Source organism: Oncorhynchus kisutch, linkage group LG23 (assembly GCF_002021735.2).
Source record: "Oncorhynchus kisutch isolate 150728-3 linkage group LG23, Okis_V2, whole genome shotgun sequence".
In the NCBI taxonomy this organism is placed as follows: domain Eukaryota; kingdom Metazoa; phylum Chordata; class Actinopteri; order Salmoniformes; family Salmonidae; genus Oncorhynchus; species Oncorhynchus kisutch.
In genome coordinates this window covers 19,751,662-19,823,750 of record NC_034196.2, presented here as the reverse complement: position 1 = coordinate 19,823,750, position 72,089 = coordinate 19,751,662, and positions in this window count along the sequence as shown.

Genomic DNA, 72,089 nt, shown 5'->3' with positions numbered 1-72,089 from the left:
CACAGTCTATGTTCTTAGACACGCTCATACACAGTCGATGTTCTGAGACACGCTCATACACAGTCGATGTTCTTAGACACGCTCATACACAGTCGATGTTCTGAGACACGCTCATACACAGTCGATGTTCTTAGACACGCTCATACACAGTCGATGTTCTTAGACACGCTCATACATGTTCTTAGACACGCTCATACACAGTCAATGTTCTGAGACACGCTCATACACAGTCGATGTTCTGAGACACGCTCATACACAGTCGATGTTCTGAGACACGCTCATACACAGTCGATGTTCTGAGACACGCTCATACACAGTCGATGTTCTGAGACACGCTCATACACAGTCGATGTTCTGAGACACGCTCATACACAGTCGATGTTCTGAGACACGCTCATACATGTTCTTAGACACGCTCATACACAGTCAATGTTCTTAGACACGCTCATACACAGTCGATGTTCTGAGACACGCTCATACACAGTCGATGTTCTGAGACACGCTCATACACAGTCGATGTTCTGAGACATGCTCATACACAGTCGATGTTATTAGACACGCTCATACACAGTCGATGTTCTGAGACACGCTCATACACAGTTGGTGTTCTGAGACACGCTCATACACAGTCAATGTTATTAGACATGAATAATACACAGTCGATGTTCTGAGACACGCTCATACACAGTCGATGTTCTGAGACACGCTCATACACAGTCGATGTTCTGAGACACGCTCATACACAGTCGATGTTATTAGACACGCTCATACACAGTCGATGTTCTGAGACACGCTCATACACAGTCGATGTTATTAGACACGCTCATACACAGTCGATGTTCTTAGACACGCTCATACACAGTCGATGTTATTAGACACGCTCATACACAGTCGATGTTCTGAGACACGCTCATACACAGTCGATGTTCTTAGACACGCTCATACACAGTCGATGTTCTTAGACACGCTCATACATGTTCTTAGACACGCTCATACACAGTCAATGTTCTTAGACACGCTCATACACAGTCGATGTTCTGAGACACGCTCATACACAGTCGATGTTCTGAGACACGCTCATACACAGTCGATGTTCTGAGACACGCTCATACACAGTCGATGTTCTGAGACACGCTCATACACAGTCGATGTTATTAGACACGCTCATACATGTTCTTAGACACGCTCATACACAGTCGATGTTCTGAGACACGCTCATACACAGTCGATGTTCTGAGACACGCTCATACACAGTCGATGTTCTGAGACACGCTCATACACAGTCGATGTTCTGAGACACGCTCATACACAGTCGATGTTCTTAGATACGCTCATCCACAGTCGATGTTCTGAGACACGCTCATACACAGTCGATGTTCTGAGACACGCTCATACACAGTCGATGTTCTGAGACACGCTCATACACAGTTGGTGTTCTGAGACACGCTCATACACAGTCAATGTTATTAGACACGAATAATACACAGTCGATGTTCTGAGACACGCTCATACACAGTCGATGTTCTGAGACACGCTCATACACAGTCGATGTTCTGAGACACGCTCATACACAGTCGATGTTCTGAGACACGCTCATACACAGTCGATGTTCTGAGACACGCTCATACACAGTCAATGTTATTAGACACGCTCATACACAGTCGATGTTCTGAGACACGCTCATACACAGTCGATGTTATTAGACACGCTCATACACAGTCGATGTTCTGAGACACGCTCATACACAGTCGGTGTTCTGAGACACACTCATACACAGTCAATGTTATTAGACACGAATAACACACAGTCGATGTTCTGAGACACGCTCATACACAGTCGATGTTCTGAGACACGCTCATACACAGTCGATGTTCTGAGACACGCTCATACACAGTCGATGTTCTTAGACACGCTCATACACAGTCAATGTTCTGAGACACGCTCATACACAGTCGATGTTCTTAGACACGCTCATACACAGTCGATGTTCTTAGACACGCTCATACATGTTCTTAGACACGCTCATACACAGTCAATGTTCTGAGACACGCTCATACACAGTCGATGTTCTGAGACACGCTCATACACAGTCGATGTTCTGAGACACGCTCATACACAGTCGATGTTCTGAGACACGCTCATACACAGTCGATGTTCTGAGACACGCTCATACACAGTCGATGTTCTGAGACACGCTCATACATGTTCTTAGACACGCTCATACACAGTCAATGTTCTTAGACACGCTCATACACAGTCGATGTTCTGAGACACGCTCATACACAGTCGATGTTCTGAGACACACTCATACACAGTCGATGTTCTGAGACATGCTCATACACAGTCGAATTTATTAGACACGCTCATACACAGTCGATGTTCTGAGACACGCTCATACACAGTTGGTGTTCTGAGACACGCTCATACACAGTCAATGTTATTAGACATGAATAATACACAGTCGATGTTCTGAGACACGCTCATACACAGTCGATGTTCTGAGACACGCTCATACACAGTCGATGTTCTGAGACACGCTCATACACAGTCGATGTTATTAGACACGCTCATACACAGTCGATGTTCTGAGACACGCTCATACACAGTCGATGTTATTAGACACGCTCATACACAGTCGATGTTCTTAGACACGCTCATACACAGTCGATGTTATTAGACACGCTCATACACAGTCGATGTTCTGAGACACGCTCATACACAGTCGATGTTCTTAGACACGCTCATACACAGTCGATGTTCTTAGACACGCTCATACATGTTCTTAGACACGCTCATACACAGTCAATGTTCTTAGACACGCTCATACACAGTCGATGTTCTGAGACACGCTCATACACAGTCGATGTTCTGAGACACGCTCATACACAGTCGATGTTCTGAGACACGCTCATACACAGTCGATGTTCTGAGACACGCTCATACACAGTCGATGTTATTAGACACGCTCATACATGTTCTTAGACACGCTCATACACAGTCGATGTTCTGAGACACGCTCATACACAGTCGATGTTCTGAGACACGCTCATACACAGTCGATGTTCTGAGACACGCTCATACACAGTCGATGTTCTGAGACACGCTCATACACAGTCGATGTTCTTAGATACGCTCATCCACAGTCGATGTTCTGAGACACGCTCATACACAGTCGATGTTCTGAGACACGCTCATACACAGTCGATGTTCTGAGACACGCTCATACACAGTTGGTGTTCTGAGACACGCTCATACACAGTCAATGTTATTAGACACGAATAATACACAGTCGATGTTCTGAGACACGCTCATACACAGTCGATGTTCTGAGACACGCTCATACACAGTCGATGTTCTGAGACACGCTCATACACAGTCGATGTTCTGAGACACGCTCATACACAGTCGATGTTCTGAGACACGCTCATACACAGTCAATGTTATTAGACACGCTCATACACAGTCGATGTTCTGAGACACGCTCATACACAGTCGATGTTATTAGACACGCTCATACACAGTCGATGTTCTGAGACACGCTCATACACAGTCGGTGTTCTGAGACACGCTCATACACAGTCAATGTTATTAGACACGAATAACACACAGTCGATGTTCTGAGACACGCTCATACACAGTCGATGTTCTGAGACACGCTCATACACAGTCGATGTTCTGAGACACGCTCATACACAGTCGATGTTCTGAGACACGCTCATACACAGTCGATGTTATTAGACACGCTCATACACAGTCGATGTTCTTAGACACGCTCATACGTGTTCTTAGACACGCTCATACACAGTCGATGTTCTGAGACACGCTCATACACAGTCGATGTTCTGAGACACGCTCATACACAGTCGATGTTCTGAGACACGCTCATACACAGTCGATGTTCTTAGACACGCTCATACACAGTCGATGTTCTTAGATACGCTCATCCACAGTCGATGTTCTGAGACACGCTCATACACAGTCGATGTTCTGAGACACGCTCATACACAGTCGATGTTCTTAGACACGCTCATACATGTTCTTAGACACGCTCATACACAGTCAATGTTCTTAGACACGCTCATACACAGTCGATGTTCTGAGACACGCTCATACACAGTCGATGTTCTGAGACACGCTCATACACAGTCGATGTTCTGAGACACGCTCATACACAGTCGATGTTCTGAGACACGCTCATACACAGTCAATGTTATTAGACACGCTCATACACAGTCGATGTTCTTAGACACGCTCATACACAGTCGATGTTATTAGACACGCTCATACACAGTCAATATTCTGAGACACGCTCATACACAGTCGATGTTATTAGACACGCTCATACACAGTCGATGTTCTGAGACACGCTCATACACAGTTGGTGTTCTGAGACACGCTCATACACAGTCGATGTTCTGAGACACGAATAATACACAGTCGATGTTCTTAGACACGCTCATACACAGTCTGCTACTTGCTACTCATACACAGTCTGCTACCTGCTACTTTTCAGCGGCTAGTTAACATTGTGTTTGCAGATCTGCCAAATTGTACTGCTTACCTTGACGATGTGGTGATTCATTCGTCTATTTGGTCTGATCATCTCTCCACTTTGAAAAGTGTGTTTCAGCGGTTGGAGAAGGCTTCTTTAACCCTCAATTTGGCCAAGTGTGAGTTTGGGAAGGCTACAGTGACTTACTTAGGTAAACAAGTGGGACGAGGTCAAGTGCGCCCAGTAACTGGCAAAGTGGAAGCAATTGTTGCTTTTCCTGCTCCCACTACTCGCCACCAGTTGCGCAGATTCCTAGGGATGGTAGGGTACTATCGTACATTCTGTAAGAATTTCTCGACGGTAGTAGCTCCCCTTTCATCTCTGCTTAGTCCCAAGGTACCATTCAAGTGGTCCAAGGACTGTAACTACGCTTTTGAGTCCGCTAAAGCGCTACTTTGTAGTGCCCCAGTGCTTGCCGCCCCCAACTTTGACAAACCTTTTAAGTTGGAGGTAGATGCTAGTATAGTGGGGGTGGGTGCGGTTCTCTTACAGGAAGATGAAGACGGAGTGGATCGGCCCGTCAGTTTCTTCTCCCGTAAGTTCAACTCGTGTCAGTCAAGGTACTCCACTATTGAACAAGAGACGCTGGCTTTATTGCTTGCCTTACAGTTCTTTGAGGTTTATGTGGGCTCCAGTGCCTTGCCTGTTATGGTCTTCACAGACCATAATCCGTTGGTGTTCTTGAAACAAATGTACAACCAGAACCGTCACCTTATGCGGTGGGCTCTGATTGTGCAAAGATATAATGTACAGATAGCTTATGTGAAGGGCTCGGCGAATGTGGTTGCTGACGCTGTATCACGGGTTTACTAACTGGGGATGCGTTGGCTTTTGTTATTGCAAAACTAGGTTTGCAATTTTTGTGGTGGGCGTGTTACGTTCCCCAGTTTATGTGTTGTAGTTTGTGTATTTGCATGTGTTTCTTTCAGGAAATGGCTTCCTGAAATCCCTCAAGCAGCTGATCCAGGGCTAATTGGAGAGCTGACCCCGCCCCCTCGTCAAGACGCAGCTGTCTCCAATTACCCATTCCTTCTGAAGCTATATAAAAGCCAGTGTTCTGTTCAGGAGGGAGATCTTTTTGGAGGTAGAGATTTTGCTGGAGGTAGGGATTGCTGAGATTGATTGTGATAGAGGTTGATTTTGCGTACATTGCTGGAAAGTGGTATGTTCTGTGAGTTTGTTGCTCAGATAGAGCTTATTTGACGTCCTTTGTTTCTTAGTTTGTTTGTGAAATTGTTTAATATTCTGTTTCATTTGTTCCCAGGGGGAAAGGGGAAGGCACCTTGGGAGTGTTTAGGCTAGAGGCCCACGGGCATACATATACCCGTAGTATATTCACTGTCTAGGCACACTAGGTAAGACCTGGGCGGACCACCCCCTGTATTTTGGTTAGGGCACCAGGTGGTGCTAAATTAGGTAAGTAGTGGGTAGGCAGGTAAGATGGGAGAGGGGTGGGCTTTGAGATTTACTTTCTTTGCTTTGGTTCCGTCCAGCCCCTTTTCCCCATATTACCGTGTAAAGGAATAAAGTCCTTGTAAACGGTACCACATTCTGCCTGTTTTCATCCTTACTCGCACCTACAGTCCATACCTTTTTCGCTTCACGGAGAGTTTAGTTGTAGCAGGGTGTTGCGTTCCCTCTTCATAGAGGCGTGCGTAACACACGCTCATACACAGTCGATGTTCTGAGACACGCTCATACACAGTCGATGTTCTGAGACAGTCAATGTTTATTTGTTTGTTTGTCTTTCTTTCAGGACTGGTAGATTTCTCGGGAACCATGATGCTAAGTGTGACATTGCATGGATGTGTTTTGCACACCTGTGCGACTTGGTGTGTATTTGTATGGATGTGAATGTTGTCACCAATCCTGGTTCCAGATGGGCATGTGGCTCTGAGTGGGAAGTAGATGGAGGAGTGGGTTGGGTTATGGGGCAGCGTTGAGAGGTCTAGGGACATATAAGGCACCCCTCTGCGCAACCCTGGGACCCATTGGCTGCAGCAAGACCGGCACACTGTAAACACATCTGAATTGTTTTGATCGGGGGTCTCACACCCAGACTACTAGCGATGATGGGTTCCGTTTGGTTCCATGTGAGTGGGTCTGCTGTGATGTGCATTCAGAACATCCAGGAACACAATGGACCTCTATCTCAGAATAGCTTCTCAGGTTATGCCAGTGAGGTTTGTGGAAGGATGTCAAGAGTGTGAAAATACAGTTCCTTAGGACCACACACAGCTCTGACACACACACTTATCCCACCGGACATGCCACCAGGGGTCTTTTCATAGTCCCCAAATCCAGAACAAATTCAAGAAAACGTACGGTATTATATAGAGCCCTTATTGCATGGAACTTCCTTCCATCTCATATTTCTCAAATAGCTAATCTGTTTTCAAAAAACAGAAAGCAACACCTCACGGCACAACGCCTCTCCCCTAGATCGTTTGTGTGTATGCATTGATATGCAGGCTACTTGTGCCTTTTTAAAAATGTATGTAGTTCTGTCCTTGAGCTGTTCTTGTCTAATGATGTTCTGTATTATGTCATTCTGTATTATGTTTCATGTTTTGTGTGGACCCCAGGGAGAGTAGCTGCTGCTTTTGCATAAAATACCAAATACCACAGTATCTGCTGGCACCTTTCTATGACATTTGATTTGAACTTATCTTTGTCTCAACACCTGACTACCAAGTTACGGATCAGTTGCATTTCAAAATAATAGAAATACATAATCAGCTGATTCTACAGGACTGGAATCCACTGAAGGATAATGTCTCTCTCTCTCCTGTATAGTTTTATTTTGTTTCAGCCTTGACCACAAAGGCACAATGTGTACATAAAGAGAGAAAGGAAACCATAGAGGTAACACATCGACCACCTCTCATGTAAGATTTGAGTCAATGCACCACGTTGGATAAAACTAATATCCACCTCCTATCCAAGGTGAAGTACAAGTAAACCATGTGAACCACGGCTCCCACTGACTTGTAGGTCACAGGTTGACTGACAGACAGGCAACTGGATGGGAAACACTGCTGGGGGTCAAAGGTCAAAAGCTGTGCTGATTCCCCTGCAGCTGTGGCCAACTATCCAATTGTTTTCAATTTAACCGCTGGGACTTCATCCGTTTGTGACTGGGGTTCGGTCAACCCTAATCCGGGGGGGGGGGGGGGGGTACATGTAAGTATGGGTTAAGTTTACAGGATAAAGATCCAGGTTCAAGGCCGGCAGCTGCCCTGCCCAGCTGTGCTGAGTTCACTGCATGTCTTTTAGGATTTGAACGTGTTGCTCAAATGAATGGACCATTTTCTTTCTGTGGGGATAAGGACCAGCAAATTTAGAGACAAGTCTTATCTAGTTAATGCTGACTCAGAGGGAGAATGCATGTGGTTTAATGAGTTTCGGGAAATAGGAAATGCCTTACAGTGCCTTAATAGTCAGAATCTTATTAAAGTAAATGTTATCTCAGGGTTAAGTCAAGCTGTAGTCTTTCCCTCTGAGAGTCTAAAATAGTGTAAATGCAATAATGAATGATAATGATCACAGTAACATCACGATCAGTGCTCCGGTCTAAGTTGCAGTGAATTTCAGGCCAGGTCTCTTGCTGGAAACGTCATGGTTGATATAAAGTCATAGATCTATTCAGGCTGCCAACCTTAATTCAGCTCAGCGGACATCAACGTTTATGCTTGGCCAGTAGTCATTGTGATCACTGTCTCTTGAGAGGAAGAAAATCCAGTGTGGACATTTGTCATGGAGCATACGCCAATAAAGTTAACTTCATAAGCGTGCTGAGTGACGCTAGCGAATATCCTGTTGTTGCGTCACCAATGTTCCAGTGCCTGAAGAGGATACAAGGTTAGCGTGGGAGGCAATAAAGGAAATAAATCAGAGATGAGAGGAGGAAGAGCATGTGTTGTGTGTTTGTGTGTGGACACCGTATTTTGTGTGTTTGATGTACTTGTACTTGTATATATATATATGTGTGTGTGTGTGTGTGTGTGTGTGTGTGTGTGTGTGTGTGTGTGTGTGTGTGTGTGTGTGTGTGTGTGTGTGTGTGTGTGTGTGTGTGTGTGTTGGGGGTCAGTCCTCATGAAATCCTCTGTTGTGGTTGTGTCTGTCCATCTGTCTCTCCGGAGCTTCTATTCCTAGAGGGAGGATTGTTTACTTCCTCAAATATCATACTGTCTACAAATCAACAGATACCAGACACCCCACTATGTATTCCAATACATAACATAAAGGCACAGCGGCATCCTCTCTACATGATAACCCCTGGGCACAGCGGCATCCTCTCTACATGATAACCCCTGGGCACAGCGGCATCCTCTCTACATGATAACCCCTGGGCACAGCGGCATCCTCTCTACATGATAACCCCTGGGCACAGCGGCATCCTCTCTACATGATAACCCCTGGGCACAGCGGCATCCTCTCTACATGATAACCCCTGGGCACAGCGGCATCCTCTCTACATGATAACCCCTGGGCACAGCGGCATCCTCTCTACATGATAACCCCTGGGCACAGACTTCAGTTCAAAGTTTAGTTTTGATTTACAGTTGGTTGAGTTGTCAACGAACGTGAATTCAACGTGAAATCAACAACAAAAAATGACCATGTTATTGGATTTAGGTTAAAAGTTGGGGGGAAAATTAAGAAATTCCCTTTCGTCCTTTTTGTAAATCCAATCAGGTTTCCACCCTCATTTTGGTTGAAATGGCATGGAAACAACGTTGATTTACCCAGTTTTTGCCCAGTGGGTATGATAAAAGCTGGCATGAGTTATAATGGAAAATATACATTGAGTGTACAACACAATCGGCACACCTTCCTAACATTGAGTTGCACCCTCTTTTGCCCTCAGAACAGTACTCAATTCGTTGGGGCATGGACTACAAGGTGTCGAAAGCGTTCCACAAGGATGCTGTCCCATGTTGACTCCAATGCTTCCCAAAGTTGTGTCAAATTGGCTGGATGTCATTTGGGTGGTGGAACATACACACGGGAAACTCGTGAGCCTGGCACCTACTACCATACCCAGTTCAAAGGCACAATTTCCAGGATTTCCATTCATAAATAATTGGGTGTTTGGACACAGTAATATTTCAGTAGTGAAATTAGGTTTATTGGGTTAACAGAAAATGTGCAATGTGCATCAAAACAAAATTAGACAGGTGCATAAATTTGGGCACCCCAATAGAAAAATCACATCAATATTTAGTAGAGCCTCCTTTTGCTAAAATAACAGCATCTAGACACTTCCCATAGCCTCTAATGAGTGCCTGGATTCTGGATGAAGGTATTTTGGACCATTCCTCCTTACAAAACATCTCCAGTTCAGTTAGGTTTGATGGTTGCCGAGCATGGACAGCCCGCTTCAAATCATCCCACAGATTCTCAATGATATTCAGGTCTGGGGACTGGGATGGCCATTCCAGAACATTGTACTTGTTCCTCTGCATAAATGCCCGGGTAGATTTTGAGCAGTGTTTTGGGTCGTTGTCTTGTTGAAATATCCATATTCAACTTTGTGACTGATTCTTCAACATTATTCCCAAGAATCTGCTGATATTGAGTGGAATCCATGCGACCCTCAACTTTAACAAGATTCCCAGTACCGGCACTGGCCACACAACCCCACAGCATGATGGAACCCCCACAAAATTTTACTGTGGGTAGCAAGTATTTTTCTTGGAACGCTGTGTTCTTTTGCCGCCATGCATAACGTCCCTTGTCATGACCAAATAACTAAATCTTTGTTTAATCAGTCCACAGCACCTTATTCCAAAATGAAGCTGGCTTGTCCAAATGTGCGTTCGCATACCTCAAGCGTGTGTGCAGAAAAGGCTCCTTCCGCATCACTCTTCCATACAGCTTCTCCTTGTGCAAAGTGCGCTGAATTGTTAAACAATGCACAGTGACACCATCTGCAGCAAGATGATGTTGTAGGTCTTTGGAGGTGGTCTGTGGGCTGTTTTCGACCGTTCTCACCATCTTTCGCCTTTGCCTCTCCGATATTTTACTTGGCCTGCCACTTCTGGCCTTAACAAGAACTGTGCCTGTGGTCTTCCATTTCCCCACTATGTTCCTCACAGTGGACACTGACTGCTTAAATCTCTTCGATAGCTTTTTGTAGCCTTCCTCTAAACCATAATGTTGAACAATCTTTGTTTTCAGGTCATTTGAGAGTTGTTTTGAGGCCACTCTTCAGAGGAGAGTCAAAGAGAACAACAACTTGCAATTGGCCACCTTAAATACCTTTTCTCATGATTGGATGCACTTGTCTATGAAGTTCAAGGCTTAAAACCTGTTGGTACTAGGGGGCAGTATTTTAATTTTTGGAAAAATAACGTTCCCAAATTAAACAGGATATTTTGTCAGGACAAGATGCTAGAATATGCATATAATTGACAGCTTAGGATAGAAAACACTCTAAAGTTTGCAAAACTGTAAAAAATATTGTCTGTGAGTATAACAGAACTGATGTTACAGGCGAAAGCCTGAGAAAAATCCAATCCGGAAGTGACTTGTCTTTTGAAAGCCCTACGTTCCGATGCGTCCCTATTGAGCTGTGAATGCCCTATCAACCAGATTACGCTCTCTACATATTCCCCAAGGTGTCTACAGCATTGTGACGTAGTTCTACGCATTTATGTTGAAGAATACCCGTAGGCGGCTTCATTGCGCAAGTGGTCACCTGATGCTCCCAGAGAAATTCTCGAGTAAAATACAGAGGTAGCCATTATTCCAATCGCTTCTACTGAGAAACCAATTGTCCCGGTTGATATATTATCGAAAAGATATTTGAAAAACACCTTGAGGATTGATTATAAACAACGTTTGCCATGTTTCTGTCGATATTATGGAGCTAATTTGGAATATTTTTTGGCGTTGTCGTGACCGCAATTTCCGGTCGATTTCTCAGCCAAACGTGAAGAACAAACGGAGCTATTTCGCCTACAAAAATAATATTTTGGGAAAAAATGAACTTTGGCTATCTATCTGGTAGTCTCTTGAGTGAAAACATCTGAAGTTCATCAAAGGTAAACTATTTAATTTGATTGCTTTTCTGATTTTCGTGACAAGGTTGGCTGCTGCTAGCAAGGCATAATGCTATGCTAGGCTATCGATAAACTGACTTACGTCTAGCTTTGGCTGTAAAGCATATTTTGAAAATCTGAGACGACAGGGTGATTAACAAAAGGCTAAGCTGTGTTCCAATATATTTCACTTGTGATTTTCATGAATAGGAAGATTTTCTAGGAAGATTTATGTCCGTTGCGTTATGCTAATTAGTGTCAGATGATGACAACGGTCCCGTTCACGGGATGGGGTGTCACTAGAGGTTAATGAGCTCACCAAACCAATTGTGTGTTCCAATTAATCAGTGCTAAGTAATTACAGGTATTCAAATCAACAGAATGACAAGGGTGCCCACATTTTTGCATAGCCTATTTTTCACATCTGATTTAATTTCATACAACTTAATATTGCTACACTAAAAATCTTTGTCTGGACAATACCCCAGTACTCAGCTTTTATTAGAACATGAATGGCATGCCACTGTGATCATTTTCTGTGACGACAGTCATTTATTATGCAGCCTCAGAAGGGTGCCCAAACTTTTTCATACGACTGTAAATCTTTTGTCTTACCCATTCATCCTCTGAATGGCACACATATACAATCTGTCTCAATTGTCCCCTTCATCTACACTGATTGAGTTATATCGAAAAGGGATCGTAGCTTTCACCTGGATTCACCTGGTCAGTCTATGTCATGTAAAGAGCAGGTGTGCCTGATGTTTTGTCCACTCAGGACTTAGCTGGGTATACCAGGGCATACTGGAATCAGGCCTTCAGGCTGAGTAATCCCGAGCAATATGTGGGTAGCAACTAGGGACAATCACAAAGGGGGCTATCATCAAGACACTTTGGGTGATGATCAAATCAAATTTTAAAAAAATTGTCACGTGTGCCGAATACAACACCGTGAAATGCTTACTTACAAGCCCTTAGCCAACAATGCAGTTTTAAGAAAATAAGAGTTAAGAAAATATTTACTAAATGTCTAAAAAAGTAACACAAGGAAATAACAATTACTAGGCTACATACAAATGGGTACCAGTACCGAGTCAACGTGCAGGGTTACGGGTTAATTGAGGTCATATGTACATGTACAGTCGGTAGGGGTAAAGTGACTATACATAGATAATAAACAGCAAGTACCAGCAGTGTAAAATGCAAATAGCCCGGGTAGACATTTAATTAATTGTTCAGTGGTCTTATGGCTTGGGGGTAGAAGCTGATGAAAATTTTACCTAGCCACAGTCCACTGGCGATACAATTTAAATTCAACTACAAACCCACTGACTGGAAGAGCTTAGTGACTGGGCAATCAAATCAAATCAAATTTATTTATATAGCCCTTCTTACATCAGCTGATATCTCAAAGTGCTGGACAGAAACCCAGCCTAAAACCCCAAACAGCAAGCAATGCAGGTGTAGAAGCACGGTGGCTAGGAAAAACTCCCTAGAAAGGCCAAAACCTAGGAAGAAACGTAGAAAGGAACCAGGCTATGAGGGTTGGCCAGTCCTCTTCTGGCTGTGCCGGGTGGAGATTATAACAGAACATGGCCAAGATGTTCAAATGTTCATAAATGACCAGCATGGTCAAATAATGATAATCACAGAAGTTGTCGAGGGTGCAGCAAGTCAGCACCTCAGGAGTAAATGTCAGTTGGATTTTCATAGCCGATCATTAACTTCTTGATGCATCCCATCCCGTTACCGGGATCATTTTCGTCAACATCCGATGAATTGCAGAACGCCAAATTCTAATTAAATTACTAAAACTATTTAATTTTCATGAAATCACAAGTGCAATAAGAGCAAAACACAGCTTAGCCTGTTGTTAATCCACCTGGCGTGTCAGATTTCAAAAAAGCTTTTTGGCGAAAGCATACCAAGTGTTTATGTAAGGACATCTCTCTCAGCAGACAAAATATTACAAACAGCTAGCAGCCAAGTAGATTGGTCACGAAAGTCAGAAAAGCAATAAAATGAATCACTTACCTTTGATGATCTTCGGATGTTTGCACTCACGAGACTCCCAGTTACACAATAAATGTTCCTTTTGTTCCATAAAGATTATTTTTATATCCAATATACCTCCATTTGGTTGGCGCGTTATGTTCAGAAATCCACAGGCTCGAGCGGTCAAGACCGGGCAGAAGAAAATTCCAAATAGTATCCGCAAAGTTTGTAGACACATATCAAACGTTTTTTATAATCAAGCCTCAGGTTGTTTTTACAATATATAATCGATAATATTTAAACCGGGACTGTAGCTTCTTCAATAGGAGAGAGAGTGAAAATGTCTGCTCCAAACTTTTGCGCATGCAAAACGCTGCTGGCATGCAGCCATCCAATGACGCGATGTGATCTTTCTCGCTCATTTTTCAAAATAAAAGCCTGGAACTATGTCTAAAGACTGTTCACACCCTGGGGAAGCCATAGGAAAAGGAATCTGGTTGATATCACTTTAAATGGAGCTAAGGCAGGCAGTGGAAAAGAGAGCTTTCAGGAAAAACAGCACTTCCGGGTTGGACTCAGGTTTTCGCCTGCAATATCAATTCTGTTATACTTACAGACAATATTTTGACAGTTTGGGAAACTATAGAGTGTTTTCTATCCTAATCTATCCTTTCTATCCTAATTATATGCATATTCTAGATTCTGGGCCTGAGAAATTGGCAGTTTCATTTGGGTAAGTTTTTCATCCAAACATCAAAATACTGCCCCCTACACGCAACAGGTTAGGAGTATCTCTACCGCTCCTGCTGTGTCTAGAGAGTTGGAAACAGCAGGTCTGGGACAGGTAGCACGTCCGGTGAACAGGTCAGGGTTCCATAGCCGCAGGCAGAACAGTTGAAACTGGAGCAGCAGCACGGCCAGGTGGACTGGGGACAGCAAGGAGTCATCATGCCAGGTAGTCCTGAGGCATGGTCCTAGGGCTCAGGTCCTCCGAGAGAGAGAAAGAAAGAGAGAAAGAGAGAATTAGAGAGAGCATACCTAAATTCACACAGGACACCGGATAAGACAGGAGAAGTACTCCAGATATAACAAACTGACACTAGTCCCCCGACACAAACTACTGCAGCATAAATACTGGAGGCTGAGACAGGAGGGGTCAGGAGACACTGTGGCCCCATCCGATGATACCCCCGGACAGGGCCAAACAGGCAGGATATAACCCCACCCACTTTGCCAAAGCACAGCCCCCACACCACTATCACACCACACCACTATATCTTCAACCACCAATTTGCCATCCTGAGACAAGGCATAGTATAGCCCTCTAAGATCTCTGCCTGGCACAACCCAAGGTGCCAACCCAGACAGGAAGATCACGTCAGTGACTCAACCCACTCAAGTGATGCTCCCCTTCCAGGGACGGCATGGAAGAGCACCAGTAAGCCAGTGACTCAGCCCCTTTAAAGGGTTAGAGGCAGAGAATCCGGGTGGAGAGAGGGGAACCGGCCAGGCAGAGACAGCAAGGGCGGTTCGTTGCTCCAGGGCCTTTCCGTTCACCTTCACACTCCTGGGCCAGACTACACTCAATCATATGACCCACTGAAGAGATGAGTCTTCAGTAAAGACTTAAAGGTTGAGACCAAGTCTGCGTCTCTCACATAGGTAGGCAGACCATTCCATAAACATGTAGCTCTATAGGAGAAAGCCCTGCCTCCAGCTGTTTGCTTAGAAATTCTAGGGACAATTAGGCTGTGTATTGTGACTGTAGCGTACGTGTAGGTATGTACAGCAGGACCAAATCGGAAAGATAGGTAGGAGCAAGCCCATGTAATGCTTTGTAGGTTAGCAGTAAAACCTTGAAATCAGCCCTTGCCTTAACAGGAAGCCAGTGTAGGTAGGCTAGCACTGGAGTAATATGATCCATTTTTTGGTTCTAGTCAGGATTCTAGCAGCCGTATTTAGCACTAACTGAAGTTTATTTAGTGCTTTATCCGTGTAGCCGGAAAGTAGAGCATTACAGCAGTCTAACCTAGAAGTAACAAAAGCATGGATACATTTTTCTGCATCATTTTTGGACAGAAAGTTTCTGATTTTTGCAATGTTACGTAGATGGAAAAAAGCTGTCCTTGAAACAGTCTTGATATGTGCATCAAAAGAGAGAGCAATCTTGTCTTCACACCCATGACCACTCACTTCCCTTAAGGGCCTATACTGTGAATATTTTTAGTTTTTCATTTCCACCATTTGTCCAAGAGATCAAATAAAATAAAATGTTATTTGTCACATTCGCCAAATATAACCTTACAGTGAAATGCTTACGTACAAGCCCTTAACCAACAAAGCAGTTAAAAAATATAATAATTAAAAGTAAATAATTAAAGAGAAGCAGTAAATAACAAAAGTGGGGCTATATACAGGGGGTAGCGACACAGAGTCAATGTGTCAATGTGCGGGGGCACCGGTGTCCAAGTAGTTGAGGTAATTATGTACATGCAGGTAGGGTAATTGCAAATAGTCTGGGTAGCCATTTCATTAGCTGTTCAGGAGTCTTATGGCTTGGGGGTGGAAGCTGTTAAGAAGCCACTTGGACCTAGACTTGGCACTCCGGTACTGTTTGCCGTGCGGTAGTAGAGAGAACATTCTATGACTAGGGTGGCTGGAGTCTTTGACCATTTTTAGGGCCTTCATCTGACACTGCCTGGCCAGACAGTAAAGATCTTCAGTGGGCTCTAAGTGGCGGTCAGAGTGAGTCACCCAAACTTCCTGTTGTGGACAAACAGCTCTTCTCCTCTTTTATCCTCTCTGCACATGTTGGCTGATTCTGAAGTAGGAATTTAGACTTTTTCTATGCATGCCTTTCCTACGCCCTTCTCAGTAATTGGTATTCAGCCTTTTTCAGTCGCGTAACGTGCTCTGCAGGTGTGGCTATCTTGCATGCTCTGAATACATTTCATTCAACCACTGAACGCCCTCCCACAGACTCACTACAATAATTTGACAGAACGGGTTCAGAATATTAGGGATCAATGAAAGAAAGCCATCTAAATATATACATATTCATCTCCGTTTCAGCACGAATTGGTAGATTTAAAAATACTCTGATATTGTAGATTATTTAGGTTTAGGAAAGTATTTATGAATCATAAAAAACAGGTTTGGAGAGCATTTACGCACAAAAATAAGAAAACTGTGGTTTTATTAATTCTGAAAATTGCCACATTCAGTTCTTCAACAAGATTAGTGTACATAGAATTATAATAGGGAGAATAGTCCACAATAGTAGGCTATACCCTCATCTGTTGTTGGCCTATTGACGGCCGATACTGATAGTGGCTAATATTTAACATGATAGAAATAGGAGATAGAGAGAGTCAGAGTAACTTATAATTAAGACATTTGAGAGTGCCCATCCCCGCAAGTTAAAAATACATACAATTTCAATTCTGAATAATGGCACAGCATTTCATCATTTTTACAGTGGGAAATTTCATATGTTGATGTGCTTCAGTTTGCTGCCATATGACTGGTTTCACATTTATCTCCAGCAATTATAAGGTAAAATATATGTAAAAGAAGTGTCATTTATATTTACAAGTCCCTTATCCAAACAGATCATTAATTTACCTAGCTCTTATCAAAAGTTCTTATCAATTTGTAAATTGCAGTGCATGGAGAATGGTGTTATTTCGATCTGAAAAATAAAGTAGATGCTTTTTCCACTTGGAACCGGAAGGTTTGCTAGATCTATTTCATGGTTTCGGCGTGCATAATGGTGGTGGAATTATTTGGGAATTAAGTCAAGGTCAATACAATACAGGTATCTGTAGACACACCTCTGCCACACCTTAATTTATTCAATCTCCACCCCATCGAATTGCGGGTGAATAGCATTCTATTCTCATGCTTAAATTCAAGGTCAGAATACGCACTGAGCGGAAAGTGTATAAAAACGTATTCCATTCCATTTATGGGCACATAACTCAGGTCGGAACTGGGCTCCTATTCCTCACTCTATCTACACACGGTCTCTATCTACACATGGTCTCTATCTACATATGGCCTCTATTTACACATGACCTCTATCTACACATGGCCTCTATCTACACATATTCTCTATCTACACATGGTCTCTATCTATACATGGTCTCTATCAGCCCATGGTCTCTATCTATACACGGTCTCTATCTACACATGGTCTCTAATCGGAATATGGTCTCTAATCGGAATATGGTCTCTATCTACACACAGTCTCTATCTACACATGGCCTCTATCTACACATGGTCTCTGTCTACACATGGTCTCTATCAGCACAAGGTCTCTATCTGCACATGGCCTCTATCTACACATGGTCTATATCTACACATGGCCTCTATCTACACATGGACTCTATCTACACATGGCCTCTATCAGCAAATGGGCTCTATCTACACATGGTCTCTATCTACACATGGTCTCTATCTACACATGGACTCTATCTACACATGGCCTCTATCTACATATGGCCTCTATCTACACATGGCCTCTATCAGCACATGGTTTTTATCTACACATGGTATTTTTCTACACATGGTCTCTATCCCTCCATTCTCTCTCTTTCCAGACACAACATAATCAACACCATGTGGACACACCAGGTTCCTGTCTCTCCTTTTCTGTCCCTTAGCCTTCCCCTTCTCTAATATATCTCCCCCTCTTTCTCTCTCACTCTGCCGTCACAACTGAATGCATTTGCTGGAAGTTGTATCAAGCACAAGAGTCACTTGCGTCAGCAGTGTGGCCAAGTGAGGATGATCAAACTCAGAGGCAGGGTACATTGTATGCATTTAGTTCAATGGTGCACCAGTTGTACCTAGCTGATGCAATATGAACAGAGCTGACATAAGCCAGGACCCAACAACCCAAAAAACAGACATGCAACACGAGAGAAGCTGTTGTTGGGCATATAGTCCAAAATCTATGGTATAGTCCATATTCTATTCTATTCTAAACTTCAGTGTGCATTTGTGTGCATGTGTACATCGTGTTGCAATAAACTGGGTTTTAATGGATACAGTGAGATCTCTCTTGATTACTATCCAATGAATGAGTCATTGGTGGGAATAGAAAGCAACAAGTCCTAGAATGAATGGTACAAAACTGTACCAGTAACAATAAAAAAAAGTTGAGATAAGAGATATTGAGCAGAAAAACAGTTTGATACATTGCCTATGCATGAGCTTATCTCTGTGAAAGGATACAGCTTCCAACAGAGTTATTATTACCTCATCGCTACCGGATGTAGACTGCAAAGAACAACATGAGAACAATACACACGATTTGTTATCACCTATCTGCCCCAATATCGTTACACCACAGAGTAGCAGCCTAACATTGTGAGCAGCTTTTTTTAAATGTCAGCCGTTTAGTAATTTTCCACCATATAAGGTCCTTCCGCTGAGCCATAGCCCCTTTGCATGGACACTCATTAACTCTACTGTAAAACCATTATTCGTCCTAATTGTGAAATTAGTTGGGAGCGGAAATGAATGGGCATGAATCAGCCGTGATGTCAGAGAGTCATAACTACAATCTGATCGTTACCCAAACAGCCATTCTCACAGCGTCATTTCTAGTGTTGATTCAGGAGTTAAATGAACGATCATTGGTGTAAAATAACCATAGTGTTGGTGTTAATAACCAGAGTTAAACCAAAACCACATCCCATCATTATCATATATCCTGAGGGCACACACTTAGTGTGTTGTGAATTCTGTAATGAATGTATTGTAATGTTTTTAAAATTGTATAACTGACTTAATTTTTCCTTGGCAACAGCTAATGGGGTTTCATAATAAAACAAATACAGGACTAATACAAAATAAATGCATCAACCATGTGCTCTATTTCAAATGTATCGCTGAAGCGTTAAAGATTGTGTGATAGAAAGTTAAAGGTCATTTCAATTGAGCCGATATATGCAGCACTTACCGTGAATTTCAATCACGCTGTAACGTTGAACTCTATACAATATGGATTGTACAGAGTCCCATGTCTCTGTCACTAACAAAAACAGTCATGGGTGGTAACTCTACAATTCACTCGAAAGGCAAGGCACTTTAAGCAGTGTGTAAATTTAACACTGAAAAGTGTGGACACATACAGACACGGGAACAGTGTTAAATGTAACACTTTCAGGGAATTTTGCTGTGTAGTATCAACAAAACAGTCTGAAGAGGGGATGCAGAAGCAAGTACAACCCAGGAGCAGCCCAGAAATGGTATCGTAGCTACAGGACCAAACACCACGTAATGACGGCAGCAGGAGCCAATGCTTACTTCCACTTCAGGGAAACAAACTTTTTCTCACTCCTAATCATGTGTTTTTCTTTTGCATCGGATAGCGTACACAAACAGAAGCAAAGCATGTTGCCATATACAGTAAATAGTTTTGACTACTGGGATGCCTTGCTTATTATATTACAGTGACTTATTGGTGCTGTTTGACTGGAAATCATGTGAAACTATTCTAGTTTAAGGGCTCTGTAGGAAACAACTTAACTCAGAGTTGCATTGGTCCAAAACCAGGAACCGTATAAAAGTACTCTAATGCTCTTTCCAGATAATTTATGTTGACATGGGAAGATAATTTCCGATTAAATGCGTTGGCTTTGTAAGAAATCAGGTGGGCGTCCTTGGAGAATTTTATCTTCCTTTGAGATTTTTCTTTGGTATTAGCTACACCATCCAAACCCAAGAACTCATCATCAGTGGTGTCAGCCAAAGGGTATAAGAGAATGGGGGAAATGAAGGCACTAGTAATTGAACCCAGAACCATGGCAACTATACTCCCTTGTATAAATAGTTTGCTGGAATTGTTTTGAAGAGTGAAATTAAGGACATTGGTTGTGCCAATGGAGAGAAGGGCTGTGTATTACAATACTTTGATGTGACATGCTGATACTTCACAGATTCTTCCATGAGGTCTCTGATGTGCCTGAGTTAGTGAATGAAGCATGGGAACTGCGAGAGAGGAACGTTATGCTGTTTCAAAATAGGCAGAGGAAGAAAGAGTGACATGCTCCATCTGTCCTTCTCACTCATTGGTTCTCTGAGTTTTTTTCCCTCTCTCATTTGTTTTCCCAGGTCCTCTGTAAATCCTACCTTTGGCGCTCTGTGTGTTGTGGATTGTCACGACTTCCGCCGAAGTCGGCTCTTCTTCTTGTTCGGGCGGCGTTCGGCGGTCAACGTCACCGGCTTTCTAGCCATCGCCGCTCCATTTTTCATGTATCCACTTGTTTTGTCTTGTTACCTGCACACCTGGTTTTCATTCCCCAATCAATTCATATGTATTTATTCCTCTGTTCCCCATCATGTCTTTGTGTAGGATTGTTTGTGTTACCTGTATTTTGACATTGTGGATATTGTTACGCGCATTACTTTTTGTCTATGTTCCGTGTTTTGAGCACATTTTTTGTATTTTGTGTTGTCATTTTGACCGGAATAAAAAGTGCTCCTGTTCACTACACTCTGCTCTCCTGCACCTGACTTCGCCTCCAATACACACTCCTAACAGAATCGTACACCCAACCATGGAGTCAACAGGAGCAGGTACCCCGGTCAGAGGAGTCCAGGAACACGCGGCTATGCTACATCATCTTGGTGCCATGATGGATAGTGTTGTCCAGACCATGGACCGCTGGGAGAGACAGGAAGTCTGACCAGCTTAACCGGGGTTATCTCTTACCCGTCCCGTCCAGATCCAGCTCCAGTGGAATACGTCTCTCCCTTCCCAGGGAGTATGATGGGACGGCCGCACAGTGCCAGGGGTTCCTTTTACAACTGGACCTATACCTGGCCATTGTTCACCCAGCTCCCTTAGGGAGATAGTATCCGCCCTCATCTCATGCCTCTCAGGGAGAGCTCTGGAGTGTGCAAACTCTGTGTGGGGAGAGGAAGACGCGGCGTTGGACCACTTCGAGGAGTTTACCCGTTTCCTGGCCTTCTTTTTACCCTTTTCCGCCCGAAGGTAGAGCGGCGGGTGAACGACTCTTCCATTTGAGGCAGGGGATGAGGAGCGCACAGATTTTCGCGCTGGAGTTCCGGACCTTGGCCGGAATGGCCAGGATGGAACGACAGGGCCCTTATCGATTACTATCGGTGCAGCTTATGTGAGGACGTCCGACGGGAGTTGGCCTGCAGGGATGCCACCACCACCATTGACCAACTGGTGGATATGTCCATCCGGTTGGATAACCTGCTGGTCATCCGTGGATGTCCTGAGGGGGCTCTGTCGGTTCCATCTCCCAGCACTCCCGCTCCGGTGCCCATGGAGTTGGGAGGGGCTGCGCATAGGGAGGCTGGAAGAGGGGCCTTCACGTGCACCATCTGTGGCCGCAGACGGCACACTGCCGGTCGGTTCCGGGTTGGTCCCTCTGGGAGTCGAGGCAGCAGGCAAGGCACTCTGACGTCACCCCAGGTGAGTATGCACCACTCTCATCCAGAGTCCTCTGTTGTCCACCAACTGGTGGATATGTCCATCCGGTTGGATAACCTGCTGGTCATCCGTGGATGTCCTGAGGGGGCTCTGTCGGTTCCATCTCCCAGCACTCCCGCTCCGGTGCCCATGGAGTTGGGAGGGGCTGCACATAGGGAGGCTGGAAGAGGGGCCTTCACGTGCACCATCTGTGGCCGCAGACGGCACACTGCCGGTCGGTTCCGGGTTGGTCCCTCTGGGAGTCGAGGCAGCAGGCAAGGCACTCTGACGTCACCCCAGGTGAGTATGCACCACTCTCATCCAGAGTCCTCTGTTGTCCACCAACTGGTGGATATGTCCATCCGGTTGGATAACCTGCTGGTCATCCGTGGATGTCCTGAGGGGGCTCTGTCGGTTCCATCTCCCAGCACTCCCGCTCCGGTGCCCATGGAGTTGGGAGGGGCTGCACATAGGGAGGCTGGAAGAGGGGCCTTCACGTGCACCATCTGTGGCCGCAGACGGCACACTGCCGGTCGGTTCCGGGTTGGTCCCTCTGGGAGTCGAGGCAGCAGGCAAGGCACTCTGACATCACCCCAGGTGAGTATGCACCACTCTCATCCAGAGTCCTCTGTTGTCCACCTGTTTGTACCTGTTTCTTTCCCTGAGTTCCCCCGCATTCCCAGCATAAGGTGCTCGTCGATTTAGGAGCAGCTGGGAATTTAATTGACAGAGCGTTAGCACTTAGTTTAGGGATCCCCATTATTCCTGTGGATAGACCCTTTCTGGTTCACGCTCTAGATAGTCGACCATTAGGGTCAGGGCTAATCAGGGAGGTCACCATCTCCCTGGCCATGGAGACGCAGGGGGGTCACGATGAGAGAATCAGTCTCTGACTCTCCTGCGTTTCCCTTGGTACTAGGCCTTCCCTGGTTGGCTCATCATAACCCCACCAGAATATGCCGATTTGGCTCTCGCCTTCTGTAAGAAGAAGGCTACTCAATTACCACCCGTCACCGGGATTGTGCGATAAATTTCCTGATAGACGCTGCACTTCCCAGGAGTCACGTGTATCCCCTGTCACAAGTGGAGACGGTGTTTATGGAGACGTATGTCTCTGAATCCCTGCGTAAGGAGTACATTCAGTCCTCCACTTCACCCGCCTCCTTGAGTTTATTTTTTGTGAAGAAGAAGGATAGAGGTCTGCGCCCGTGCATTGATTATAGAGGTCACAATCAAATCACGGTGAGGTACAGTTACCCACAACCTTTTATTGCCACTGCGATTGAGTCAATGCACGGGGCGCGCTACTTCACTAAACTGGATCTCAGGAGTGCGTACAATCTGGTGCATATCCGAGAGGGAGATGAGTGGAAGACGGCGTTTAGTACCACCTCAGGGCATTATGAGTACCTCGTCATGCCGTACGAGTTGATGAATGCTCCATCAGTCTTCCAATCCTTCGTAGATGAGATATTCAGAGACCTCCACGGGCAGGGTGTAGTGGTGTATATCGATGACATTCTGATATACTACGCTACACGTGCCGAGCATATGTCCTTGGTGCGCAAGGTACTTGGACGACTGTTGGAGCATGACCTGTACATCAAGGCTGAGAAATGCCTGTTCTTTCAACAGTCCGTCTCCTTCCTAGGGTATCACACTTCCGCATCAGGGGTGGAGATGGAGAGTGACCGCATAGCAGCCGTGCGTAATTGGCTGACTCATACCACGGTTAAGGGTTTTCCAATTACTACCAGAGATTTTTCCGGGGTTGTGCCCAGGTGGCTGCTCCCATTACCTCACTGCTGAAGGGTTTCCTGTACGTCTGCAGTGGTCGGTTGAGGCGGACAGGGCTTTTGGGCAGCTGAGAGCTCTGTTTACCTCGGCTCCCGTGCTGGCCCATCCGGATCCCTCTTTGGCATTCATAGTGGAGGTGGACCCATCAGAGGCTGGGATCAGAGCCGTGCTCTCTCAGCGCTCGGGCACACCACTGAAGCTCCGAGCTGGATGGGGACATTGAGCTGGCGTTGCGTACTGAACCCGTTCCACTCCAGTGTCCCGTCGGACTTCAGTATGTTCCATCTGCTGTCCGTGAACAGTTGATCTATTGGGTCCACACATCACACATAACCCTCCTTTGGTCATGCGGGGATTGGTCGGACGGTGCGCTATCTGTCTGGGAAGTACTGGTGGCCCACCTTGGCGGGTTTTTACGTGAGGGTTTATGTTTCCTCCTGCTCAGTGTGCGCCCAGTGTAAGGCTCCTAGACACCTGCCCAGTGGTAAGCTACATTCCTTACCCGTTCCACAACGACCTTGGTCACACCTGTCGGTTGATTTTCTAACAGATCTTCCTCCCTCACAGGGGAGCAACACGATCTTGGTTGTTGTGGATCGTTTCTCTAAGTCTCCTCCCTCTGCCCGGTCTCCCTACAGTCCTACAAACTGCGGAGGCACTGTTTACACACGTCTTCCGGCACTACGGGGTGCCTGAGGATATAGTGTCTGATTGGGGTCCCCAGTTCACTTCGAGGGTCTGGAGGGCGTTCATGGAACGTTTGGGGGTCTCGATCAGCCTTACCTCGGGTTTCCATCCTGAGAGCAATGGGCAGGTGGAGAGAGTGAACCAGGATGTGGGCAGGTTTCTGCGATTCTATTGCCAGGACTGGACGGGGGAGTGGGTGGCGTTTGTGCCCTGGGCAGAGATGGCGCAGAACTCGCTCCGCCACTCCTCCACTAACCTCTCACCCTTTCAGTGTGTATTGGGGTACCAGGCTCCTGCAGTGGACAAGTGGTTCAGATGCACGGAGGAGACCTGGGAAGCCGCCCGAAGTCGTCTTCCGCCGAAGTCGTCTCCTCTCCTTGTTCAGGCGACATCCGGCGGTCGACGTCACCGGCTTTCTAGCCATCGCAGCTCCATTTTTCATGTATCCACTTGTTTTGTCTTGTTACCTGCACACCTGGTTTTCATTCCCCAATTCATATGTATTTAATCCTCTGTTCCCCATCATGTCTTTGTGTAGGATTGTTTGTGTTACCTGTATTTTGACATTGTGGATATTGTTACGCGCATTACTTTTTGTCTATGTTCCGTGTTTTGAGTACATTTTTTGTATTTTGTGTTGTCATTTTGACCGGAATAAAAAGTGCTCCTGTTCACTACACTCTGCTCTCCTGCACCTGACTTCGCCTCCAATACACACTCCTAACAGTATTTACAAACTACAGGCCACTAAGTACCCTGTTTTAAATTAAGATATGGATTTACAAACTACAGGCTGCTAAGTAACCTGGTTTAAGTGAAGATATGAACTTCTTACCTTTCCTGTAGGGTCGTGAGAGGTCCATTTACTGTCATCTTGTGAACTTTTTGCTCTATTGCCTTCAGCTATGTCTAGACTGTTGTGGTCATGTTTTCACATGTTCTAGTGAACTATAAAATAAATGGCTCTCCTATTCTTAGCACTTAGCCCAGTCATATTCAAGGTTAGAACTACCTTGCTATATGGGTCCTGATCATTCTAGCCTTGAGTTGCATTTTTGATAACATAATTTCAGTATATTCCTTTTGAATGTGTATAGTATTGCTTACTAGGTGTTGTCCAATGAATTCTGTAACCACTCCCTCTTCAAATCACGGTTGATTGGGAAAAGCTGTTTAAAAGAGGACATTGTATTATCATATCGTTGTACTCCCTGACGAAGGCCATGCAGCCGAAACAAGTCCGTTTTTAAACTTTGTTTCCATTGAACATGCCATACAAAAAAAGGCATTTGAATGTCCACTAATACACAACAAATACATTCACAGTCATGCAACCATGCACGCACAAATAACCACACACACCAGGGTTGGGCTCAATTAAATTGAAATTCAAATTGAATTGGCCCCACCCCACAGGATGTAGAATTTTTATTTAATTTTGAGTGACGGGAAGTAGAATTTAATTCAGTGCCATTCAAATAAATTCTACTCAGTAATAGAACATGAGTTTCATTGAATGTGACAGGCCTCACCAAAGAATACGTCACTTTTCTCTGGTAACAATGTCCATATACTCTTTCAACCTTGGTGCTTAGAATAGCCAAATATATTTCCACATTCCTTATGAAGGCCTCAGGGTCAACTTGAGAGTTAAACTAATGCCTTCTAGGAAATGTGGTATTTCCCCAATATTGCAGAAAATTGAAGTGATTAATTTAATATCGGCCAAAAAGTTATACTTTTGACTCATCTGTCCATAGATCATTCTTCTAAGTCTTAATGATCATCCAGGTGCTTCCAGATGCTTTTTGGCAAACTTGAGTCAACTTTTTTGCATGAGATTGGTCCCATTATGTCTGGCGAAAACCAAACACTACATTCCACAGTTAAACCTCATACCAATGGTCAAGCATGGTGGGGGTAGTTTGATGGTTTGGGAATGCTTTGCTGCCTCAAGACCACTTGTCTTAATAAAAGTAACCATGAATTCAGCTCTGTATCAGAGAATTCTACAGGAGAATGTCAGGCCATCCGTCTGTGAGCTGAAGCTGAAGAGCAGCTGGGTCACGCAGCAAGACAATGATCCAAAACACACAATGAAGTCTACATGACAATGGTTAAAAAACAACAAATTAGACATTCTGGAATGGCCTAGTCAAAGTTCAGACCTAATCCCAATTGAGATGTTGTGGCAGGACTTAAAACGAGCAGTTCATGCTTGAAAACCCACAAATGTCAATGAGTTAAAGCAGTTCTGCATGCAAGAGTGGACCACAATTCCTCCACAGCGATGTGAGAGACTGAACAACAACTGCAGGAAGCATTTGGTGCAGTCGTTGCAGCTAAAGGTGGCACAACAAGTTATTGAGTGTAAGACGGCAATTACTTTTTCACACAGGAAAATTGGGTGTTGCATGATTTTGTTAATTAAATACATCAAATGAGTATCCATTTCTTTTGTGATTTGTAAACTCAGCTTCCCTTTATCTAATATTAGATTTTGGTTGAAAATCCCAAAATAGAGAAAATCAGATAGGGGCAAATACTTTTTCATAGCAATGTATTTGTATAGAGTACACCTAATACAGAAAACAATAGGCATTTAAATTTCACCGAATTCAATTGTAAATCATTTCATTCAAATTTGAATTGCAATTCTGTATCCTGTTTACGGCTTCAATATTTTTATGGCATCATGAATTCAGCAATCACTCAGGTTAATGTCAGTAATTGCAAGAGCAATATGACACTTCACACAGTGAAAGGCCCATAACTAGCCATGACAGCCTGCTTTTCTCTCTCAACAGATGTTTCTTGCAACACATCCCAGCTGTCATGTGTTTACACACACTTCATTATGGTAATTTTGTCAGGGCACGTATAGCGTACAACACACAAAGAACACAGTTCAACAAGGGACAACTTATCTCAAATCTGAAATTGTAGTAAATGAAACATGAATTATGTCAGTGATAAACAATGGCAAAATATTCATTTGATTTAAATTAAATTAAAATACATCTCAGATCTGGTGACATGAAATTAGGAAAATTCAGATTTAACTAAGAAGAGGCATCAAGTGCAGCTAAACGCAGGAAGTCTATTTAAGGAGCAGAGTAGATTGCACAGCTGGAAGATCGAGAACTCAGGGAGAGAGGACAGACTTCATGAAGAACTACAAGCCATATACAATATATTTTTTGTACTCATCTTTTAAATCCAATTATGCCTTGCTACATTTCTCAGGGGAAGAAGCTATAGGAATACAGAACATCTCCTACTGTTTTGTGACTGGTTCACGTGATGTCGGTCCCTTGAGGCCTCGGTAATGCGGTGCAACCGTACCCCATCACACCATGTACTTCTGTATCATCTACCTGTGGGTGTGAGACAAACACGGAAACATACAGACAAAAATAGGACCTACAGAAAAAAGCCTCCATGTCCCTCTGTCTGAAGCACCTCTTGATGTATGCCCTACAACGGTGCCCTTTGATATCTACACCCAGGTAATGATTTACCTCTCATCACACACGTTTCTACTTCAGTTGTCTCACAGGTGGTGAGTCAGACATGACCAAGTGAGCTCAGTTCCACCTCCACAAATGTCAAACCTCTGCAGTCTACTTCTCTGCCCTCAGCGGGGACTTTTATTCCCGTCAGAGATAATTGTAATCTCTGTCTGTTCAAAATGGTGGCTGATAAATTTAATGTTAAATGTTATTCCTGTGTAACAATTTGGGGATGTTATTTCCTGTAGTCTGGATTAGGGTTGTGAGTCACATCATCATAAAATGGATGAAATCACTGCTGTACATAAGACAACGACCATAAATATACAGTACAGCTGTTTATGTGAATAAGGTTAAGGTCTTTAAGTGGAGGGTCTGAATGTTGCATCACTGAGGATGTGGGATAGGACAATTACATAATGTTCCGTACAGTACCTCTGCTCAGTGTATTTTCAGGCATAAATACAGAAGCTACCTCTTAGAGTTACCGTAAAAATAGATCTGGACATCCAAAACGTATTGTCTTACAAGTCCATATAATAAGTCCTTAATTGACTTTGAATGGGGAAGTACAAACCTTCACCGGCCACTAACGAGCATTTCAATGGGGCTCCTCAGCACTTCAACCCTCTCCACTGTCCCTACTCCCCTGAGCCTACATTGTATATGGGTGAATCAATTTCAACATCCATGTTCCTCCCAGTCTATTCCGGGGTTGCGTCATGCTCTTTGAAATTCAGGTTTACCAATGGAAAATAAATAAACACCTATTGCTACTATGGCCTGTCAATGTCTGGAATATACAGTTGAAGTCGGAAGTTAACATACACTTAGGATAGAGTCATTAAAACTCGATTTTCAACCACTCCACAAATTCCTTGTTAACAGACTATAGTTTTGGCAAGTCGGTTAAGACATCTACTTTGTGAATGACACAAGTCATTTTTCCAACAATTGTTTACAGACAGATTATTTAACTTATAATTCACTGTATCACAATTCCAGTGGGTTAAAAGATTACATACACTACGTTGACTGTAACTTTAAACAGTTTGGAACATCCCAGAAAATGATGTCATGGCTTTAGAAGCTTCTGATAGGCTAATTGACATCATTTGAGTCAATTGGAGGTGTACTTGTGGATGTATTTCAAGGCCTACCTTCAAACCCAGTGCCTTCTTTGCTTGACATCATGGGAAAATCAAAAGAAATCAGCCAAGACCTCAGAAAAAAAATTGCTGACCACAAGTCTGGTTCACCCTTGGGAACAATTTCCAAATGCCTGAAGACACCACGTTCATCTGTACAAACAATAGTACGCAAGTATAAACACCATGGGACCACGCAGCCATCATACCGCTCAGGAAGGAGATGTGTTCTGTCTCTCTGTCTCCTAGAGATTAACGTACTTTGGTGTGAAAAGTACAAATCAATCCCAGAGCAACAGCAAAGGACCTTGTGAAGATGCTGGAGGAAACAGGTACAAAAGTATCTATATCCACAGTAAAACGTGTCCTACATCGACAGCAAGGAAGAAGCCACTGCTCCAAACCTCCCAGTCTATTCCGGGGTTGCGTCATGCTCTTTGAAATTCAGGTTTACCAATGGAAAATAAATAAACACCTATTGCTACTAAAGCCAGACTACGGTTTTCAACTGCACATGGAGACAAAGATCGTACTTTTTGGAGAAATGTCCTCTGGTTTGATGAAACAAAAATAGAACTGCTTGGCCCTAAGGACCATCATTATGTTTGGAGGGAAAGGGGGAAGCTTGCAAGCCAAAGAACACTATCCCAACCATGAAGCACAGGGTGAGAGCATCTTGTTGTGGGGGTGCTTTGCTGCTTTAGGGACTGATGCACTTCACAAAATAGATGGCAACATGAGGCATGAAAATTATGTGGATATATTGAAGCAACGTCTCAAGACATCAGTCAGGAAGTTAAAGCTTGGTTGGAAATGTATCTTCCAAATGGACAATGACCCCAAGCACTTCCAAAGTTGTGGCAAAATGGCTTAAGGACAACATAGTCAAGGTATTGGAGTGGCCATCACAAAGCCCTGACCTCAATCCCATAGAAAATTTGTGGGCAGAACTTAAAAAGGGTGTGTGAGCAAGGAGGCCTTACAAACCTGACTCAGTTACACCAGCTCTGTCATGAGGAATGGACCAAAATTCACCCAACTTATTCTGGGAAGCTTGTGGAAGGCTACCTGAAACGTTTGACCCAGGTTAAACAATTTAAAGGCAATGCTACCAAATACGAATTGAGTGTATGTCAACTTCTGACCCACTGGGAATGTGATGAAAGAAATTAAAGCTGAAATAAATCATTCTCTCTGCTATTATTCTGACAATTCACATTCTTAAAATGAAGTGGGGATCCTAAGTGACCTAAAAACTTGGCTCATTCATCCCCCTCCTCTCCCTTGTAACTATTTCCCAGGTCGTTGCTGTAAATGAGAATATGTTCTTAGTCAACTTACCTGGTAAAATAACAGAACATTTAAAAAATATAAAAACAAAGCATGTTTACGAGGATTAAATGTCAGGAATTGTGAAAAACTGAGTTAAAATGTATTTGACTAAAGTGTATGTAAACTTCTGACTTCAACTGTAAATATATGTGTGTTCTTCTCTGTGTAGCTGGGCAGCCATGCGTCTAGTCCCCTCTCTGACCCACCAACTAGCAATCAATAGGAGTTTACTCATGGATTAGATGTACTGTACCACATCTGCAGGTGGTTATTGCAGATGAATGAACTCACTTCCCCCCACCCTACCTATCTGGGCCACTCGGTTATGTAACCAGAGAGCACTAGCCCTTCTCCATCCACTCTGTTTGTCCTCCATCTCCCCTCTCTCTTTCCCCTCTCTTTCTGATATCTTATTGAGTCAGTGTACACATCATGCATCTTTGTGCTCCCAGTACATTTTAGACGTAGAGACGGAGAGGTAACAGCATTTTGTCTGCCTTCAATATCCACTGTGTGAAGAGGATAAAGGCAAAGGAAGGCAGGCAGGTAGGCGGTGCAAACATACCAATCCAACCAGGAAGGAACATCTGAGTCAGTAATAGCAGATCATAGAGATAGAGGACTCATCTTTATATCTGTGCCATTATAGCATCTGTGCCAGCATGGACAGCGCCATTGGGGCTATTTGGTAAACGAACAGCTCAAATGACAGTCCATCATTACTTTAAGACATGAAGGTCAGTCAATCCAGACAATTTCAAGAACTTTTAAAGTTTCTTCAAGTGCAGTCGCAAAAAACATCAAGCGATATGATGAAACTTGCTCCGACCGCCGCAGGAAAGGAAGACACAGAGTTATCTCTGCTGCAAATGATAAGTTCATTAGAGTTTCCAGCCTCAGAAATTGCAGCCCAAATAAAAAACAGACACATCTCAACATCAACTGTTCAGACTAGACTGAGTGAATCAGGCCTTCATGGTCGAATTGCTGCAAAGAAACCACTACTATAGGACACCAATAATAAGAAGAGACTTGCTTTGGCCAAGAAACCCGAGCAATGGACATTAAACTGGTGGAAATCTGTCCTTTGGTCTGATGAGTCCAAATTTGAGAATTTTGTTTCCAACCGCTGTGTCTCTGTGAGAAACAGAATAGGAGACCGGATGATCTCCATATGTGTGGTTCCCACCGTGAATTATGGAGGAGGAGGTGTGATGGTGTAGGGGTTCTTTAGCGGTGAAACTGTCTGTGATTTTTTTTAAATTAAAATCAAATCAAATTTTTTTGGTCACATACACGTGTTTAGCTGACGTTCTAGCTTCCAACATGTACCCAATACACACACATCAAAGTGCAGAAATGGAATTTATAATAGAAACAAAAAAATAAACGTCAACTGTCAACTGTATTTATTTTCAGCAAACTTAACATGTGTAAATATTTGCATGAACCTAACAAGATTCAACAACTGAGACATAAACTGAACAAGGTCCAAAGACATGTGACTAACAGAAATGGAATAATGTGTCCCTGAAAAAGGGGGGGGAAATAGGGCTACTTGCAGGAAATCCCGCACAGAGAGCAGTATGACTGGTGGCATTGTCATGCTGGAGGGTCATGTCAGGATGAGCCTGTCGGAAGGGTACCACATGAGGGAGGGGGATATCTTCCCTGTAATGCACAGCGTTGAGATTGCCTGTAATGACAAGAAGCTCAGTCCGATGATGCTGTGACACACCGCCCCAGACCATGACGGACCCTCCATCTCCAAATCGATCCTGCTCCAGAGTACAGGCCTCGGTGTAACGCTCATTCCTTCAATGATAAACACTAATCCGACCATCACCCCTGGTGAGACAAAACCACGACTCGTCAGTGAAGAGCACTTTTTGCAAGTACTGTCTGATCCAGCGTCGGTGGGTTTGTACCCATAGGAGGCGTTGTTGCCGGTGATGTCTGGTGAGGACCTGCCTTACAACAGGCCTACAAGCCCTCAGTCCAGCCTCTCTCAGCTGATCAAATCAAATCAAATGTACTTATATAGCCCTTCTTACATCAGCTGATATCTCAAAGTGCTGTAAAGAAACCCAGCCTAAAACCCCAAACAGCAAGCAATGCAGGTGTAGAAGCACGGTGGCTAGGAAAAACTCCCAAGAAAGGCCAAAACCGAGGAATAAACCTAGAGAGGAACCAGGCTATGCGTGGTGGCCAGTCCACTTCTGGCTGTGCCAGGTGGACATTATAACAGAACATGGCCAAGATGTTCAAATGTTCATAAATGACCAGCGTGGCCAAATAATGATAATCACAGTAGTTGTCGAGGGTGCAGCAAGTCAGCACCTCAGGAGTAAATGTCAGTTGGCTTTTCATAGCCGATCATTAAGAGTATCTCTCCTGCTCCTGCTGTCTCTAGAGAGTTGAAAACAGCAGGTCTGGGACAGGTAGCACGTCCGGTGAACAGCAGCAGCACGGCCAGGTGGACTGGGGACAGCAAGGAGTCATCATACCAGGTAGTCCTGAGGCATGGTCCTAGGGCTCAGGTCCTCCGAGAGAGAGAAAGAAAGAGAGAAAGAGAGAACTAGAAAGAGCATACCTAAATTCACACAGGACATCAGATAAGACAGGAGAAGTACTCCAGATATAACAAACTGACACTAGTCCCCTGACACAAACTACTGCAGCATAAATACTGGAGGCTGAGACGGGAGGGGTCAGGAGACACTGTGGCCCCATCCGATGATACCCCCGGACAGGGCCAAACAGGCAGGATATAACCCCACCCACTTTGCCAAAGCACAGCCCCCACACCACTAGAGGGATATCTTCAACCACCAACATACCATCCTTTGACAAGGCAGAGTATAGCCCACTAAGATCTCCGCCATGGCACAACCCAAGGGGGGGGGGGGGGGGGGGGGGGTGATCACGTCAGTGACTCAACCCACTCAAGTGACGCACCCCTTCCAGGGACGGCATGGAAGAGCACCAGTAAGCCAGTGACTCAGCCCCTTTAAAGGGTTAGAGGCAGAGAATCCGGGTGGAGAGAGGGGAACCGGCCAGGCAGAGACAGCAAGGGCGGTTCGTTGCTCCAGGGCCTTTCCGTTCACCTTCACACTCCTGGGCCAGACTACACTCAATCATATGACCCACTGAGGAGATGAGTCTTCAGTAAAGACTTAAAGGTTGAGACCGAGTCTGCGTCTTTTACAAATGGTAGGCAGACCATTCCATAAAAATGGAGCTCTATAGGAGAAAGCCCTGCCTCCAGCTGTTTGCTTAGAAATTCTAGGGACAATTAGGAGGCCTGCGTCTTGTGACTGTAGCGTACGTGTAGGTATGTAAGGCAGGACCAAATCAGAAAAGATAGGTAGGAGCAAGCCCATGTAATGCTTTGTAGGTAAGCAGTAAAACCTTGAAATCAGCCCTTGCCTTAAGAGGAAGCCAGTGTATGGAGGCTAGCACTGGAGAAATATGATCACATTTTTTGGTTCTAGGATTGTAGCAGCCGTATTTAGCAATAACTAAAGTGTATTTAGTGCTTTATCCAGGTAGCCGTAAAGTAGAGCATTGCAGTAGTCTAACCTAGTAGTAACAAAAGCATGGAATAAAGTTTCAGATTTTTGCAATGTTATGTGGATGGAAAAAAGCTGTCCTTGAAACTGTCTTGATATGTTCGTCAAAAGAGAGATCAGGGTCCAGAGTAACGCCGAGGTCCTTCACAGTTTTATTTGAGTTGACTGTACAACCATCAAGATTAATTGTGTATGTATAGTGAAACCAATAGTGAACCTTGAGGATCACCGAAATTTCGGAGGCATTCTGCAGTGATACACCATCCCATCTTTTTATTTATTTATTTTTATTTAACCTTTATTTAACCAGGTAGGCTAGTTGAGAACAAGTTCTCATTTGCAACTGCGAGCTGGCCAAGATAAAGCATAGCAGTGTGAGCAGACAATAAAGAGTTACACATGGAGTAAACAATTAACAAGTCAATAACACAGTAGAAAACAAAGGGGGAGTCTATATACAATGTGTGCAAAAGGCATGAGGAGGTAGGCAAATAATTACAATTTTGCAGATTAACACTGGAGTGATGAATGATCAGATGGTCATGTACAGGTAGAGATATTGGTGTGCAAAAGAGCAGAAAAGTAAATAAATAAAAACAGTATGGGGATGAGGTAGGTGAAGAAGGGTGGGCTATTTACCAATAGACTATGTACAGCTGCAGCGATCGGTTAGCTGCTCAGATAGCTGATGTTTGAAGTTGGTGAGGGAGATAAAAGTCTCCAACTTCAGCGATTTTTGCAATTCGTTCCAGTCACAGGCAGCAGAGTACTGGAACAAAAGGCGGCCGAATGAGGTGTTGGCTTTAGGGATGATCAGTGAGATACACCTGCTGGAGCGCGTGCTATGGATGGGTGTTGCCATCGTGACCAGTGAGCTGAGATAAGGCGGAGCTTTACCTAGCATGGACTTGTAGATGACCTGGAGCCAGTGGGTCTGGCGACGAATATGTAGCGAGGGCCAGCCGACTAGAGCATACAAGTCGCAGTGGTGGGTGGTATAAGGTGCTTTAGTGACAAAACGGATGGCACTGTGATAAACTGCATCCAGTTTGCTGAGTAGAGTGTTGGAAGCCATTTTGTAGATGACATCGCCGAAGTCGAGGATCGGTAGGATAGTCAGTTTTACTAGGGTAAGCTTGGCGGTGTGAGTGAAGGAGGCTTTGTTGCGGAATAGAGAGCCGACTCTTGATTTGATTTTCGATTGGAGATGTTTGATATGAGTCTGGAAGGAGAGTTTGCAGTCTAGCCAGACACCTAGGTACTTATAGACGTCCACATATTCTAGGTCGGAACCATCCAGGGTGGTGATGCTAGTCGGGCATGCGGGTGCATGCGGGTGCAGGCAGCGACCGGTTGAAAAGCATGCATTTGGTTTTACTAGCGTTTAAGAGCAGTTGGAGGCCACGGAAGGAGTGTTGTATGGCATTGAAGCTTGTTTGGAGGTTAGATAGCACAGTGTCCAAAGACGGGCCGAAGGTATATAGAATGGTGTCGTCTGCGTAGAGGTGGATCAGGGAATCGCCCGCAGCAAGAGCAACATCATTGATATACACAGAGAAAAGAGTCGGCCCGAGAATTGAAGCCTGTGGCACCCCCATAGAGACTGCCAGAGGACCAGACAGCATGCCCTCCGATTTGACGCACTGAACTCTGTCTGCAAAGTAATTGGTGAACCAGGCAAGGCAGTCATCCGAAAAACCGAGGCTCCTGAGTCTGCCGATAAGAATATGGTGATTGACAGAGTCGAAAGCCTTGGCAAGGTCGATGAAGACGGCTGCACAGTACTGTCTTTTATCGATGGCGGTTATGATATCGTTGAGTACCTTGAGTGTGGCTGAGGTGCACCCATGACCGGCTTGGAAACCAGATTGCACAGCGGAGAAGGTACGGTGGGATTCGAGATGGTCAGTGACCTGTTTGTTGACTTGGCTTTCGAAGACCTTAGATAGGCAGGGCAGGATAGATATAGGTCTGAAACAGTTTGGGTCCAGGGTGTCAACCCCTTTGAAGAGGGGGATGACTGCGGCAGCTTTCCAATCCTTGGGGATCTCAGACGATATGAAAGAGAGGTTGAACAGGCTGGTAATAGGGGTTGCGACAATGGTGGCAGATAGTTTCAGAAATAGAGGGTCCAGATTGTCAAGCCCAGCTGATTTGTACGGGTCCAGGTTTTGCAGCTCTTTCAGAACATCTGCTATCTGGATTTGGTTAAAGGAGAACCTGGAGAGGCTTGGGCGAGGAGCTGCGGGGGGGGCGGAGCTGTTGGCCGAGGTTGAAGTAGCCAGGCGGAAGGCATGGCCAGCCGTTGAGAAATGCTTATTGAAGTTTTCGATAATCATGGATTTATCAGTGGTGACCGTGTTACCTAGCCTCAGTGCAGTGGGCAGCTGGGAGGAGGTGCTCTTGTTCTCCATGGACTTCACGGTGTCCCAGAACTTTTTGGAGTTGATTTGTGTGAGATCGAGGGCATCTAGCTTAGATTGTAGGACTGGCGGGGTGTTAAGCATATCCCAGTTTAGGTCACCTAACAGAATAAACTCTGAAACTAGATGGGGGGCGATCAATTCACAAATAGTGTCCCGGGCACAGCTGGGAGCTGAGGGGGGGTCGGTAGCAGGCGGCAACCGTGAGAGACTTATTTCTGGAGAGAGTAATTTTCAAAATTAGTAGTTCGAACTGTTTGGGTATGGACCTGGAAAGTATGACATTACTTTGCAGGCTATCTCTGCAGTAAACTGCAACTCCTCCCCCTTTGGCAGTTCTATCTTGACGGAAGATGTTATAGTTGGGTATGGAAATCTCTGAATTTTTGGTGGCCTTCCTGAGCCAGGATTCAGACACAGCAAGGACATCAGGGTTAGCAGAGTGTGCTAAAGCAGTGAGTAAAACAAACTTAGGGAGGAGGCTTCTGATGTTGACATGCATGAAACCAAGGCTTTTTCGATCACAGAAGTCAACAAATGAGGGTGCCTGGGGACATGCAGGGCCTGGGTTTTTCTCCACATCACCCGCGGAACAGAGAAGGAGTAGTATGAGGGTGCGGCTAAAGGCTATCCAAACTGGTCGCCTAGAGCGTTGGGGACAGAGAATAAGAGGAGCAGGTTTCTGGGCATGGTAGAATATATTCAGGGCATAATGCGCAGACAGGGGTATGGTGGGGTGCGGGTACAGCGGAGGTAAGCCCAGGCACTGGGTGATGATGAGAGAGGTTGTATCTCTGGACATGCTGGTAGTAATGGGTGAGGTCACCGCATGTGTGGGAGGTGGGACAAAGGAGTTATCAGGGGCATGAAGAGTGGGACTAGGGGCTCCATTGTGAACTAAAACAATGATAACTAACCTGAACAACAGTATACAAGGCATATTGACATTTGAGAGAAACATACAGCGAGGCATGCAGTAATCACAGGTGTTGAATTGGGAAAGCTAGCTAAAACAGTAGGTGAGACAACAGCTAATCAGCTAGCACAACAACAGCAGGTAAAATGGCGTAGACTAGGCAACGGGGCCAACAGATAAAACAAACAAGCAGAATGGAGTACCGTGATTAATGGACAGTCCAGCGTGCATCAGCTATGTAGCCAAGAGATCAGTGTCCAGGGGGCAGCGGTGGATGGGGCAGGGAAGCTGGACTGGCGAGTGTTATCCAGGTTAAAAAAAACTAACAATGACTAAATAGCTTGTAGCTAGTTAGCTGGTTAGCTTCTGGAGGTTCTTGAGTGTGTTCTAAAAATAAAAAAATAATAGCGATTCCGTATCACATTGGGTGAGACAGGTTTCCGGAAGGTATAAACAAATTAAAAGTCAAAAGAGATGGAAAGTAAATATGGGTCCGGTAAGCGTTTGGGATGCGGCGATTCAGGCGGTTAGCAGGCCTGTGCTAACAAGCTAACAGTTTGTAGGCCCGGGCTAGACAAGGTAGCAGTTAGCGGACCAGAGCTGGACAAGCTAGCAGTTAGCAGGCCGAATTAGCAAGCAGGGAGATAGTGAGGGCTAGAGAGTTAGCCTTTGGGGGACGTCGCGATGGGGTGAGTCTGTTTATTCCTCTTCATGGGATGACATCGATAGACCGGTCGTGGGCCCGGATATTGTAGCTCAGGAGTATGCTACGGTGGTAGCACAGGTGCTACGGCCGGGCTAGCTTCAAGCTAAGTGGGTGGAAACGCTAGCCAGGAGTAACCCGGGGTTGCGGTTTAGCTAGATAGCTAGTTGCTGAAAAATCCAGCTGAAAGATGTTCCGTTTGCGGTGGGAATCCGGGGATGAATCCGGGGATGAAAAATAAATAGGTCCGTTATGCTCTGGTTAGAGTCGCGTTGTACGAACAGGCGAGAGCTTTCCGAACTACAGGTTAGCTGATGACCGGTTAGCTGAAGACCGCTAGCATACCCGCTGGTTAGCTGGCTAGCTTCAGTTGAGGGGTCCCGAAGTAAATATAAATACTTTAGGAATTTAGGAAAAATAGCTACATTGGGTGAGTCGGGTTGCAGGAGAGTATTTGGAAGCTTAGGTTTAGCAAAATGTTTTCAAAGAGATATGTGGAGAAAATATGTAAAAATATGTTAAAAAAAAGAAAAAGAAACGATAAATACAGGGACACGACAGGACAGGACGACTTACTGCTACGCCATCTTGGCTTTGCGCTTGGGACTATCATTTGTTTTTCAACAGGACAATGACCCAACACACCTCCAGGCTGTGTACGGGCTATTTAAACAAGAAGGAGAGTGATGGAGTGCTGCATCAGATGACCTGGTCTCCACAATCACCCAACCTCAACCCAATTATGCTGGTTTGGGATGAGTTGGACCGCGGAGCAAATTAAAAGCAGCCAACAAGTGCTCAGAATATGTGGGAACTCCTTCAAGACTGTAGCAAAAAGTTTCCTGGTTAAGCTGGTTCCGAGAATGCCAAGAGTGTGCAAAGTTGTCATCGAGGCAACAGGTGGCTACTTTAAAGAATCTAAAATATATTTTGATTTGTTTAACAATTTTTTGCATTACTATGTGATTCCATATGTGTTATTTCATAGTTTTGATGTCTTCACTATTATTCTACAATGTAGAAAATTGTTTTTTTTAAAGGCTTCCCCCAAAAATGTATCTAAAGAATTTTCCTTCAATTCGCAGGTGGCTGAATGTATCTCACAGGAGAAAGCATCCAAGTGAGCGAAACGGCACCCCTCTGTCCTTCTATGTGTAGGCCATCTATCTAATGCTGTATGGTCCAAACGAGTATGACATTGTTGCCTTACGTAGCATTGAAGGTAAGGGAAGCCAGCGAGCATCTGACCTTCCTTGCCAAAAAATATATACAAAATGTGCCAATCAGCGTTGAACTAGACTGAGCGAGCTCAACTGTGAATGGTCCTGGTACACCCAAAAAATTGTCAAGGACCCAGCTTGGATCATGAATCAATCCTATCAAATCCCATTGACAGCGTATGACATTGACAGAAAAACTTGACTTTTTGCATCTCGCTGTGTTGTTATCCTCCAGTGGCTAGCCAGCTAGGTCAAATGTTGCCCTTTCCTCAATTAGCCATGGATGGCGATAGGGATTTGGACTTGTGGTTTTACTTAATTCTCCGAGACTGGCCAATGATTATAACAGAGATTCTGATCTAACCATTAATTCATACATTGTTATGCCCCTGGCCTAAGAGGATGGAAGTTCAATATGTAGGTACTGTAGATGTAGAAGGCTAACGTTAACACGCTGAATGGAAATTAGGCTAGTGACCAAGCATTTTAGTCAGGTAGCCTAGGACAACAAAAAATTCAATTGTGTACTGTATGACAGAGTGATAGACCATTTCGTCAACATGAAAGAGAGCAGGATGGCATTGCCGTTTCTTTACAAGTAGAGTGAGTCAACGTGTATTTCTACTTGGCTTCCCCAGTGATTATACCCACGCACCTCTACTGCATGTTCCACTTAATTCAGTTTGATATGCTCTTTACAAATGTTTCTGTTAGATAATATGAAGGGCTGCTAGTCATCTAATTTAACCCTATCCAATTGATATGTAAAAAACAGAGCGAACAGAACAGAGCAAAAATAACAGACTCTAAAATAGAATGTGTTTATGATCCTTTCAGTTTGTGAAGAAAAAGGACAGGAGTTTTCAAAACATAACCAGGTATAAAAAATGATATCCAAAGCGTTGCACATCTGCACCGATAGAGCTTTGCCGAGAATACAGGATTGTACTCACACTTCTCAGAAATACATCTGGCCCACCACCCTCTCTCCACCCCTGCCACCCCGCTGATAGAAAAACCTCCTTTTAGAAAGATAAATATTTGGAAGCTGCGCACCAACGAGAATCAATCTTTACTCAATTGTATAAAGTTTATCTTCCATCACTAAGAATGTGGTGAATGATGGTTTTGGCCGGTTCTAAGGGCTCAAAGCGGAGTCCAACCTGGCAGGGAGGCTGTACTGTCATTGGCTCATCTTCCCCCAGAGGCCCAAACCAAATGGCTAACTGTCTCTCACAGCGTTGCTAGGAGGCGAAAGGTCTTCGGAGCAGAGACTGTAATTATGTAATACAAATTGTGACATGTATCTTTCTTTCTGTCTGGGGTAGACTAATGACACAGCGCATTCGGGAAGTATTCAGACCCCTTGACTTGTTACGGATCTCTTTGTACTTTACTCTGTTCGTCTTTCCTTCGACCCTGACTAGTCTCGCAGTCCCTGCCACTGAAAAACATCCCCACAGTATAATGATGCCACCACCATGCTTTACTGTAGGGATGGTGCCAGGTTTCCTCCAGACGTGACGCTTGACATTCAGGCCAAAGAGTTCAATCTTGGTTTCATCAGACCAGATCATTTTATTTCTCATGGTCTGAGAGTCATTTAGGTGCCTTTTGTCAAACTCCAAGCGGCCTGTCATGTGCATTTTACTGAGAAGTGGCTTCCGTCTGGACACTCTACCATAAAGGCCTGATTGGGGGAGTGCTGCAGACATGGTTGTCCTTCTGGAAGGTTCTCCCATCTTCACAGAGGAACTCTAGAGCTCTGTCAGATTGACAATTGGGTTCTTGGTCCCCTCCCTGACCAAAGGCCTTCCCCCTGATTGCTCAGTTTGGCTGGGCGACCAGCTCTAGGAAGAGTCTTGGTGGTTCCAAACTTCTTCCATTTAAGAATGATGGAGGCCACTGTGTTCTTGGGGACTTTCAATGCTTCAGAAATTTTTTGGTACCCTTCTCCAGATCGTTTCCTCAACACATTCCTGTCTCTGAGCTTTATGGACAATTCTTTTGACCTCATGGCTTGGTTTTTGCTCTGACATGCACTGTCAACTGTGGGACCTTATAGACAGGTGTGTGCCTTTCCAAATCATGTCCGGTCATTTGAATTCAACACAGGTGGACTCCAATCAAGTTGTAGAAACACCTCAAGGATGATCAATGAAAACAGGATGCACCTGAGCTCAATTTCAAGTCTTATAGGTTCTGAGAACTTATGTAAATAAGTATTATGTATTTCTATTTTTAATAAATTTGCAAACATTTCTACAACCCTGGTTTTTCTTTGTCATTATGGGGTATTGTGTGTAGATTGAAGATTGAACATTTGTAATGAATCCATTTCAGAATAAGGCTGTAACGTAACAAAATGTAGAAAAAGGGAAGGGGGCCTGAATACTTTCCGAATGCACTGAATATGTCCAAGTGTGTGACTATGTCTCCTTAGGGACAGCACCATGGATCAGGCAATAATGTGAGAGTTGCGGTTTAGAATAGGATCCCCTGATTATCACAAGGATAATTTACGTGTAATTACTTATATCCATGACTCATGAGGAATCACAAATCCTAGCATCTGTCCTAATAAATATGGTTCATTCCTCTTTAGGGACCAAGTCAGGACTGAGGCTATAATGTGAGTTTTGTGTATCAGAATTAGAAGAATGTGTGTGTGAATACATATTTTATAATATATTGTACTTTATATGACATAACAAAAAGTAAGGGTGACCTTTCTGTCCATTATCTGTAATGTCTGCATGTACAAGATGTGATTTTACTGGAAAGCTAAACCAGCTGATAAGAACAGAGATCTGAATGGAAAGGGACAAGGAGCATCCATTACAAAGAGTACCAAACTGCACAAGATATATTAGTCTGTGATTATAGCAGTTCAAAATACTCAGTGAAGAGTAATCCTGAACATATTGTGAATCTGTATTTTTAAACCCCTGGAGTTGATAGTGTGTCAATCTAAGTAACGTAATGAAAAAATCCTTGGATGCGTCTCAATCCATTGCATCCGCCGATGTCGCACTTCCGCATCTGCAAGTGAAAGGTGGCAGAGCGACAACGGTGTTTGTAAGACCATGAGACGCCTTTTCACGAAAACGTCTGTAGCGTCCGAACGGTTGGACTACAAACTATTCTGACCACACTATGGAAAGGGGAGACTATCTACAACCCCCACAAGTGTCATAGATGGAAGTATGGAGGTAGTTTTGTGCCAAAAAAAAAACTCTCTGGGTGGTGTTTTCTGTTTTGCACTACGACCCCCACAATGTACCAACTTCGGTTTGTAGTTTCCCGAATCTTTTGGGCTACAAACTAATGTGACACCACTGTGGAAAGGGGAGATTCTCACAAACAAGTTTGCATTATACGTTTTGCTCTACAAGCCCCAGAAGTGTCATGGGACTCGTCTGAAGGTAACCAGTACCGGTTTTAAAAAATTTATGGAAAGTAGTTAATGGAAAGTGGTATGAAAGTAGTTTTGTGCCTACACAAAAAAAGCTTAAATATGTGTAAAAGAAAACGCCTCACAACTGGCAAATTCATTAAATAGTAGCCGCAAAACATCAAATCAAATCAAATCAAATTTATTCAGTCTCAACGTCAACAGTGAAGAGGCGACTCCGGGATGCTGGCCTTCAAGGCAGAGTTGCAAAGAAAAAGCCAAATCTCAGACTGGCCAGTGAAAAGAAAATATTAAGATGGGGAATAGAACAAAGTCGCCTCTTCACTGTTGAAGTTGAGACTGGTGTTTTGCAGGTACTATTTAATGAAGCTGCCAGTTGAGGACTTGTGAGGCATCTGTTTCTCAAACAAGACACTCTAATGTACTTGTCCCCTTGCTCAGTTGTGCACTTGGACCTCCCACTCTTTCTATTCTGGTTAGAGCCAGTTTGCGCTGTTCTGTGAAGGGAGTAGTACACAGTGTTGTACGAGCTCTTCAGTTTCTTGGCAATTTCTCACATGGAATTGCCTTCATTTCTCAGAGCAATAAAAAACTGACGAGTTTCAGAAGAAAGTTCTTTGTTTCTGGACATTTTAGCCTGTAATCGAACGCACAAATGCTGATGCTCCAGATACTCAACTAGTCTAAATAAGGCCAGTTTTAATGCTTCTTGAATCAGAACAACAGTTTTCAGCTGTGCTAACATAATTGCAAAAGTGTTTTCTAATAATCAATTGGCCTTTTAAAATGATAAACTTTGATTAGCTCACACAACTTGTCATTGGAACACAGGAGTGATAGTTGCTGATAATGGGCCTGTCACGTTCTGACCTTTATTTCCTTTGTTTTGTCTTTATTTAGTATGGTCAGGGCATGAGTTGGGTGGGCAGTCTATGTGTGTTTTTCTATGTTGGGGTTTTGAGTTCAGCCTAGTATGGTTCTCAATCAGAGGCAGGTGTCGTTAGTTGTCTCTGATTGAGAATCATACTTAGGTAGCCTGTGTTTCACTTTGGAGTTGTGGGTGTTTGTTTCCATGTCAGTGTTTGTCGCCACACGGTACTGTTTCGTTCATGTTCACTTTTATTGTTTTGTATTTTTATAGTGTTCAGTATACATCTTGTAATAAACGTTATGGACACTTACCACGCTGCGCTTTGGTCCTCCGATCCTTCTCGCTTCTCCTCCTCAGAAGAGGTGGAGGAATGCCGTTACAGGGCCTCTACGTCTATGTAGATATTTCATTTTAAAAATGTGTAGTTTCAAGCTACAATAGCCATTTACAACATTAACAATGTCTACACTGTATTTCTGATCAATTTGATATTATTTTAATGGACAAAAAATTTGCTTTTCTTTCAAAAACAAGGACATTTCTAAGTGACCCAAACTTTTGAATGGTATGTGTGTATGTATGTATGTATGCATATATATATATATATATATATATATATATATATATATGTTCTGAGCTTTCTTATATCTCCTAGATAGGACATACACTTCAAAACCTTGTTTCTTATTATTGATTTTTTGACTGTCTTTTTTGCCAATTATGAATGTGTAATTCAATGCGTTTCTCTGGGCTATAGAAGAAAAGGCCAAATTCAATATTTGATCAAATCATTTTTCATATTATTTTTTGATACCTAAAGGGGTCCTAAAATTAAAATCAAAATATGAAAATCTTAAAACAATTCCATATGTCAGCTTAGAATCTAGCTCTACGATGACCTCCCATCACTCTCTCGGAAATGGGAAGCTCCCAATTATGGTTTGTGATGGTTTTTGTGTGTGTGTGTGTGTGTGTGTGTGTGTGTGTGTGTGTGTGTGTGTGTGTGTGTGTGTGTGTGTGTGTGTGTGTGTGTGTGTGTGTGTGTGTGTGTGTGTGTGTGTGTGTGTGTAATACATATTCATTTTAGGAGAAGGGGGATTCAATTTTATTTTCAAGTAGTTCATAGTTCACCCAAGAGCAGCTTTTCATTTATACATGAAGTGGGTAAAGTTAGTAATAATTTTACGAGCAGAGCGGCATGGTTGGGAGAATCCTCTTTTCAAAAAGTTCTAAAAGTTCAAGGGTGTCACCAAAGCTGTGTTTTCTTCATTAGGTAGGTCGTAGAGATAAAGATAAATAACATGCTCAAAACATTGTTTAAAAAAAATAAACATTTTCTTGAGAATCAATCATTACCCCAAATTCCATAATCGTCACAGCCCTATCTGCACCACACTGCTTTCAGGAGTTTTTAGCATGGGAACAAGGTACGCTCGTGAAGTAGCTTTTGGCGGTGACATCATCAAATGTGGCCTGGGACTGCTGGGGGATTTACTGGCTGCTGAGTGGATGTTGATGCTACACAGCACTCTTACTGCCAAAACACTGCAGACCTCATGGCTGAAATATTTGTTATTAGCTTTGTATTTTCACCATCAAAGGTACACGCAGACAGGCAGCCTTCAGCCCCATTAAGAGCTGAGAGGGGTTTTAATCGTCTGTAGTACAACTTCTCCCACTGTAACTCAGCCTTTGTTGACATTGTTCAGTGTTTCTCTCAGCTGTTTTTGAATTTCGAAAGAACATTTACATTTACTGATCATTTCAAATAATGTTTCAGTTCTGTCTTAAACCATTTAAAGGTTCCAAGAAAAAATATCAAATTAACTATTCAAATGTAAATCGGGGTCCATAACAGTTGGGTAAAAATAAAACATAATATCAGTCTTCCAAATAAACAATAACAGTAGATTCCCTTCAAATAAAGTATTCTAACTGAATCCCAAATCTTCTGATTTGTCTTTAAGGTCTTTACAGGAAACACTCTGTGAATGAGTTTATATGATACTTCTTCCACCTTGTTAGATATACAATATTTGCTAGACAACAACAAAACCTTGTTCCAGTTCACTTGTCCCGGGCTGCATACCAGTACATTCTAGCAGAGGGAATAGTAGGGACCTTGACAGAGCTTTATTACATACATGTTATTACATTCAGAGTTTAAAATGTTAAATTCTTCAAGCTAAATTGAGGCTACAAATGACTCAACAGTTGCAGTTGGAGTAGCACAATATTATCCTAAAAGAAGAACAACACTTCTAGGGAAAGCATTAACCATTATTTGAAACTCATCGGGAGTGATTGGAACATGGTGTGTCTTCATGCATACAGGATAATTATATAGTTGTCCATCGTTATTCAATAATTGTTTATCCCAAATAATGCTGTTGTCAAACCAGTTCTGGAAAAACAAAGACTTGTTTTTGTATCTTATGTCTTTAATATTCTAGATTGTATATCTGTAGGGAAAAGTTATGTTTGTACATGATATTCCAAGTCAGAAGTACTTGTTTAATATTCTAGATTGTATATCTGTAGGGAAAAGTTATGTTTGTACATGATATTCCAAGTCAGAAGTACTTGTTTAATATTCTAGATTGTATATCTGTAGGGAAAAGTTATGTTTGTACATGATATTCCAAGTCAGAAGTACTTGTTTAATATTCTAGATTGTATATCTGTAGGGAAAAGTTATGTTTGTACATGATATTCCAAGTCAGAAGTACTTGTTTATGAAAGTTGGCAGGTTTAAAAAAAATACAACACAAATGAATCATAATGTGTGTGATTGTTTGTTTGATGCGGTCTAACAAAGGAATAAGCATGTGACACAGTTTCTACAAACTTTTTGGACACATTCTGTACAGAAGTAGCCTGCATAATATGAATCATTTTCTATGATGTTCTGCAAGGGGAGGACTCCACATGATTTCCAACAGTGAGCTCATGTGAGGCTGTCAATAAACATTCTATACAACATTTTGTGACACATTCCATACAAAAAGTAGCCTACTACATAATATTCATATTCTATGAAGTTCTCCACGGGTACGACAGTGTTGGTTGGGTAGGTGAGTCATCACAGTGTTGGGTATGTGAGTCATCACAGTGGTGGGTAGGTGAGTCGCCACAGTGTTGGGTAGGTGAGTCATCACAGTGTTGGGTAGGTGAGTCATCATAGTGTTGGGTAGGTGAGCCATCACAGTATTGGGTAGGTGAGCCATCACAGTATTGGGTAGGTGAGCCATCACAGTATTGGGTAGGTGAGCCATCACAGTATTGGGTAGGTGAGCCATCACGTGTTGGGTAGGTGAGCCATCACAGTGTTGGGTAGGTGAGTCATCACAGTGTTGGGTAGGTGAGTCATTATAGTGTTGGTTAGGTGAGCCATCACAGTGCCACTCAGTGAATGAGTCATCTTCCAGCCTGCCAGCCAGTGGTTGCTAAAAACGTTACCTTTTGTATTTTCCCAGTTTCCATTGTTACGCACTGTTATCATTCTTGTCCTTGGCTGTCTGAGAGAGGTCCGTGCTCAACCTTTGTATGGCAATCAACACAGCCAGAACACAACACAATCACACTGAAGTAAGAACCGCCTGCAAAACACAGACAGCCAATGTATGTTACTCCAAAATGTGTTCAGAGCCAAGAAATGATGGTTGTGTTGTATATGGTGTGTAACCATATTAGCATTAGACATGTCTGGCGATGATGTACTGTGATAATGTACTGTAAGTGTGTGGTGGGTCTGAATTGTGAGGGCGTGTTATATGTTATATTTGTTTGACCTGAGCTATTACTTTGCTCAAAGGTCAGAAATGTTAAAAAAAGATGGCTTTGTTGTAAAAAAGCATATTTCTGTGTTTATTCACTCCCTGGCCTTTTACGAAAATGTATGTTTTCCCAGCTATATTTTGTAACCATGGTGACAGTGGTGTGGTTGGCAGAAATGCACAACAGTAAAGTAATGATTTCATTTTCATGGTGCCTCAAACACATTGAACTGGGGGTTTTTCTCTGTATGTTTAGCCGGGAGAAGCTGAGGAACGGATACAGCAAGAGAGAACATGTGGGACTGGGAATGTCAGCAGTCAAGGACACATCATCCCAAACCACCCTGACAGAACTATCCAGTAACATTACACGGAATTGCACAATACTCAGAACTATCCTTGTGTCGTCTAATGTAATACAGTATGTTGCTAATTTGGTATATCAATTGTAATTTTGAAGTTACTGTCACGTTCTGACCATCGTTCTTGTGTGTTTTCCTTGTTTTAGTGTTGTTCAGGACGTGAGCTGGGTGGGCATTCTATGTTGTGTGTCTGGTTTGTCTATTTCTATGTTTGGCCTGATATGGTTCTCAATCAGAGGCAGGTGTTAGTCATTGTCTCTGATTGGGAACCATATTTAGGTAGCCTGTTTTGTGTTAGGTTTTGTGGGTGATTGTTCCTGTCTTTGTGTTTGTGGCACCAGATAGGACTGTTTAGGTTTTTCACGTTTCTTGTTTTGTAGATTGTTGTATTTTCATCTTGATTAAAGATGTACAAAAATACCCATGCTGCATTTTGGTCCGCCTCTCTTTCACCAGAAGAAAACCGTTACAATTACAAACCTTTAATAACAAGCGTGTCAAGTGTCGTTATCAGGTAACGAGGAGTTGTACCGAGGAGACAAGCCAGAGAGGCAGCCCCAATAATTTTTTGGGGGAGATTGGCTGAGTCAGGTTGGAGACCTAAGCCAACTCCTCGTGCTTACCATGGGGAGCGTGTGACTGGTCAGGCACCCGTGTTATGCAGAGATGTGCACGGTGTCTCCAGTTCGCATTCATAGCCCGGTGTGATCTATTCCAGCTCCTGGTATTTGCGGGGCTATAATGGGCATCCAGCCAGGACGGAGGGTGCCGGTCAGCTCTTCTGGTCTCCAGTACACCTCCTTGGACCAGGATATCCTGCGCCGGCTCTGCGTACTGTGTCTCCGGTGCGTCTGCACAGCCCAGTGCATCCTGCGCTAGCACCCCGCACTTGCCAGTGAGCATCCAGCCAGGACGCGTTTTGTCAGCTCCACGCTCCAAATCTCCAGTGCGCCTCTACAGTCCAGTACGTCCTGTGTCTGCTCCTCGCACTCGCCCTGAGGTGCGTGTCTTCAGCCCGGTGCCAGCTGTACCGGTCCCACGAACCAGGCCTACAGTGCACCTCCAGAGCCCAGTACGTCCTGTGCCTGCTCCTCGCACTCGCCCTGAGGTGCATGTCTTCAGCCCCGGTGCCACCAGTGCCGGCACCACGCACCAGGTATCCAGTGCGCCTCCACAATCCAGAGCTTCCGGCGACAGTTCCCAGTACAGAGCTTCCGGCAACAGTACCCAGTCCAAAGCTTCCAGCGACAGTACCCAGTCCAGAGCTTCCGGCGACAGTACCCAGTCCAGAGCTTCCGGCGACAGTACCCAGTCCAGAGCTTCCGGCGACAGTTCCTAGTCCAGAGCTTCCGGCGACAGTTCCCAGTCCGGAACCTCCAACAACGGGCCACAGTCCGGAACCTCCAATGACGGGCCACAGTCCGGAACCTCCAACGACGGGCCACCGTCCGGAACCTCCAACGACGGGCCACAGTCCGGATCCTCCAGCGATGATCCCCTGCCCGGAGCTTCCAGCGACGGTCCGGAGCCTCCAGCGACAGTCCCCAGTCCGGGGTCTACAGCGACGGTCCCCAGTCCGGGGTCTACAGCGACGGTCCCCAGTCCGGGGTCTACAGCGACGGTCCCCAGTCCGGGGTCTACAGCGACGGTCCCCAGTCCGGGGTCTACAGCGACGGTCCCCAGTCCGGGGTCTACAGCGACGGTCCCCGGTCCGTTAATATCTCTGTTTTCTTTATATTTTGGTTAGGTCAGGGTGTGACGAGGGTGGGTATGCTAGTTTTTGTATGTCTAGGGGTTTTGTAGGTCTAGGTATTTATGTGTCTATGGTGGCCTGATATGGTTCCCAATCAGAGGAATCTGTTTATCGTTGTCTCTGACTGTTTTAAAGGCAGCTCCCTGGATCACAGTTATTTATGGAGCAGATGCTCCTCAGAGAGAGAGAGATGAGCGTGACTATATGGGATTGAAGCTCAGGGTCACTCTCATTTAGAGGAAATCAACAAGCAGAGCAGAGTTTAGGGGTGGGTGGGTGGGTGGGTGAGGGAGGGAGGCATATGGGAAGAAGGAGGGTCTATGTCCATATGAGAAGGTCTATGTCCCGATAACATAGCCTTACATCCTAACTTCAAAGTCCTTGTCCTTACTGACCTGTAAAACAACGAGCATGTTCCCCTTTATCCTCAGTTTGAGCTGAAATAGGGCAGGCCAAATACAGTACACCTACTACACACTCTCCAAGGAGAATAGAGTGTTGCAAACTGCAGCTGTGACTCCTGAAATACCTGCCCTACTTTGACCGCCCACAGACAAACACAGGTGATACAGGCTGGACAGAGAAATAATTGTTTATGTGCATTGATAATATCAAAGCTGTTTTTGAAGCAGCCATTCCCTTTTTTGAGCTGCAGTGTATATTTTCATTGTGTTCATTCTCCAACTTCACACTCTTGGATCTCATAAACAAAATGTGTTTGTTCATAATGTGAGTGGGATGTGTGTGTGTGTGTGCACACGTGTGTGTGTGTGTACACGTGTGTGTGTGTGTGCATTCAACTTGTAGAGCCTACAAGGTTCTCATGCGTGTGTTTTCATGCGTGTGTTTTCTCTCACCTCACCTCCACAGATCAGAGGTGAAGTTCAATTCCAAGGTAAACTGAGGAGACGCAGAGCTTTGCCAAAACAGGGAAACATGACTTGGAGACATGACTGTACGTCCCTCAATACACAAACCTGCTCCAAGACAGATCTTTCTCATCTAGAAGAATAGCTCTTAAGGTCAGTGCTGTGTGACCCATCTAATGTCTGTTGGTTGTCTCGTGATCCACCAAACTGATAGAACAACGAATTGACACACTCCTCGTTCACTCGACCACTTAACTACTCGATCACGGAGGAGAGAGGATGGAGGAGAGAGGACGGAGGAGGGTATTTTTCCCAAGCGAGAAAACTCCTCTGTTGTTGCACCTGTTTGTATGGGGTGACATGAGACTGGCACCTGGTTTTCCCGTCTTCATTCACTTTTGTGCAGCGTGACTGTTTGGCTAAGGGTCGGTCAGCTAGACTACACTGCTCCCCCACACACCCCGAAAGGCTACCCTTCTGCTTCACTATGTGTCAATGGAGTAGTAGAGGTGTGTGTGTTCTTACGCCCTTGTGTGTGTGTGACGTGAGAAGTGAGTGTGTGAATAGTGTTTGTTTAAGATGGTGGGGTGGCAGTGTTCTAGGTCTAAGACATATTTTACAACATGATCGTTTGGTTATGTTTATTAAAGTCATTTCATATCATAATCATTCAATCTAAATTGAAGTTTGACCTTTGCTCTCAATTTGTTAATACCCCCTTGGTTTGCAGAGTGTATAATGCGTGAGTGTGGGTGTGTGTGTGATAGCCATGTGTGGTGTGTGTAGAGAGTGCGACAACAACCGTATGCATGAGTGCTGTGTGTTTTTAGCATGTGAGTGTTATGACACTAGTGATCTGAAAACTCCCACTGTTCTTTGTTCAATAGCTCTGCGGTCGTCTATGATCACACTGTCCACTATGGACCTTCGTCCAGCTCTTTTCGGTCTTAAGAGACAGAAGCAGCAGCATTACGTACAAATGAATTACAAACAATGCGAAAAAACAGCACAGTTTGTTAGGAGCCCGTAAAACAGCAGCCACCCCCTCCGGTGCCATTATTATTATCATAATTCAAGGCAAAAGAATGTGTGCATGTACATGCATGTACATTGTTTGTGTACACACACTTGAGCATGTGAGAGTGTGTGTGTGTGTTCAATGTGTGGGCATGGGAAGAGCTGAAAAATTACCACTGGACCCACGGGGCGGCAGGTTGACCTTTGTCAAGGAAACAGCTTGCTGAGATAGATGAACTGAGCTCTGCACCAAGGCTCACTAGAACATATGTTCCCCTCTCCCACACACAGCATGCCTAATGACTGCTAACTGTCACCGTGTACAACAGGTGGCTGGCTGAATGGACATCCTACTTAAGGCACGTCAAAAATACCTCGAGTAGCAGTGAAAAAGGCAATGGACTCAATAGGTTCAGCAGACCATGAGATTATTTCAAAAGCAAGGGAGGCTCAGTGATGTGGATGAGGAAGTTTGACCCTCAGCCCTCCCTCACTAAGTGGTTGTTTATTCAAGTATATACATGATACCAGGAACTGGTAACCCAAGAACAATTCATTATCTGATTACAAGTCAAGAATGAAAAAATATATAAAAACCTGTCCCAGCCTTACACACAATGTCCCAGTGAGTCTGTCGCCAAGTGACATAGCCAGACCCCTCTGGTGAATTTTGGTACAATACAGCACTGATCTGAAAGGCACCATTGGATCTTTAATAGAGCCCGGGGACCAATAGTGAGTATCAGACTTATCCAACCTAATAGTTTGAGTCTCACACTATTTCTGGATCCGATCGATCTGTGTTGAAAGGCATGGATGGAGCTTCCACTGAGCTCATTAAGACTGCTACTGCCCCTGCATTTATATTACCCTCTCAATATACAGCTGATACCTTTCAGCCACACGCACACTCTATTTTCCCCAGCTCCCACTCTCTCTATTCAGGGCAAGCTATCTAACAATATGGTGCCTGAGTTTGGAGTCCAGTTGTTGTATTTTAAGCCCAGTGCTATTCTTACTGCTCCCCGAGAAAGAGAAGACTAGATTAATTGGTTCAATCCAACCAATCCCGTTTTGGCCAGAGGTTGTGTTTGGGTATTATAGTGGGCATGTGGTAAAGGAGACACAAAATCCAAACGAAAGGGGAGGCATGTTTTGTAGACCCCGGAGTGGATGACATATTATAGAGTTTACATCATCATCAGAGAGATCATTATCATCACCGTTGGCTTCTGTCTCTCTCCGTAATAGAGTACAGGCAAGTCGTTTGGTGTTGTCACTAGAACATTAATGTATTAAACTGCTAAAATAGACGCCCCAATTGGCAATAATTTGTGTTTTTAAGCCCTGGCTATTCTACTATTAAATAAATGGGTGCAAACACACACACACACACACACTCTGCGGTAAGTGACTCATTCAAACCATTCCACTAACCATTGACTTTCATTAGTCTCTTAGCAACAACGGCTTCATCCCCAAGCAGCCAAGGCATTGCATTTCTCTTTTCTTCTGATGTCAAATTTGAAAATAGTATTATTGAGTGACTGGTCCTGTAACTGTTTTAAGCTCTTGGCTGGGTTACAAAGCACATAGGCACCATTACAGATTGGACTTCATCGTGTCACAGAAGAAAATGCCTTCCAGGACGTACCAATCAAGTGTCTGTGTTTTTGTTTAGAAATTGCTCCCGATACATAAACGCTAATAGAGCACATCCAAATACCTGTGAAGGGAATCAAACATTTTAATCATAACCTAAACCACTCTGGAATTTGAAACTAGGGTTAGGTTTAGGGTCAGGGTAGGGTTGCAAAGGAAGGGTATATTACTGGAAACTTTCAAAGTTTACCAGTAAACTACTCAAATTTGGCTAAATTACATCTAGTGGCCTTTTTTGGTTACTTCAGATTATCACAGATAATTGAACTCTGTAATTACCTCTGGTCCTCTGGGTGGCCTTATCACATAAATGTATAAAATAATATATATATTTTTTTAAATGAATGACAAAGCCATTAAACATTATCCTAAATATAGAATAAACCATCAACTTCGTGAATAGTATTGGTGTTTTATCTTTTATCCTTGTCCTTACGTGCGTCAATCTAAGTAACAAAATAGAAGAAAAAACATGAAATATCCTTCAGTTTTTTTTACACACTTATTTATTTTACTATGTCAATATGTCTTCGTTGTACATGTTTTGCTGCCAAACTGGAGGCAGTTGTGAAAAAAAGTAATTTGTTAGAAGACTTGCAGTGGTGTTAAGTACCTAAGTGGGGAATCTGTACTTAACTTTAGTATTTATATTTTTGACTACTTTTACTTCACTACATTAATGTCATTTTTACTCCATAAATGTTTTCTGACACCCAAAAGTACATTTTGAATTGTTAGCAGGACAGGAAAATGGTCCAATTCAGGCACTTATCAAGAGAACATCTCTGGTCATCCTTACTGCATCTAATCTGGCGTACTCACTAAACACACATGCTTAGTTTGGAAATTATTTCTGAGTGTTGGAGTGAGCCCCTGGCTATCTGTAAATAAATAAAAAACAAGAAAATGGTGCCGTCTGGTTTGCTTAATATAAGACATTTGAAATTATTTATTTGAGGAATTACATTTACTTTTGATACTTAACTATATTTAAAACCAAATACTTTTATACTTTTACTCATGCAGTATTTTACTGGGTGACATTCACTTTTACTTGAGTCAGTTTCTATTGAGGTATCTTTCCTTATACTCAAGTATGAATTTGAGATGCTTTTATAGTGGAGATCAAGTTTAGAAATGTATAAAACGTCATAGATTTAGCTGGTGGTACATTTTCTATTGAACCATATGGTCAATCTACTAGAATCTCATGGACAATATGGACACAGATACAAAAAATGTAAACTACGCACTGAGTATACCAAACATTAGGAACACCTTCCTAATATTGAGTTGCACCCCCTTTTGCTCTCAGAACAGCCTCAATTTGACGGGGCATGGACTCTACAAGATGTCCAAAGCGTTCCGCGGGAATTCGGGCCCATGTTGACTCCAATGCTTCCCACGGTTGTGTCAATTTGGCTGGATGTCCTTTGGGTGGTGGACCATTCCTGATACACATGTTTTTTTTTAAAGTTCAGCAGTTGCCCAGCAGCATTGCAGTTCTTGAAACACTCAAACCGGTGTGCCTGGCACCTCCGGTTCAAAAGGCACTTAAATATTTTGTCTTGTCCATTCACCATATGAATGGCACACATACACAATCCATGTCTACAATTGTCTCAAGGCTTAAAAATCCTGTCCTCTCCCCTACTTTTACACAGATTGAAGTGGATTTAACAAGTGACATCAATAAGGGATCATAGCTTTCACCTGGATTAAGATGGCGCCAGGGAAGAAGGTAGACGTTTTACGTGCCACCAACCGATTGTGTTTCTTTGTTTGTTCATCTGCGTAGTTTGTAACTTTTATTTTTTGACTCTTTTTGTACATAATGTTGCCGCTACCGTCACTTATGACCGAAAATAACTTTTAGACATCAGTACTGCGATTACTCACCACGGACGAGAATAATCGCTTTTCTTCTTGCACGACTCTGACGAGCCCGAGGCGAATGATATACGGCTCCCTCGAGAATAGGCCCGACCCCAGTGATCTGCGTGAAGAGGAGGCGGAGAAAGAGAGGCCGGAGAGCGGGCTGCCTTCTGAGAAGTCAGAGGCGATCGAATAAACCCTCAATTCTTCTAGCAAATACACAATCTTTGGACAATAAAATGGACGAGTTACTGGGAAGATTAAAAACAGAAACATCTTATGCTTCACGGAGTTGTGGCTGAACGACGACAATATCAACATACAGTTGGCTGGTTATTCGATGTACCGGCAGGATAGAACAGCGGCTTCGGGAAGACAAGGGGCAGCGGTCCATGTATTCTTAGTAGTTTCTTATGATAAGCTGCAAACCACACTACCTACCGAGAGTTATCATCTATATTCTTTGTAGCCTTTTACATACTACCACAGTTAGAGGCTGGCACTAAGATAGCATTGAATGAGCTGTAATACGCCATAAGCAAACAAGAAAATGCTGACCCAGAGGCGGCGCTCCTAGTAGCCGGGGACCTTAACGCAAAGAAACTTAAATCAGTTCTCCAATTTTTAGCAGCATGTTAAATGTGCAACCAGAGGGAAAATAACTCTGGACCACCTATACTCCACACACAGAGATGCATAAAAGCTCTCCCTCACCCTCCATTTGGAAAATCTGACTGTAATTCCATCCTCCTGATTCCTGCTTACAAGCAAAAGTTAAAGCAGGAAGCACCAGTGACTAGATAAATGTAAAAAATGGTCAGATGAAGCAGATGCTAAGCTACAGGACTATTTTGCTAGCACAGACTGGAATATGTTCTGGAATTCCTCAAATGGCATTGAGGAGTACACCACATCTGTCACTGGCTTCATCAATTAGTGCATCGATGACGTTTTTTAGCAGCAGTGACCGTACGTACATACCCCAACAAGAAGCCATGGATTACAAGCAGCATCCGCACTGAGTTAAAGGCTAGAGCTAACACTTTCAAGGAGCGGGACTCTAACCCAGAAACGTATAAGAAATCCCGCTATGCCCTCTGATGAATCATCAAACAGGCAAAGCATCAATACAGGACTAAGATCGAGTCGTTCTACACTGGCTCTGATGCTCGTAGGATGTTGCAAGGCCCGCAAATCACTACAGACTACAAAGAGAAGCACAGCCGAGAGCTGCCCAGTGACACAAACCGGACGAGCTAAACTACTTCTGTGCACGCTTCGAGGCAAATAACACTGAAACATCACAGCCTTCGGGTATGCACCAGCTGTACCCGAAGACTGTGATTACGCTCTCCGCAACCGATGTGAGTAAGACCTTTCGACAGGTCAATATTCATAAGGCCGCATGGCCAGATGGATTACCAGGACGTGTACTACGAGCATGAGCTGACCAACTAGCAAGTGTCTTCACTGACATTTTCAATCTCTCCCTGTCCGTGTCTGTAATACCAACATGTTTTAAGCAGACCACCATAGTGCCTGTGCCCAAGAACACTAAGGTAACCTGCCTAAATGACTACCAACCCATAGCACTCACGTCTGTAGCCATGAAGTGCTTTGAAAGGCTAGTCATGGCTCACATCAACACCATCATCCCAGAAACCCTAGACCCACTCCAATTTGCATACCACCCCAACAGATCCACAGATGGTCTCTATTGCACTCCACACTGCCTTTTCCCACCTGGAAAAAAGGAACACCTATGTGAGAATGCTATTCATTAATTACAGCTCAACGTTCAACACCATAGTGCCCTCAAAGCTCATCAATAAGCTAAGGACCTGGAGACTAAACAACTCCCTCTGCAACTGGATCCTGGACTTCCTGGCAGGCCGCCCCCAGATGGTAAGGGTAGGTAACAACACATCCGCCATGCTGATCAACACAGGGGCCCCTCGGAGGTGTGTGCTCAGCCCCCTCCTGTACTCCCTGTTCACTCATGACTGCATGGGCAGTCATGACTCCAACATCATCATTACATTTGCCGATGACACAACAGTGGTAGGCCTGATCACCGACAACAACGAGACAGCCTATAGTGAGGAGGTCAGAGACCTGGCTGTGTGGTGCTAGGACAACAACCTCTCCCTCAACATGATCAAGACAAAGGAGATGATTGTGAACTACAGGATATAGAGTACCTAGCACGCCCCCATTCTCATCGACAGGGCTGCAGTGGAGCAGGTTGAGAGCTTCAAGAAACTTGGTGTCCACATCACCAACAAACTAACATGGTCCAAGCACACCATGACAGTCGTGAAGAGGGCACGACAAAACCTCTTCCCCCTCAGGAGACTGAAAAGATTTGGTATGGGTGCTCAGATCCTCATAAGGTTCTACAGCTGCACCATTGAGAGCATCCTGACTGGTTTCATCACTGCCTGGTATGGCAACTGCTCGGCCTCCGACCGCAAGGCACTACAGAGGGTAGTGCGAACGGCCCAGTACATCACTGGGGCCAAGCTGCCTGCCATTCAGGACCTCTATACCAGGCATTGTCAGAGGAAGGCCCTAGAAATTGGCAAAGACATCAACCACCCTAGTCATAGGCTGTTCTCTCTGCTACCACAAGGCAAGTGGTACCAGAGTACCAAGTCTAGGTCCTAGAGGCTTCTAAACAGCTTCTACCCCCAAGCCATAAGGCTCCTGAACATCTTGTCAAATGGCTACCCTGTCACGTTCGCTGGAATGAATATCGGACGAAGGCGCAGCATATGTTGACTTCCACATATTTTTTATGAAAAAAATTAAACTTAACAAAGACAAAGAAAAAATAAACAATAAAGTAACAACGAACCGTGACTACAGAGATGCTACATGCAATAACTCAAAACAATATCCCATAACACACAGGTGGAAATATGATCCCCAATTAGAGACAACAATAGCCAGCTGCCTCTAATTGGGAATCATACTAAAACACCAACATAGAAAAAACAAACTAGAACCCCACATAGAAAATATAAACTAGACTAAACCCCTAGTCACGCCCTGACCTACTCTACCATAGAAAATAAAGGCTTTCTATGGTCAGGACGTGACAGTACCCCCCCAGAGGTGCGGATGTTGAGTTCCACATAATTTTAATGAAGAAAAATGTAACTTAACAAAGACAAAAAAACAAATAAACAATAAACTAACAACAAACCGTGACTACAGAGATGCTACGTGCAATAACTCAAAACAATATCCCATAACACAGGTGGAAAAAATGCTACTTAGGTATGATCCCCAATTAGAGACAACAATAGCCAGCTGCCTATTATTTGGAATCGTACTAAAACACCAACATAGAAAAAACAAACTAGAACCCCACATAGAAAATATAAACTAGACTAAACCCCTAGTCACGCCCTGACCTACTCTACCATAGAAAATAAAGGCTTTCTATGGACAGGACGTGACATACCCAGACTTCTTGCAAGCCTCTCCACACCACTGTCACTCTCTGTTGTCATCTATGCATAGTCACTTTAATTAACTCTACCTCCATGTACATACTACTTCAACTAACCGGTGCCCCCGCACATTGACTCTGTAGCGGCACCCCCCTGTATAAAGTGTTAGTTTCTACCGCTGCTCTTTAATTACCTGTTACTTTTATCTCTTATTCTTATCCCCTGTAAGTTCTACACCTGTTGTATTCGGCTCATGTGACTAATAACGTTTCATTTGATTTGATTCACCTGGTCAGTCTATGTCATGGAAAGAGCGGGTATTCCTAATGTTTATACACTCAGAGTGTGTGAATAAAAAAAAACAATAAGTTATTCTAGTATAAATTACCAAAGTTACCATAGATTGCTATAGATTACCTTTGAATTATCAAAATTCCTCAAGATTTTGGAATCATTGGTCAATTACTGTTAGTTTTGTAACACTAGGTCAGGGTTTTGGCTAGGATTGAACCGGGGTGAGAACATGAAGCTAGGGTTAGAGTTAGTGTAAAAGACAAGCTTAACCAGGAAATAATAGTTAAACATAAACTTAAAGACCCCCTAAGAGGGATGCAAACTGGGAAGCTTTGTCTTTGCAGACCAGTGGGTTACAGCCATCCTACACGACCACTCAGTCTGGTCTCATAGACTAGATGTAACATACTGAATGAAAAACTGGGACACTCAAATTAGTATGATATGTTACGTTTGGTACGGTTACAAAAGACAGAAGGTTACATAAGACAGTATGTCTAGCAACCCAAAGGTTGTGTGTTTTGAATCTCACCACGGGCAACTTTAGCATTTGAGTTAATTAGCAACTTTGCAACTACTTAGCATGTTAGCCCACCCTTCCTCTAATCGTAACCCTTTAACCTAACTCTTAAACTTAACCCAAACCTTAAATCAACACCAGCACATTTCGGACTTCTAACGCGTTTTAAACACTGTGTGTTTGAGCTACAGACTTATGGGTTGTACCATTGAATTTGTCTATTATTTCAGCATCCACATATACCAACCATTAGTCTAATTAACATGGGCTGAGCTAGAGCGGTGACTGTGAGACAAAATCATGACTTAGTGTCTATAATACTGTAATAACCTCACATAGTTGTCACAAATCCAAACTCCATGCAGTGTCACAGTTGCATATTCATTTATCAGTGAACAGACCATTTCTGCACTTACAGCATGCATTTTTATCAGATTTTGCTTTGGCAGACCTTATATTTTCATTGACATTTTCAACTAGCTTTTTGCTGGGATCTATGGACTGACCTTAGATCCCAGCAACCTTAACCCCTAATCCTAACCCTTAGCCTAGCTAACATTAGCAGTAGCCACCTAGCCACTTAGCTAACATTAGCCACAACAAATTGGAATTCGTAACATATTGTACAAATTGCAATTTGTAACATACCATACGAAATGAATGCTCGACATCCACAAATTAATATACATCATACAAAATGTAACGTATCATACTAATTTGAGTGTCTTAGATTTTCGTTTACCATGTTGCGTCTAACCCCGAGTCCAGGTTGCACCACTAGCTATCAACCTGCATGTACATTTTTTGGTTTTCTATTTTCACATGTACAAATTACCCTACTTCAGAAATGTGTTTCAAGTGACTGGGCTGTGCAATGTGAATTTGATTGAATTGAACTTGGTATCGATGGGTAAGATAATGCATTTGTTTGAAATTGCTTGAAGTTCATAGGCGATATGGTCCATTTTGCAATGGGTTGCAGATTTGATGACGATGACACTTGCGATACAATGTAGGTGACGGTTATCTTGTATTGTACACACTGTGTTCCCTTCCTTCCTGCATTTGCACTGACTGTTTGGTTTTGTGGTTTGTTCAGGATATTGGATCCAGTTGTGAGGGTATAGTATTGCGTTTGTTTATTCTCCTCCATTTGCCAGGGTCTGCTTCCTTCTCCAGCGGCCAGAATCACTTTAATGGTCTCTCGTGGTAATGGATCATGTCAAAGACACACTTGGAAATGAAATACACATATAACTTGCCTAGTTTATCAACATAAGGTTATAACCGCTAATACACTTCCATGCGCTTGACTGAGATTTCTATTTGCTGTGATATAGAGTTTTACAGCTGAGCCATGCAGGGCTGTATGAGAATCAGCATCACACACACACACACACACACACACAGGTCTTACAGCTGTTTTGAAGCCATCATGCTTCCATCTAGGCACTCCCCCAACATTGTAAAAATATATTGGAAGCTGTCGAAATGCATTTGTTACAGTTTTTTTCAATTGCTAACATGCATTGGTCAAAACTGAAGTCACATTGTCAAAACTCTTCACACAGTCAGCAAAACAGAAGTGCATGTGGAACAAACTGAATAATTTTTCATTGCTTTCATCCAAAATGCATTCAATGACCACATTCTCTGAAATCCATCCACTCTTTTCTCATTCATACTCCACCACCTGCAAAACTATATATTCGCAGCACGTTTTCAAATGCAAACACTGAGGACGTTGGTAAAATGAAAAATGCAGTCAGGCGCAGGACACAGTTCTGAGTAATCATCCCAAATTTACTCCAAAATAAGTAAGATTCCAACAAGGAACAAATACAATAATCCCAAGCACAAACAACGAGAACCCACATGACAAACAATAACGCACAAAACAGACAGAGAAATCAGAGGGTTAAATAAGGAACATAATTAATGGAATAGAAACCAGGTGTGTATGATCAAGACAAAACAAAACGAAATTGAAACATAGATAGTGGTGTCAAGAAAGCTGGTGACGTCGACCGCCGAACTCCGCCCGAAGAAGGAGAGGGACCAACTTCGGCCGAAGTCGTGACAGAATCACCCCCCCCCCCCCCTTGACGCGCGGCTCCAGCAGGGCACCGACACCGGCCTCGGGGACGACCCGGAGGACGAGGCGCAGGGCGATCCAGATGGAAGCGGTGAAATTCCTGCAATAATGATGGATCCAGGATGTTCTCCACCGGCACCCAGCATCTCTCCTCCGGACCGTACCCCTCCCACTCCACGAGGTACTGAAGACCTCTCGCCCGACGTCTTGAGTCCATGACGGCTTGCACAGTATACGCCGGGGACCCCTCGATGTCCAGGGGCGGAGGAACCTCCCGCGCCTCAGACTGCTGGAGCGGACCAGCCACCACCGGCCTGAGGAGAGACACACGGAACAAGGGGTTAATACGGTAATCAGGGGGTAGTTGTAACCTATAACAAACCTTGTTCAATCTCCTCAGGACTTTAAATGGCCCCGCAAACCGCGGACCCAGATTCCAGCAGGGCAGGTGTTTTGGGAGTTTTGGGCCATTTCCGCCCAGAAACCTACCCACATCCTGGTTTACTCTCTCCACCTGCCCGTTACTTTCGGGGTGAAAACCTGAGGTGAGGCTGACTGAGACCCAAATGCGTTCCATAAACGCCCTCCAGACTTTAGACATGAATTGGGGACCCCGATCAGAAACTATATCCTCAGGCACGCCGTAGTGCCGGAATACGTGTGTGAAGGACTTAGAAAACCGATCCACAACGACTAGGATAATGGTATTACCCCGTGATGGGGGAAGATCTGTCACGAAATCCACCGATAGGTGTGACCACGGTGGTTGTGGAATGGGAAGAGGCTGTAATTTCCCTCTGGGCAGGTGTCTAGGTGCCTTGCACTGTGCGCACACTGAACAGGAGGAAACATAAACCCTCACGTCCTTAGCTAAAGTAGGCCACCAGTACTTCCCAGCAAGACAGGCCACTGTCCGACCGATGCCAGGAAGACCCGGGGAGGGTGTCGTGTGGGTCCAACACATCAAACGATTGCGGACATCAAACGGAACGTACAGACGCCCAACTGGACACTGTTGGGGAGTGGGCTTTGTAGTGACGCCCGCTCAATGTCCGCGTCCACCTCCCATACCACCGGTGCCACCAGGCAAGAAGCTGGAATTATGGGAGTGGGCTCTGCGGACCGCTCCTCCGTGTCATACATCCTGGACAGTGCGTCTGCCTTAACATTCTGGGAACCTGGTCTGTAGGATAGAGTGAAAACAAAGCGGATGAAAAACATGGCCCACCTCGCCTGGCGAGGGTTCAGTCTCCTAACTGCCCGAATGTACTCCAGATTGCGGTGGTCAGTCCAAATGAGGAAAGGGTGTTTAGCCCCCTCAAGCCAATGTCTCCACGCTTTCAGAGCCCTGACAACAGCCAACAGCTCCCGGTCCCCCACATCATATTTTCGCTCGCCAGGCTGAGCCTCTTCGAAAGAAAGCGCAGGGGCGGAGCTTTAGTGGCGTACCCGAGCGCTGAGACAGCACAGCCCCTATCTCAGCCTCGGATGCATCCAACTCCACTATGAACACTAAGGAGGGATCAGGATGAGCCAGCACGGGAGCCGTGGTAAACAGAGCCTTCAGGTGACTAAAAGCCCTGTCCGCCTCAGCTGACCACTGCAGTAGCACCGGTCCCTCCTTCAGCAAGGAGGTAATGGGAGCCACTACCTGACCGAAACCCCGGATAAATCTCTGGTAGTAGTTGACAAACCATAAGAACCGCTGCACCTCCTTTACCGTGGTTGGAGTTGGCCAATTACCCACGGCTGAAATGCAGTCATTCTCCATCTCCACCCCTGACTCGGAAAAGCAGTACCCTACGAAGGAGATGGACTGTTGGAAGAACAAAGCATTTACAGGTCAAGTACAGGTCATGCTCCAATAGACGACCAAGCACCTTGCGCACCAGAGAAACATGCTCGGCGCGTGTAGTGGAGTATATTAGAATGTCATCTATATACACCACTACATCCTGCCCGTAAAGGTCCTTGAAAATCTTGTCTACAAAGGATTGGAAAACTGATGGAGCATTCATTAACCCTAGATATTCATGGTGCCCAGATGTAGTGCTAAATGCAGTCTTCCACACATCCCCCCCCTTGATACACACCAGGTTGTAAGCGCTCCCGAGGTCCAATTTTGTGAAGAAGCGCGCCCGTGCAATGACTCTGTCATACTGGCTATGAGAGGTAGTGGGTAACTGTATTTTATGTGATCTGATTCAAACCTCAATAGTCAATACAAGGCGCAAACCTCCATCCTTCTTCCAAAAAAAGAAACTCGAGGAGACAGGTGAAATGGAAGGCCGAATGTATGCCTGTCCCAGAGATTCGGTGACATATGTTTCCATAGCCACTGTCTCCTACTGTGACAGAGCATACACGTGACTCCTGGGAAGTGCAGCATCTACCAGAAGATTTATCGCACAATTCCCCAGTCGATGGGGTGGTAATTAAGTCGCCTTCTTTTTACAGAAGACGAGTGCAAAATTGGCATATTCGGGGGGAATGTGCATGGTGGATACCTGGTTTGGACTCTCCACCGCAGTGGCACCTAAGGAAACACCTACACACCTCCCTGATTACTGACGAGACCATCCCTTGAGAGCCCTCTGTTGCCACGAAATAATAGGATCATGAGAGGCCAACCAGGGAAGGCCCAACACAACAGGAAACGCAGGAGAGTCGACCAGAAAGAGACTCATTCTCTCCTCATTACTCTCCTGCATTATCATACGGAGTGGAGCTGTGACCTCCCTGATTAGTCCTGACCCCAACGGACGACTATCTAAGGAACGTACAGGGAAGGGGACATCAACAGGAATCCCTAAACTAAGTAAATTAGTTAGTAAATAAAGTTCCCAGCTGCGCCTGAATCTACTAGCGCCTTATACTGGCCTTGTGTTCTCAGAAAACCAGTCGTATTCTCAGAACCTCAGATAGCCGGTTGGGGTCCAGACAGGAAGAGTATGTATGGACGTACACTTCTGATAGTGTCTGAATGGCACAACACTCAAAACAGGTGTTAATACACACACACTCCTAGAAGAGGAGACCTTACAGTTTATGATAACACAATTTATTAACAATTTAAAAGGTATGAGGCCTTGGTTTAACCCATTCACAATGTGAACGTACTGTATTGTATTCGTTTACAACATGGTCAATAATTTTGGCCCTTATCTCATCAGAGACCACTGCTCTTGGTCTTCCTCTCCTTTGTCCTCCACACATTCTCCCTCTCCCTGCCACTCTTCTTTCCACACCAACCTGTCTTCCTTGATCCATGTTTCCAAACTAAATCATTCCGAAGCCGTCCTCTTTTGTCTGCTTGGTAACAAGACTAAAAACAGGACACTTGGGTAGGCTTTCAGCTGAAATTGCAATCAGATGTGTTAGGAATTATTCAATATTCTGCTGAGATTTTCTATATGTTTCATTCTGGTTAATGCAGGACATTTGCCATAATTCTGTTTTGAATGTGTTTTTAACAGTTATGGAAACCGTGTGTTTGTCAAGACTTCGGCCGAAGTTGGTCCCTCTCCTTCTTCGGACGGTGTTCGGTGGTCAACATCACCTGCTTTCTAGACACCACCGATCTATATTTAATTTCGTTTTGTTTTGTCTTGATCATACAAACCTGGTTTCTATTCCATTAATTATGTTCCTTATTTAACCCTCTGATTTCCCTCTCTGTTTTGTGCATTATTGTTTGTCATGTGGGTTCTCGTTGCTTGTGCTTGGTATTATTGTATTTGTTATTTGTTGTAATCTTTCTTATTTTGGAGTAAATTTTGGATGATTACTCAGAACTGTGTCCTGCGCCTGATTCTGCATTTTTTCATTTTACCAACGTCCTCACAGAATAACGCACCACAAATGGAATCAGCAGGTACAGCCATCCCTCCTCTCCCAATGGAGGAGCGTGTTCAGCAGCAAGCGACCATGTTACGGAGTTTCGGTACAGACATGGATCGTTTGCTGCAAACCATGGACCGATTGGAGAGAGGTGCTTTTCCGGTTCACCCATAAGTACCTTCCCAGCTCCCACATTAACCGATCCAGAGATCCACACTTCCTTCATCAGAATCCAGGGGAATTCGACTATCGCTCCCGGGAGCATATGATGGAATGGCTGCCGTGTGCCAGGGGTTCCTACTCCAGCTGGAGCTCTACTTGGCAGCTGTTCAGCCAGCTCCCTCAGGACGCGAGAGAGTGAGCGCCCTCATCTCTTGTCTGACTGGAAAAGCACTGGTCTGGGCCAAGCCATCTGGGGAGAAGAAGGCCCATGTTGGACAATTACGGGTGGTTTTCGATCATCCTCCTGAGGGGAGAGCGGCGGGGGAACGCTTGTTCCATTTAAGACAAGGGATGAGGAGCGCTCAAGAGTTCGCTCTGGATTTTAGAACTCTGGCCGCCGACGCAGGATGGAATGAGTGGGCCCTGATCGACCACTACAGGTGTAGTTTACGCGAGGACATTCGTAGCGAGATAGCCTGCAGGGACACCACCCTTAATCTGGACCAGCTGGTGGATCTATCCATCAGTCTGGATAACCTGTTGGCATCCTGCGGGTGTCCAGATCGGGGTCTGTCAGTTCCATCTCCCAGCACCTCTGATCCTACCCCTATGGAGCTGGGAGGTGCTGCTATGACAGGGACCAGAGGGGGGACCGTTCCCTGCACCAACTGTGGCCGCAGAGGACACACTGCTGGTCGGTGCTGGGGAGGTTTCCCAGGTAATCGAGGTGGCAGGCAGAGCAATGGTGGATCATCTCAGGTGAGAAGGCACACGCCTCACAAAGAGCTCCATGTGGTTGTATGTAGCCTTTCCTGAAGATGCTTCGACTCGTTCACCTTGTTATGACCCTATTCTTGTGATGAAAGGTCAAGTTTCGGTCAAACCCACTTCTGAGCTTTTAATTGCTGACAAGATGGTTGCTGCTGTCAGGGGGAGGTTAGATTCATTAAAATGTTGTTGCCAGGAAAACTCATGCAAGGAGGACTGGGAGAGGGTATATGAGTTACAAGATGTCTTAGACATATTGCAGAACCTGGGGAGAGCTATTAAGCAATGTACTCAGTACCAACTTCGGCCTACAATTGTATTACTAAAGGAATACTTTAATACTTAAAAAAGAGTGTGTGTTTCCTTTCCATAACTAATGTATATTTGATAATTATATAGACCTGATCATTTGTTGAAGAAATTGACCAACACATGTACCGACATTTTGAAATATATTGATTGTTTTGTGTTTTTCAATAGGATCCAAAGGTTGCCTCCCACAGGTGGGAGAGGCAGAATATATAATCAGATGCGCAGGAAATTGCCATTGTTGACATGGTAATTGGCAACAATGCAATAATACTCCGGGAAATTGAGGACGGAGCGCTGACAGACTATAACTTTTGAGAATGTGAATACGGTCAACACAATGACAATTGCCAGAGTCCCAGAGAAACATCAAATAAGGATGAAGCAGTTGTACACTGTACCCTTTGAGAGAAACGGTGAACATGTGAAAGAACTCCGGTAAGATGTCTGTTCAATTAACAAACAGGGTACATTTACAGCTATGCATAATGTAAAGTACTGTAAAACTGTGGATGTGCTGTATTTTTGAGCGTCATGGAGATGGAAGCCAGGCAAACTGCACATACATTCATCTTTGTGGATGAAGTTGGATTCAACTTAGCAAAAACACGCCGCAGCGGAAGAAATGTGATTGGACAGAGAGCAACCGTGGATGTCCCAGGCCAGATAGGAGCTAACGTCACAATGTGAGCAGCACTGTCCAATGATGGTTTGCTGTTACACAAACCACTCATTGGCCTCCTACAATACAGAGAGGCTCATTTATTTTCTGGATGACCTGCATAATCATCTTGTGCCAGCGGTGGAGAGAGGGGCAAGAAACTCCCCTACCTTCGTTGTTGTGTGGGATAATGTGGCATTCCACCACTCTGCTGCAGTCACAGACTGGTTTGCTGCACATCAGGAATAGTGTTGACTCCATACTCCCCGTTCCTAAACCCCATAGAGGGGTTTTTCTCTGTGTGGAGGTGGAAGCATTATGACCAGATGTCCTTACAAGATGCCATGAATGTGGGGTGTGGAGACACTTCTCCTGAAGACTGCCAGGGTTGGATTAGACATTCCAGAAGATACTGTACTTACGATAGCATGGCTTCTCCCTTTATTCCTGAGTCTTCCCGCTCTTTCACTCAAACCCAGCCCCTTTTCATTGTGTAACCAGCTGTCATATCTGTTCCGTCCGCCGGGGACTTTTTCCTTTATGATGTAATTTGTAATCAAGGTATGATTCATTCTGTGTAGATGTAATTCTGTGTGATTAGTTAGGTATTTAGAAAATAAATAATTAAACCCAATTTTGTATTGCTGATTCAACTTGTTAGCCGGGGTTCATGAAGATAACCAAGAATTTACAACTTTCAGATGAGACTGAAATAAGGTGACGATTAATATTGACTGCTATTGATGTAAAATATTACTAGGGCATTTTATTCGGAAGATAACTGCTCTATAAATATTATTTTGTGGTTCCCCGACTTTCTAGTTAATTACATTGACATGATAAGCTCAATCAGGTAATATTAATTACAGAGAAAGGATTTTATAGAATAGCATGTCATATCACTTAATCCGGCATAGCCAAAGACACGACAACACAAAAAGGTTTACTGTTACTGTCCGCACATCAACAACAAAAATACCTATATACATGTAATATTGTCCTATAAATATTTCATTGAAATACTGTGGAATTCATTTCGCTCCTATTGGAGGACTGCTCCTACTGGGAAGCGCCAATATTACTGACCTGTGGTTCAAAGCCTCTAACTGGCCAATACACAGCATCAGCAATCCAGGTTTAATATACAGTACCAGTAAAACGTTTGGACACGCCTACTCATTCAAGAGTTTTTCTTTATTTGTTATATTTTCTATTGTAGTAGAATAATAGTGATGACATCAAAACTATGAAAAGCACACATGGAATAATGTAGTAACCAAAAAAGTGTTACATTTTATATTTGAGATTCTTCAAAGTAGCCATCCGTTGCCTTGATGATTTCCAACCACCGTGTCTTTCTGGTTCCAACCACCGTGTCTTTGTGAAATGCAGAGTACGTGAACGGATGGTTTCCGAATGTGTGGTTCCCACCGTGAAGAATGGAGGCGGAGGTATGATGGTGTGGGGGTTCTTTGCTGGTGAGATTGTTGGTGATTTATTTAGAATTCAAGGCACACTTAATCAGCATGGCTGCAATTGCAGCGATACGCCATGCCATCTGGTTTGCGCTTAGTACTATCATTTGTTTTTTGAAGGACAATGACCCAATACTCCTCCAGTCTGTGTAAGGGCTATTTGACCAAGAAGGAGAGTGATGGAGTGCTGCATCAGATGACTTGGCCTCCACAATCACCTGACATCAACCCAATTGTGATGGTTTGGAATGAGTTGGACAGCAGAGTGAAAGAAAAGCAGCCAACAAGTGCTCAGCATATGTGGGAATTCCTTCAAGACTGTTGGAAAAGCAATCCAGGTGAAGCTGGCTGAGAGAATGCCAAGAGTGTGCAAAGCTGTAATGAAGGCAAAGGGTGGCTACTTTGAAGAATATAAAATCTATTGGTTTAAAACTTTTTGATTACTACGTGATTCCATATGTGTTATTTCATAGGTTTGATGTCTTAACTATTATTCTACAAAGTAGAAAATTTAAAATGAAGAAAAACCCTTGAATGAGTATGTGTCCAAACTTTTGACTGGTACTGTACCTCATTGGTAGTAACTCAACAGTGTATGAAGGACTGTTTTTTTGTTTCTCATCAAAGATTATAGGGTTGCTAGGCTATTAGACATTTTCGGGAAAAATGTGATACACAGAGAGAGTTTCCCCCCTACTGCTTTCCCCATAGTTATTTTGGTGTTGCATAAAGGCCTCTCCCTGGGCTTCAGCCATTCAGAACGCTGTGACTCACCTGCTGGAACCATCCAGACGTGGTTCTCTCACTCTTCCATGGCACACATTTTCATAAGTGTGTTTTCATCTTCTTCTTTTTTTGGAACAGAGAGGGAAAGGGAGAGGGAAAGGGAGAGGGAATAAGAATGAGAGCAAGAGGGAGATAGAATGCGAGGGAGCAAAAGACAGACAATCACTTTTTTAAACTGTTGCATGTATATTGTCAACCAAGTGTAAAAAAAAACAGTTCTGCACAGCAGATAAAGTATTGATGTATACAGGAAGACATTTATCATAAGAGGGATTGAGTGAATGCACGCTAGAAGCCCTTCACTCCAAATGTTATTACAGTGTGACACTAGATGACATTTTATTACACTGCATTCTCACAGCACTCCTATGCACAGGGGAGAGTGTTGAGTTTTGTGCACTTATGGAAAGCATCTTTGAAGCACTTTTGAAGCTTTGAATTCATACTGAAAAGTATAACTTGAAAAGAAAAAGCCATGACAGGCCTGATGGAAAGAGAAGATATGGTATCTTTTTGTGTCGGTAAAAAATGTATAACCATCATATCAAAGTAAACTTGGAAGTCACAAGACTAGGGCGGCAGGTAGCCAAGGGATTAGAGCGTTGGAATAGTAAACGAAAGGTTGCAACATCAAAGGCCGTCATTGAAAATAAGAATATGTTCTTAACTGACTTGCCTAGTCAAATAGAGGTAAAATAGACATGCTTTGTGACCCTCTCACTACGACTCATCTGGGAAAGCATGCAGTGTATTAGGCTACAGATTAAATGAGTTATGATGAATTTTGCAGGGTGGTGAAAGTGCATTGTGATGAGCTTGATGCTCCTTTCCAATAAATACAGAGGGTCTTATTCTGGTGACATGATCATCGTTGCTTCGCTGCCGTTTGTCAAATATAAATAGGTATTTCTATATGTTCTATGAGCTACATGGTGACATTCAACCACACATGTTTCAACCGGAATATAGCGAAAAGGATTTGAAACATAGAGTTGGATCTAGAAGCTCATCAACAGCAGATGACAAATACAAAATACGGTTGCTAACTAAGTATGTAATGTTTCCTGCAAGCCACCTAGCTTGCTATCTATCTTTAGTTTATCTATTGAAACCCATATTGTGTATTGCTGGCAAACATACTACTGTGTTACAGTGGGAGGAGATCGAGAAAAAAATGTGTTTGCTAACTTAGGTAGTTAGCTAGGTAGGAAGCTAGCTAAGTTAGCTAAACAACTATGGGTAGTCATAACTATGACAGAAAATAGAAGAGGTTTTACAATCTGAGATCATCACTGGGTTTATCAAACATTAGGACCCCCTCAGTACCCCATCATGGACTCTACAAGGTGTCCAAAGCATTCCACCGGAATGCTGGCTCATGTTGACAACACTGCTTCCCACAGTTGTGTCAAGCTGGCTGGATGTCCTTTGGGTGGTCCATTCTTGATACACACACAAAACTGTTAAGTATGAAAAACCCAGCATTGTTAAAGTTCTTGACACAAAACGGTGTGCCTGGCACCTACTACCATACCTCGTTCAAAGGCACTTCACCCCCTGAATGGGACACATACACAATTCATGTCTCAATTGTCTCAAGGCTAAAAAATCCTTCTTTAACCTTTCTCCTCCCCTTCATCTACACTCATGGACGTGGATTTAATAAGTGACATCAATAAGGGATAACAGCTTTCACCTGAATTCACCTATGTTATGGAAATAGCAGGTTATCTTATTGTTTTGTATACTCACTGTATTGTATCTCGATTGTAAAACCTCTTCTCTTTTTAGTTGTTGACATGGCTACTAATCAGGAAGCTACAATGTTACAACCAACCACCTAAAGCTAGGTTTACCAGCAAACATTAGCACTTGACTGGAGTCGGCTGGCTAGTTAGCCTGGCGCCTGCTAAATTGTTATGTGCCACGCCTCATGTTTGTTAGCAAACATATGTAACATCAGCAATGGTAAATCATTTTACTAGCTAGCTATGTAACATAATTGATGAGGAATGACATTGGTTATGATTATGACAGTGAATGCATTTTAATAACACAAAATTATAAGCATGACGCAAAATAGAATTCCAAACCATTATGGCTAACCAGCTATCTAGCTAGCTAAGTTTTTGCTAGCTAACAGTGAGGAGAAACATTGATACAGCAATTTGCTGTTGTAAATATCAAACTGATCAGCTGGTTTTACTACATGTTATGCTGGCACATTACAACTGTTGTTCAAACTGTACAATTGAATATATTCTATATTTTCTTATCTTAGAGACAATACCCTGTGGTGCCTGGGCTTCTTCCTGAGTGGATTCCAGATAGAGAGAAACATAATTCCTCTGACTTCCTGCGCCATTGTAGCAGAACTGTATCCCGTGATCTGTATCCCTCTGGATGGATTGGACATGATGCTGGATTTCAAGCAGAAAATGAGTTTGATCATGACAACACTACTCTCACAGCTGTACAAGTATTTCCTGAACTTTACTACACCAATCATACTGTATTTTCGTACTGTATTTTATTTGTGAATGACAATTTCATCATGACTCTCCCATCATCTGCTGATCACCAGTTCTCTTTGCTACAGATTGTTACACAAGGTACTGTGATTGAACCACAGAGTTTTGGTATCCATTACTGGCAGTTACAGGATAGGTACTGTTTGGTGTAGCACAGAGAATTTTTAGACCAACCTTAGCTTGGCAATTCTCTCTACGTCCTTGATTTGTGGAAACAGGAGTCTCATAAAATGTC